The sequence below is a fragment of the Mauremys reevesii genome, linkage group 22 (assembly GCF_016161935.1).
Source record: "Mauremys reevesii isolate NIE-2019 linkage group 22, ASM1616193v1, whole genome shotgun sequence".
Lineage (NCBI taxonomy): Eukaryota > Metazoa > Chordata > Testudines > Geoemydidae > Mauremys > Mauremys reevesii.
The window spans coordinates 6235977-6304727 of NC_052644.1; the positions used below are offsets into that span (position 1 = coordinate 6235977).

The 68751-nt window shown below is 62.2% G+C and overlaps 1 protein-coding gene across 2 annotated transcripts; it reads left to right on the forward strand.

Moving 5' to 3' along the window:
• Positions 1-6081: 6081 nt before the first annotated feature.
• On the forward strand, positions 6082-44692 carry EML2 (EMAP like 2). Of its 2 annotated transcripts, XM_039510879.1 has the most exons (21): positions 6082-6177; positions 15255-15437; positions 16012-16144; positions 24894-24922; positions 25187-25316; positions 26163-26312; positions 26699-26768; positions 27061-27171; positions 27876-27971; positions 28059-28193; positions 35781-35880; positions 36851-37005; positions 37400-37525; positions 40238-40369; positions 40481-40548; positions 41085-41173; positions 41640-41737; positions 42074-42161; positions 42941-43036; positions 43525-43655; positions 44097-44692. In XM_039510879.1, the coding sequence occupies exons 2-21, from the start codon at positions 15281-15283 to the stop codon at positions 44220-44222; spliced, it is 2220 nt and encodes a 739-aa protein (XP_039366813.1). In that variant the 5' UTR covers positions 6082-6177; positions 15255-15280; the 3' UTR covers positions 44223-44692. The 2 variants fall into 2 exon arrangements, with proteins under 2 accessions (XP_039366813.1, XP_039366814.1); XM_039510880.1 differs by lacking the exons at positions 6082-6177; positions 15255-15437; positions 16012-16144 and adding an exon at positions 23042-23165.
• The last annotated feature ends 24059 nt before the right edge of the window (positions 44693-68751 follow it).

Sequence of the window (68751 nt, forward strand, 5' to 3'; positions counted from 1 at the left end):
CCTCAGTCCTATTCAAAACCACAGGGGCGGCAGCCATGTCAAAGGAGGCCATGGAAATTTCCACTGCTTGCATCCGAAGAAGTGGGTATTCACCCACGAAAGCTCATGCTGCAAAACATCTGTTAGTCTATAAGGTGCCACAGGATTCTTTGCTGCTTCTTAAGGAGAACGTTACTCAACAGCCTCCGGTGAGGAGGGAACTTCTGACAATGAAGAGCCATGCTAATAAAGACCATTGCACCTAACTCCATTAACCCCATCGCCCCAAGCCCACTCCAGACTGGCCCCAGAAGCTCCTTTTCCAGAAGGACCCATTTGAACTCATAAACCAGTTTGCGGATTTACTTGTTGACGCTCAGAAGGCGGAGTCCGGTCTCAAGGAGCCATCCTAGGGAGGTCAGGGACCAGGCTTTATTCTCCCCATGGAGTGGACCTCAACTCCTGTTGTCAGTGCAAAACTCAACTCTGCCTGGACTCCAGACGTCTCCCCACAACAGGTGCACGAGGTTCAGGGGACTTTGCAGGCCAGACACCAAACACACCTGTTACAGACTTGGTTTAACTGGCCAGTCTGCTCTGGCACCTGTGTACTACCCCGTGTGACGCAGTGGGGTTTTCCCCCTCGTTATGTTGTACGTGAGTCTTACTGTTTTGCATTAATACTGTGTGTGCCTCAGTTTCCCTGTGTACTGTACCAATGCTTAGGTGGTGGGAATATGGGTGTGTGGCTTTTGCTGAGGCCCTCGAGGGCAGGTGAGGCTGCCCAGCTGCCTGCATGTAAGTGGTGGACGATGGATTGTGCCCTTCGTAAGCTGAGACCCAGGAGGGGGGTGTGATCAGGTGACACTTTGCCTGGGAAGCGAGACAAAGACCGGAGATGGGGCAACGGGAAACTGGGCAGTCAGCTGTTGGGAGACGCGGGGGAGTCCAGGGCATATGGCTCGGGGTTCTCCCAAGATGGACTTTGCTGAAAGTCACCGATTTCTGTGCTACCAAGCCCTGTTCTATGCCATGTTCCTTCGACGAATAAACCTTCTGTTTTACACGCTGGCTAAGAGTCACGGCTGCCTGAGGAGTGGGGGTGCGGGGTCCCCTCCAGGTGGACCCGCCACGGGAAGAGCACGGTGAGAACAGGGGTGCTGAATGCTCTGAGCTCAGAGCAGAAAGGCCATAGCGGAGGATGCTCCTTGCCCAGGACAACGTGTCCCGAGGGGAATCACGCTCCCCAGAGTCCTGGCTGGCCTCAACCAGAGCAGTGCCAGAGCATCGGGCCTGGGACTCTGTCACATCCCCACTCCATGAATGTTCAAACACGACAATTGACTGAAGGTTGGTACTTCATGACGTCAATAGCCCGAGGTGACCGTCTCTCTGAATTGCTCGGTGAGTGCCCGGATCAGCCATTAAGGGTGAGCTCTGACGGGGATGCGCTAATTATCCCAGAACCGTGCGTTCGAAACCCAAAACTTTCTGAGCTCCCATCCAAGGCCAAAGAAATCCCAACGTGTTGACGTCTACAAACGCACAGCTGGAGCGATACTGCTGGGGGAGAGGGAATGAAATACCTGATGTGCTTTAGCTAACGCGGTCCCAAAGACACTGAAATGCCGTAATCAGCGGGTTTGGGGTTGCATCAGCTGGGGTGAGTCAAGGTTCTTGCCGAAGGAGACGCTTTCCGTTATGCATAAAGGGGAACTGATCATTAACCCTTAAGGCCGAAGTATTGACGTACAGCCTGCACACAAGATGTCAGGCGGTTTGGGCAAGCAGGTTTTGCGGCAGGGCAGAGTTAAGGTTGTTGGGTGTCCGGCATGTGCATTCCCAGATCTTAATGTCTCAGGACTTTTTAAATTTCACCTTAACTGTCAAGATTGTGGTTGTGGCTCTGGGCTGATTGCAATCTCCTAGCAATGGGGGTAGTGCTTGTCTGGGAATCGATATTCCTGGGTGTCTGGCAGTGTCTGTATTTAATTGCCCCCAAACTTTGTGAACGTTGCCTTGAGCTGCAGGCCGGGGGTAGCTCAGGGTGCAGGCTGGGGGTAGCTCGGGGTGCATCAGGGGGTTAGCTCAGGGTGCAGGCAGGGATAGGTGAGGGTGCAGGCAGGGGGTAGCTCAGGATGCAGGCAGGGGGTTAGCTCAGGGTGCAGGCCTGGGGTAGCTGAGGGTGTGGGGGGGGGTAGCTCAGGGTGCCGGCAGGGGTTAGCTCAGGGTGCAGGCAGGGGTAGCTCAGGGTGCAGGCGGGGTAGCTCAGGGTGCAGGCAGGGGGTAGCTCAGGGTGCAGCCAGGGGTAGCTCAGGCGGGGTGGGTGAGGTGCAGGCAGGGGTAGCTCGGGATGTCGGCGGGGGGAGCCCAGGGTACACGCCGGGGGTAGCTCGGGATGCAGGCACGGGGTAGCTCAGGGTACAGGCAGGGGGTAGGTGAAGGTGCAGGCCAGGGGTAGCTCAGGGTGTAAGGGGGGGTAGCTCGGGATGCAGGCGGGGGTAGCTCAGGGTACAGGCCGGGGGTAGCTCAGGATGCAGGCCGGGGTAGCTCAGGGTGCAGGCCGGGGGTTAGCTCGGGGTGCACTCAGGGGGTTAGCTCAGGGTGCACTCAGGGGGTTAGCTCAGGGTGCAGGCCAGGGGTAGCTCAGGGTGTAAGGGGGGGTAGCTCAGGGTGCAGGCCGGGGGTAGCTCGGGATGCAGGCGGGGGTAGCTCAGGGTGCAGGCGGGGGTAGCTCGGGATGCAGGCACGGGGTAGCTCAGGGTGCAGGCAGGGGGTAGCTCGGGATGCAGGCACAGGGTAGCTCAGGGTGCAGGCAGGGGGTAGCTCGGGGTGTCGTCAGGAGAGTAGCTGCTGCTGAAAAGCCAGCTGTATGCTCAGTGCCTAGTTGGTACAGTGGGGACAGTTCCATGGGGCAGGGGCTGGGGTAAGGGGTGGGCTCCGCCTGCCTGGGTGCACGAGGGACAGGGCGGAGAGGGACACCCCATCAGCCCCCACGGGCTCTGGTCCTGAGCAGTGCTGCCAGCGGCGGCTCCATGGCGGTGGGGGGCAAGGGGCACCAGGGAGCCTGCAGACACAGTGGAGCTGGCAGTGGGAGTGGGGGGCTGTCCCATCTCCCCTCCTGCTGCAAACTTCTCCCAAATGTGGCACAAAACTCGGGGGGCAGGTGCCTCCTCCAGCCCTGCAGTCCCTAAATGGCGCCCCCGCACTGGGTGTCACCACAGGATGTGTCAGGCAGGGCCAGGGGGTCCATGGGGAGTGGCATGGATGCCCTGAGATAGATAGATAGATAGATAGATAGATAGATAGATAGATAGATAGATAGATAGATGGGGTGTATGGGGATGGATAGATAGACAGTCAGTCAGTCTATGGGGATAGCGACAGAGTAAGAGAGTTGGGGTTGGGGGTTACAGGGATAGATACTGTGCAGGGATGGACAGTCAGACGCTGTGGACAGAGGGATGGATGCTGTCCATGCTCTGCCTGGTGCAACAACCCCCTCCCCGTGCCCCCACCCCGTCCCTGCTCCCAGTGAATGCAGTGGCTGTGGCAGCCCCGCCTATCTCCGGCTGGCACCCGCGCTGCAGCCTCTCCACCTCTGGCCTGGCACTCCCTGCCTGCCTGCCATGGACTCTGTGCCCCCCACCAGGCTGGGGCATGTAATGGATCTAAGCCTCCTGACCCTGTGGGGGCCCCCCAGGGTGACAAGGTGACCTGGGGGGGGGGCAGTGGGAGCACAACAGAAGCAGCTCGAACTCTGTACTGAGGGGAGGCATCCTGATCCACCCCAACCCCTCAGTCTCCCTCCCCTCTGGGGGGACTGAGGGGGTGCAGGGTGGCTGAGGGGAGGGGCTGAAGGGGACATGGGGATGCTTAGAGGGGAGAGGCTGAGGGGAGGATGCAGGGGTACAGGGGCTGAGGGGTGCAGGGGCTGGGGAGGGGATGAAGGGGGCATGGGGATTCTGAGGGGTCTGAGGGGAATGTGGGCAGGCTGAGGGGATGCAGGGGCTGAGGGGCATGGGGGCTGAAGGGGAGGGGATGCAGGGGAGCTGAAGCTGGGAGCTGAGGGGATGCAGGAGGGGCTGAGGGGACATGGGGGCTGAAGGGAGGATGCAGGGAGCTGAAGCTGGGAGCTGAGGGGATGCAGGGGCTGAGGGGGCATGGGGAGCTGAAGGGGAGGGGATGCAGGGGAGATGAAGCTGGGAGCTGAGGGGGATGCAGGGGGCTGAGGGGGGCATGGGGGCTGAGGGGAGGGGATGCAGGGGAGCTGAAGCTGGGAGCTGAGGGGATGCAGGGGCTGAGGGGACATGGGGGCTGAAGGGGAGGGGATGCAGGGGGAGCTGAAGCTGGGAGCTGAGGGGGATGCAGGGGGCTGTGGTGGGCATGGGGGGCTGAGGGGGGAGGGGATGCAGGGGGAGCTGAAGCTGGGAGCTGAGGGGGATGCAGGGGCTGAGGGGCATGGGGGCTGAAGGGGAGGATGCAGGGGAGCTGAAGCTGGGAGCTGCGGGGGATGCAGGGGGCTGTGGTGGGCATGGGGGCTGAAGGGGAGGGGATGCAGGGGAGCTGAAGCTGGGAGCTGAGGGGATGCAGGAGGGGCTGAGGGGGCATGGGGGCTGAGGGGAGGGGATGCAGGGGAGCTGAAGCTGGGAGCTGAGGGATGCAGGGGCTGAGGGGACATGAGGGGCTGAGGGGAGGGGATGCAGGGGAGATGAAGCTGGGAGCTGAGGGGATGCAGGGGCTGAGGGGGCATGGGGGCTGAGGGGAGGGGATGCAGGGGAGATGAAGCTGGGAGCTGAGGGGATGCAGGGGCTGAGGGGGCATGGGGCTGAGGGGAGGGGATGCAGGGGAGCTGAAGCTGGGAGCTGAGGGGATGCAGGGGCTGAGGGGACATGAGGGGCTGAGGGGAGGGGATGCAGGGGAGATGAAGCTGGGAGCTGAGGGGATGCAGGGGAGATGAAGCTGGGAGCTGAGGGGATGCAGGGGCTGAGGGGCATGGGGCTGAGGGGAGGGGATGCAGCAGGAGCTGAAGCTGGGAGCTGAGGGGGATGCAGGGGGCTGAGGGGGGCATGGGGGGCGAAGGGGGAGGGGATGCAGGGGGAGCTGAAGCTGGGAGCGGAGGGGGATGCAGGAGGGCTGAGGGGCATGGGGGCTGAGGGGAGGGGATGCAGCGGGAGCTGAAGCTGGGGGGGATGCAGGAGGGCTGAGGGGGGCTGGGGGGAAGGGGATGCAGGGGAAACAGGGGCTGAAGGGCGCTGAGGGGCGGGGCGGAGGGAGGCTGAGAGGGGAGGGGCTGAGGGGGAACGGGGACCAAGCCCAGCAAGGGAATCGGCGAGAGAAAAGGCGTCAAAAACTGGGCGACACCTGACACGCCCCTGCTGACTCCGCCCCTTCGCCTTTGACTCCGCCCCCTCAGACCTCCCCCCCAGCTGCTCCTCCCATTTGCTACTGGTGGGTGGGCGGAGCCTCTCCAGTGACTCTCCAATCAGTGTGGTGGGTCCCTGCGGCATCTCAAGCCAGCCCCCACCTGGCGCCCCACCGGCCCCTGCCCCTTGGGGCTCAGTGGGGCTGGAGGGCGGGAATCCGCCAATCAGCATCTGGTCTGGCATCCCCTCCCCACCCCCCAGCTCTAAGTTCTGGCCGTCCGTCCCCCCGCCGGGAGTGGGGACGCGGGGGAGACCTGGGGCTGAGTGGGAGCCGCCCTGGGGACTCTGGGGCTGACAGGAAGGGTGGGGAGCTCAGTTGGGGACTGAGGGGAGGCGGGGTGCAGTGGCAGTGGGGGCTAAGGATGGGTGAGAGGGTGGGAGGGGTCCCGGGGCTGGAGGGGCGGGGCTGGCGGGGGCGGAGCTAAGGGGGCAAACCGCATGGGGTTGAGAGGGGCAGGGGCAGGAAGGGGCGGGACGGACTGCATAGGGGTGGGGGCAGGCAGGATGGGGCTGGGGCAGGATGGGGGCTGAGGGAGTTCGGGGCGGGGCGAGAGAGGGGCGGGCGCTCCGCGATGTCTCCCCTTCCAGGCAGAGATGATGCAGGAGGAAGGCGGTTGCCATGGGAACGGGAGGCAGGAGGGACCGGGAGGGAGGCGCGGGGCGGGGGGCGGCGGCCGGCGGGGCCGGGCCGGGCCGGGTGCGGGCCGGGCCGAGCGGGCTCCGGGCTGCGCTGGCCCCTACGACACGGGCACGCTGCTCCAGTTCTGCAACGGTGAGTTAGTGCGATCCGGGCCCCGCGTCCAGCCTGCCCCTCGCTGGGGCTGGCACCCAGCACCCCGAGCCGTGCCCGGGGCTGGCACCCAGCACCCCGAGCCGTGCCCGGGGCTGGCACCCAGCACCCCCCCCCCGAGCCGTGCCCGGGGCTGGCCCCCAGCACCCCCCCCCGAGCCGTGCCCGGGGCTGGCACCCAGCACCCCCCCCCTGAGCCGTGCCCGGGGCTGGCACCCAGCACCCCCCCAGCCATGTCCAGTGCTGGCTCCCTGCAGCCCCCAGCCTCAGCAGTCACACCCAGCCATGCCGGGGCTGGCACCAGCACCCCCCCCCCAGCTGTGCCCAGGGCTGGCACCCTTCTGCCCTGCTGTGGGTGCAGGTCACGGAGCACAGATCCATCCACCCGGTGCTGTGAGTCCCCCCATCACCCCACGGGTGCTCCAGGGGGCCAGGGTTGCCCTGCATGTAGGGGACGTGCTGGGTCGCAGAGGAGGCAGGTTTATGGGGACGATGTGGCAGAACGGCATTTGGGCAGGATTCGCTCTTGGGCAGCACCAGAGCTGCTTGCAGCATTGGGCAGAGAGCTGTAGAGAAAGGGGCTTCTCTGCCAGTGGGTGCCCCTCAATCTTGAGCCCCAGCCCCCTGCTATCCCAGCTCGGGGCTCCCTCCAACCTTCCCGCACACAGCTGTGCTGGTGCCCCTCACTCCCGACCCACAGCTCCACTGCTGTTGCAGCCCGGGCCCTCTCCTGCGCTGATCTCACATTGCCGATCCTGTCTGGACGCTGGATTGCTTTTGCTTAACGGCCAGAATAAACGTCCTGTGGGGGGCTCGTCTGAGATCCACCAAACTCGCTGCACCTGTGCCCTTCGCCAGCCTTTCCCCAGAACTCTGCGGATTGCAGCGCCCCCGTTCCCCAGCCGGACTCAGGGCCCATGTCCAAGCAGCCTGGAAATTCCATCTGGCCCTGGCACGATGGCACGTCACCCTCAGTGCCTCCCTGTTGGGTACAGTGGGGGCTCATCCGCTGCCAGCCTGGGAGAGAAGATGCTGGGCAGGGCCAGCCAGCCACTAGGTTCTTTCGCATCCTGCTGAGGACAATGTAACCTGGTTCCCCCAGATCCCGTTGCCGGGGTCCCAAGTGGCGGAGCAGAGGGTGCAGCTAGTGCTGCCTGGCACTGCCCCAGACTCCACTGTGATTAGAATATTGCAATTCGGCCCCGTTCGATGGCTTTTCTCAGCTTGCACCAGGGGTCGGCAACCTTTCAGCGGTGCTGTGCCGAGTCTTCATTTATTCCCTCCGATTTAAGGGTTCGCGCGCCAGTCATACATTTGAACGTTTTTTAGAAGGTCTCTTTCTATAAGTCTATATAACATATAACTAAACTGTTGTTGTATGTCAGGTAAATAAGGTTTTTAAAATGTTTAAGAAGCTTCATTTAAAATTGAATTAAAATGCAGAGCCCCCCCGGACCGGTGGCCAGGACCCAGGCAGTGTGAGTGCCACTGAAAATCAGCTCATGTGCTGCCTTCGGCACGCGTGCCATAGGTTGCCTACCCCTGGCTTACACCATTTCTAAGCCCTTTACAGGCTGCAGTGTCTCTACAGGGATCCTTCCCCTGGCATTGAGATGCAATCACCTCTGGGGTGTGGCGTGGGGGCTGTTTAGAAAGGGGTCCTTGGCCGGACACTGAGATGCAGCTGCCTGTGTGGAGGGGAGGGGGACAGCGACCTTGTACACAGGGATTCCTCACCTGCTGCTGGGTGGTGGCTGTTTCTGGGGTGGGGCGCACAAACCATTTAACAGCCACCCTGCCCCGTTGCACAACAGGACAGGGCAGGAAGTCTAGAAACCCATATCCAGCCGAAACTGCAGCGGGGGCACAGGCGGCTGGGATTTGATGAGGATCCTGGGGCTAAATCCTTAGTGACCTGTCCTGGCATCTTCAGACACCTCTAGCATGCAGACCCTCCTCTGGCCTTGTTCCGCAGAAGGCGGCGTCTCCTGTAACACAGCGCCCCCTGGTGCCACCCCGCGGTGACGCTCCAGGGGCAAGAGAAAAGGGGAGGCGTGTAATGGTGTGTGAGGCAGGGGTATTTCCCCTGTGCTGGCTCTGGGGCTCTGTCCGCTCTCTGGTGGGGCAGGCACCTTGGCTTGATTCCCATGGCAACAAACCCAAAGTAGGGTCTACAGAGCAGGCTCTGGAGTAGGGGACGGGCCTGGGCATGATATGACCCCCCTCTCCCTGATCCCAGTGTCTATAGGGCCAGTCCTGGTCCCTACAGGGAATACCCGCCCCCCCACTCCTGGCTCGCAGGGCGCCAGGCCTCAGGATGCCAGTCCCCGCCCAGTGCTTGTCTAGGGGAAGCCATTTGCCTGGCACTGTCATACTACCCCACCTCCCTGGCAGTGATGCAGCCCATGGGGGTGCCCAGCACAGGGCTCCCCAGGGCTGGGGCTCCGGGCCTGGAGCCAGGATCGATGGGGGAAGGGTTCTGCCAGGTCTCCGGCGCTGCCCATCTCCTTGGGGCACTGCCAGCCCCAGCAGTGGGGAGAGCAGGGGAGGGAGGGGGAGGCTATGGGGCTGGCCGAGGGGGCACCTCAGAGCTGCTCTATCCTTTACACGTTCCTTTACCGCGCTTGTCCCCATGGCATCTGCTCTGTGCCGGCCGCTCAGCGAAGGGCCCCTGAGACTGGGAGGTGGGAGGGCTGGGATGGTCCTTAGCTCCTGGGGGTCAGGCCTCCAAGGCCGCTCTGCTCCTGCACAGATGGCGGCAGGTCCCCCTGGACCAGAGGGGCGGGAGCTTTTGGGCTCTTGTAAATCCCCGGGCGCAGGCCCCAGGGATCGGGACCGAGCCCTCGGCCTCGTCTCCTGCCTGCGGGCAGCCAGCGTAGGGAGGCAGGGCAGGGCGATGGGCTCACGCAGCCCAGGTCACTGAGGAGACGCTGCCACATTCTCGACTAGCTGGGGGGCTGATGGCTTTGTGCCCAGGCCCAGGGCACTGCTGTGCCCAGCCGAGGGGAGGGAGCGCCCCTCACCAATGCCAGTCTCCGGGAGCCTGGCCTCAGCCTCCTGGTCTACAGAGCAAACTGGCCGGGTGTGGGGGCACCTTCCCCCAGAGGAGACGGTTCTGGGGCTGCCACCCCCTGGCTGGCACACATGGGCCCCCCACCCCTAGGCAGCAGTGCAAGTGAGCCCTGGCCCGGCTCCAGCACCCGGCTATTAGTCCATCTCTGCCCCTTCCCACTGCCAGGAACCAGCCACTCCCTCCTGGCACCTGGAGTGCCTGGCACTCCCCTCCCCGGTGCCAGGGCCACCAGTTCCCCTGCCTGCCCCTCCAGTGACAGCCCATTCCCCATCCTCTCTCATACCAGCCCCTTCCTATGCCCTGGGCTGCCTGGCATCCCAGCCCCCAGTGCCAGGCCCCCTCCTCGGCCCCTCTGCAGTTGATTCCCCCCAGGGCAGGACCAAGGTGGAGCCCAGCGGTGCCCAGCTCAGGCACTCTGGCTGCTGCAGCGGGCGGGCGGTGCTGCCCCCAGCCCAGCCCCAGCTGTTCCCACGGGAGCGGTGCCAGCCGGAGAGGAGCGGGCGGCTGCCATTGGGCTGGCTGCCGGGATGCTGCAGGGAGGGCGGGCCGAGGAGTGAAATACGATTGCAGAGGAGAGAGCAGGCAGGGACGGAGGAACCGCCACTGCAGAAGCCAGGAGCAGGACTGGGGGCAGGCAGCGACTACCCCCACGAGGCCCCTGGGTGGCTCCCAGCCCAACAGGTGGGTGTCAGCCCCTGTGCCCATCCCAGTGCCTGGGTTGCGGCTGACTCTGCAAAGAGCTGCAGCATGTCGAGGGGGGCTCCCAGGGATGGGGGCCCTGGGGAGGCAGCATCTCTAGGGGATGGGGGGATGCCAGGCTCTAGCGGGCTCTGCCCACCGGGTGGCAGTGAGGAGGGGGCTCTGCAGAGGGGAGGGGGAAGGAGCGGGGTTGGTTCCGGCGCGGATGGGGACCTGTAAAGTTCTGCAGAGCCTGACCTTGCAGAGAGATGAACTGGTCTCCAGCCAGAAACCCCCACCCTGCCCCATCGCCCCCTGGGCGCCAGGGCCCAGACCTACCCCCACTCAGGCAGGAAGGAAATGCCCCCCACCCCCACAACCATCCACCACTGCTGGGGTGGCGGCGGGGGGCAGGACTGGGCTAGCTGGGCCCATTGGTCTGACCCCGCTTGTCACCCATCTGCTCCCCTCGCGTGCTCTGTGGGTGTCACTGCCTGGGGGCCAAAGTCACTGCCGGGAGGCGTCCCAAGGACCCGGCTGCCCCGTTCTGGGGAGGCGTCAGCGTCTGATTTCGCTGATCTCAGCCAGGGCACGGCCCCTGCAAGAGACAGATTCCCGCCCCTGGGGCAGGATGAGCCGGGATCATAGTCCCCTCCCGTGAAATGAGCACAGCAGCCATGGGGCAGTAGCTTGAGGATGGGCATGGCCGGTCGGGGGGCACTCGGGGATGGGCACAGCCAGTCCAGGAGCGGGGACACTTGGGAGTGGGAATGGCCTGTGTGTGTGTGTGGGGGGGGGGTGTGTTGAGGACAGGCATGGCCAGTTAGGGGGGAGGACAGGCATGGTGGGTTAGGGGTAGTCGCTCAGGGACAGGCATGGCCGGTCGGGGTGGGGAGGACAGGCATGGTGGGTTGGGGGGAGCTGCTCAGGGACAGGCATGGCCAGTCGGGGGTGTGTCAGGGACAGGCACGGCTGGTCGGGGTGGGGAGGACAGGCATGGTGGGTTGGGAGTAGTCGCTCAGGGACAGGCATGGTGGGTTGGGGGGAGTCGCTCAGGGACAGGCATGGCCGGTCCAGGGGGTGTCGGGGACAGGCAAGGCTGGCTCAGATGGGTGCTCCCATCTAGGCTGGGCATGGCCCATGGGTGCTCCTCAGCTGAGTGTCTGGGGGTCTCCCGGGGGGTTTCTGTGTCTGTCTGTCTCAGGGTGGCAGATCTTGCGGGACAGTTTCAGCTTTGTGCCCCCGCAGCATCTGGCCCCTCCTGGCATGGAGGTCCCAGGTGCAGGGAGGCCGCTCTCTGCCCGGCCTGTGGACCCTAGGGCTGGGTGAGCGATGAGTGTGGGGCCAGAGCAACCTCAGCAGGGAGGGGCTGGCACTTCCCACTGAGCAGCAGGATTCTGGCAGGGGAAGGGCAGGAGTCGGGATTATTTCTTGTCCCATGCCCGGTGGGGAGCGGGACAGATGGCGTCTCCCCCACAAGGCCAAAGCCCTCCCCACGGGGCCATGGAGACGCCCCACGAGCAGGGGAGGGGGCAGCCTGGCAGCAAAGGACAGGGTCCTGGCACACGCGGGGTGGGGGGAGTCAGTGGATGACCCTGGCGCGGCTCAGCTGGGGGGCGGGGTGCAAAGCCCATGGGGGTGGTGTTTAGAATGGGAAACCAAGGCTGACTATCAGGTCAAAGCGAAATAGCTCTGGGGACAGGACAGGGGCCCGGTCGCTCCCTGATTGGATGGATCTGGCCTGGAATTGCCCCCATAGAAGGTGCCAGGCCGGCCAGGGAGGGTACAATCAGGGCTTTCCGTTCCCAGGGCAGGGTTGGGATCCATGGAGCAGCAGGGGGTTATAGTTGGGGGGGTCTCTCTCTTCCCATTTTGGGCCAGGTGGAGGGGACTTAAAATTTAGTGAGGAGGAGGAGGAGATGAATTCCTCATCCGACCCCCAGCAAGATCTGCCTGTAGCCAGCTGTTGCCTCCCGTCCATCTGCCAGTGCATCCTGCACTGACAAACTAACCCTCTAGACTGTTGCGTCTGCAGTGAAATCGCTACCAACGACCATTCACGTGTCATCAGCAGGTTTCAGAGTTAACGCCCAATGGAACTGAAGGGGGGCAGCTCGCCTGCTCGGAGCTGTCGTTCCAGGCTGGGCAGAGGCTGCTGCGGGGATCATGTCCCCTTAGCAGCCACAGAGAGAGCAGGTGTTTCCCTAGAACGAGTAGTGGGGATCCGAAATCCCGACTGAGAACTGAGATTAGGAACGAAGGGCCGAGGCTCCTCCCTCCATGACGGGCACCATGTCACGCCGCACACCTGGCAGCCGCTATCCAATGGGACCTCAGAGCGAGCAGCTGGTGTGGGTCTGTGCCCGGACTAGCCATTAGCTCCCCTGCCCCAGGCCATGGGGCAGGACAGAACCATAGAAATGTGGGGCTGGAAGGGCCCTCCAGAGATCACCAGATCCGGCCCCCTGCAATGAGGCGGGAGCAAGTCACCCTAGTCCAGCCTGGCAGAGGTCAGTGCGACCTGGTCTTAAAAGCCTCCAGTGACAGGGATCCCCCCACCTCCCTCGGGGTCCGTCCCAGAGCTGGACTCCCCCGAGCGTTAGAGATTTTGTGCTAATCTCTACCCTAGAGCCCCTTGCTGCAGCGTAAAGCCACTGCTGCTTGCCCTACCATTGGTGGGCATGGCAAACAATCGATCCTCGTCCGCTCTGTAACAGCCCTAAACAGAGCTGGGCCCAGCCCTCCAGCTGAGCAACCCCCCCCCCCCCCTCCCGGGACAATTACGGGCAGTTCCTTACAATTGCATTGTAAGTCATGGATTCACCAGGGCAAGTCATGCCTGACCAATCTGGTTGCCTTCTATGAGGAGATAACTGGCTCTGTGGATATGGGGAAAGCAGTGGATGTGATATATCTTGACTTTAGCAAAGCTTTTGATACGGTCTCCCACAGTATTCTTGCCAGCAAGTTAAAGAAGTATGGGCTGGATGAATGGATTATAAGGGTGGATAGAAAGCTGGCTAGATTGTCGGGCTCAACAGGTAGTGATCAATGGCTCCATGTCTAGTTGGCAGCCGGTATCAGGGGTCGGTCCTGGGGCCGGTTTTGTTCAACATCTTTATCAATGATCTGGATGATGGGATGGATTGCACCCTCAGCAAGTTCACAGATGACACTAAAGTGGGGGAAGAGGTAGATAGGGTCCAGAGTGACCTAGACAAATTGGAGGATTGGGCCAAAAGAAATCTGATGAGGTTCAACAAGGACAAGTGCTGAGTCCTGCAGTTAGGAAGGAAGAATCCCATGAACCGCTACAGGCTGGGGACTGACTGGCTAAGCAGCAGTTCTACAGAAAAGGACCTGGGGGTTACAGTGGACGAGAAGCTGGATATGAGTCAGCAGTGTGCCCTTGTTGCCAAGAAGGCCAACGGCATATTGGGCTGCATTAGTAGGAGCATTGGCAGCAGATGGAGGGAAGTGATTATTCCCCTCTATTCGGCACTGGTGAGGCCACGCCTGGAGTATTGCGTCCAGTTTTGGTCCCCCCACTACAGAATGGATGTGGACAAATTGGAGAGAGTCCAGAGGAGGGCAAAGAAAATGATTAGGGGGCTGGGGCAGATGACTTACAAGGAGAGGCTGAGGGAAGTGGGGTTATTTAGTCTGTAGAAGAAGAGTGATTCAACTACCTGAAGGGGGGTTCCAAAGAGGATGGAGCTCGGCTGTTCTCAGTGGTGGCAGATGACAGAACAAGGAGCGATGGTCTCAAGTTGCAGTGGGGGAGGTCTAGGTTGGATATTAGGAAACACTATTTCACTAGGAGGGTGGTGAAGCACTGGAATGGGTTCCCTAGGGAGGTGGTGGAATCTCCTTCCTTAGAGGTTTTTAAGGCCTGTCTTGACAAAGCCCTGGCTGGGATGATTTACCTGCTGCTGGTCCTGCTTTGAGCAGGGGCTTGGACTCTTCCAACCCTGATCTTCTATGATTCTGTCAGTCGGAACGTTGGAACTCGGAACCACAATCTACTCCATTGCGGGACTGAGTGTCGTAAACTCGAAACCTGTAGTCGTAAGTCGAATCAGGGTATCAATGTAGAAGCATCATAAGTGCCGTTCATCATAACTTGAACGTCGTAAAGTCGAGGACTGCCTGTACCTCCCGGGTCTTACCTGCACTCCTGCAATCCCAGAATGAGATTGGCCCTTTCTGCAGCTGCATCCCATTGTTGGCTCATATTTATTTTGCGATCCACTAGAACCCGGATCCTGTCCAGCAGCTCTGCCATGTAGCCGCCAGGCCCCACTTCGTACTTGGGTGTTGGATTTTTCCTTCCTAAGTGAAGTGCTTGGCACTTGTCTGTATTGAATTTCATCTTGTTCACCTCACACCGGTTCACCCCTTCCACCACCGCTGCCTCACAGGCCCGGGCAGGAGCGCCCCCTCCACTGCCCCTGGGGCAGGATCATCCCCTGCATCCCCCAGGGCACAAACATTCCCCCCTCTCCCCATGGAGCAGAATTGCCCCCTCCATCCCCTGGGGCAGAATCACCCCCCCATCCCCATGGGGCCAGGCAGGATTGCCCCCTCCATCCCCTGGGGCAAGATCAGCCCCTCCATCCCCCTGGGGCAGAATCGCCCCCTCCATCCCCGAGGACAGGATCAGCCCCTCCAGCCCGATCCCCAGGACTCTGCCCTCTCGTTGTCAGTTCCACTGGATCCATCTCATTCAGCCTCGATTTCCCCTCCCAACCTCTGCCCTCCAGTCCCCCCTTCCATGTCTCCCCCTCCCCCGATGGGGGTCACCCCCTTCACAGGCGTGCTGCGTTTGCCGATCAAGACAGATTCCCCCATCTCAGCTGGGGTCTCCCCAGGGCCAGGTTGGGGGGCTGCACCCCCCTGCATGCTCCTTTCCAACAGGTCCCCAGAGCTGCCAAGTGTGGGGTGCACGTGCCAATTACAGTTATAGGCACAGAATATGAGGAGTTGGCATCAGAGACCCCAGGCTGCCGGCTGGCAGCTCAGTGCCCCTCCCCGGGCTGCAGGGCTCCCTCGTGTCCAGCCTGCGTCATGTTTTACCGGGCCCGTGCGACAGGCTGGGGTACAGATACAAATGATCCCACCTCTGAGCCGGCAACTCCTCGCACTCTCACATCAGCTGGGAGTCTGAGCTCCTCCCCCCACCCCCTTCCAGGGCATTGACGATGACATTATGCTGTGGGTGGGGATCCTAGGGGGCATTTCTGTTGGGGGGGAGCAGGGGCCCAGATCCCAGGGCAGCGGCTCATCGGTCCCTCCGCTTGCCCCCCCAGATGATAACCTGTCAGGCACCAGCGGGATGGAGGTGGACGACCGCATCTCGTACCTGGAGCAGCGGCTGCAGCTGCAGGAAGACGAGATCCAGGTGCTGAAGGCGGCGCTGGCCGACGTGCTGCGGCGCCTGAGCGCCTGTGAAGAGAACGGACTCAGCCTGCAGAGGAAGGGCCCCACAAAAGGTACCGGGCTGCAGAGCTCCTCCCTCCGGGCTGCTCAACCCACACCCTGGGTGCTCTCTTCCCAGAGAGCCCCTCTCGCTTCCCTTGGATCCAGTCACCTGCTTCACTGAGCCTGATCCGAGCAGAATCAGCACCGTCGTCCCCTTTTGAAGCTATCCCTGCCATGGGGAACATCTGGCAGCCCCTGCACCGGCTCAGCTGCCCCACATGCTCAGCTCAGACTTAGAGCCCCGAGGGAGCTGGGTCAGGCCAGGCAGCACTGCAGCCCCAGGGCCCACCCTGCCACCTATGCAGCAGCCCCCTTCCCCATCAGCAGCTCTGAAAGGAGCCGTCCTCGAAGCCAGGGCAGAGCCGGGGCTCGCGCTGCCCTCGCTCCCCACACCCAGCACCCTGGGGCTGAGGCCGTGCCGGGCGCAGGGGAGGGCTGTCGGACGAGCCCATCACAGCCTGTGAGGCTGAGCCAGCAGGGAGGGGCCAGCCCCCCAGGGAGCCCAGCAATCGGGGGGGCCGGGGAGGGCTGAGGCTCTGAGCAGTGACACCCCCCCTGCCCCGTTCTGTCTCCCCACCCCCGCAGTGTGCCAGCTGCTCAAGGGACTGCCCTCCAAGCCCATCCTCAGCAATGGGATCCTGCCGCAGAAGAGATCCGGGGGTTACGCCACCTCCCCGTCGTCCCCCAAGAGAGAGCCGGCCCACGGCGCCGCGAGGAGGTAGGCGCTGGGCCCCGCCCACCCTGCGCTGGAGGGTGGGGGGCTGAGATGGCTGCTGGGGCGGAGGCCACGCTCCCCTCCTGGGCTGGGAAGCCCCTTGGGACACTGGGCGGCAAGGAACCTTCTGCATCAGGGCGCTGGGGAAGGGGGAGCTGTAGTTCAGCCCCAGAGATGGGGGCTAGGGGCAGCAGTACGGCCTGGGGGGCAGGGCTAGGGGCTGCAGTGCTACAGGGCTGGGGTACAACATGGGGCAGGGTTTAGAGGCTGTCGTGTGACCCAGTGGGCGGGGCTAGGAGCTGCAGCATGGCCCGGTGGGCGGGGCTAGGGGCTGCAGCGTGGTGCAGCGGGTGGGGCTGCAGCATGGCCCAGCGGGTGGGGCTAGGAGCTGCAGCATGGCCCGGTGGGCGGGGCTGGGGGATGCAGCGTGGCCCAGTGGGCGGGGCTAGGAGCTGCAGCATGGCCCGGTGGGCGGGGCTGGGGGCTGCAGCGTGGCCCAGGAGGCCGGGCTGGGGGCTGCAGCGTGGCCCAGTGGGCGGGGCTGGGGGCTGCAGCGTGGCCCAGTGGGCGGGGCTAGGGGCTGCAGCGTGCCCAGCGGGCGGGGGCTGCAGCGTGGCCCTGTGGGCGGGGCTGGGGGCTGCAGCGTGGCCCAGGAGGCCGGGCGGGGGGCTGCAGCGTGGCCCAGTGGGCGGGGCTGGGAGCTGCAGCATGGCCCGGTGGTCAGGGGTAGGGGGCTGCAGCGTGGCCCAGCGGGCGGGGCTGGGGGCTGCAGCATGGCCCAGTGGGCGGGGCTAGGGGCTGCAGCATGGCCCAGTGGGCGGGGCTAGGAGCTGCAGCATGGCCCAGCGGGCGGGGCTGGGGGCTGCAGCGTGGCCCGGTGGTCAGGGTAGGGGCTGCAGCGTGGCCCAGCGGGCGGGGCTGGGGCTGCAGCGTGGCCCAGCGGGCGGGGCTGGGGCTGCAGCGTGGCCCAGCGGGCGGGGCTGGGGCTGCAGCGTGGCCCGGCGGTCAGGGGTAGGGGCTGCAGCGTGGCCCAGCGGGCGGGGCTGGGGCTGCAGCGTGGCCCAGCGGGCGGGGCTGGGGCTGCAGCGTGGCCCAGGAGGCGGGCTGGGGGCTGCAGCGTGGCCCAGTGGGCGGGGCTGGGGGCTGCAGCGTGGTCCCAGCGGGAGGGCTGGGGGCTGCAGCGTGGCCCAGGAGGCCGGGCTGGGGGCTGCAGCGTGGCCTGCGGGCGGGGCTGGGGCTGCAGCGTGGCCCAGCGGGAGGGGCTGGGGCTGCAGCGTGGCCCAGCGGGGCGGGGCTGGGGCTGCAGCGTGGCCCAGCGAGGCGGGGCTGGGGCTGCAGCGTGGCCCAGCGGCGGGCTGGGGCTGCAGCGTGGCCCAGCGGCGGGGCTGGGGGCTGCAGCGTGGTCCCAGCGGGAGGGGCTGGGGCTGCAGCGTGGCCCAGCGGGCGGGGCTCGGAGCTGCAGCGTGGCCCAGCGGGCGGGGCTGGGGGCTGCAGCGTGGCCCAGGAGGCCGGGCTGGGGGCTGCAGCGTGGCCCAGCGGGAGGGGCTGGGGGCTGCAGCGTGGCCCAGCGGGAGGGGCTGGGGGCTGCAGTACAGGTGCTGGGGTTTGGCTGGTCAGATGAGGGCTCAGACGCTGGGAGCACCCAACGGCTGTGGGGGGAAGGTCTCCCCGTCTCTCCAGACCCAGCCTGCATTGCTCCCCTGGGAGCAGCAGCAGCAGGGCTGGGCCAGCCGCTAATGGGCCTAGAACCGACCGAGCAGCTCCAGACGCCCAGGCGGTGCTGCAGCAAGCGGGGGGTGACAACCCCCAGCTGGCATCCTGTCCTGCTCCCATGGGGGTGAGCAGCGCCATCCCCCCCCCAAGTTGGTGGGGGCAGGAGTGGGCCCCAAATCCTCCACACAACAGCTGCTCCTGCTGCTCTCTCCCAGCACAGCCAGCGTGCGACTTCCTGGGGGGGGGGGGGCAGATCCTGTGTGATCCTGGCTGGGCCTGCGTTTCCAGCCAGGCTGCCCCTTCACGTGCTCTCAGCCCCAGCCACAGCCACAGGAGGGAGGGAAATTCGGTTTCACCGGCTTCCCCATCCCCGCAACCCAGCGCCCGGTACTCCAGGGGTTAATGCCGCCTGGCGCCAGCCGGCTGCTTGGGGGCTCTCCGCTCACAAAGGGCAGCGTTTGGGGGTTGCCGAGCGGGGGTGCACGTGTCGGACGCTGGGGTGTAGCTGGGACCCAGGCGGGCGCAGGGGGCGCTAGGTTGGGGGGTTGTCTGTGTATGTACAGTGCATGGGGGGCTGTAGCAGCTTTGGAGGGTCTGTATCTCTGCAGTGTGTGTCTGGGAACGTCTGTGTGTCCGGCACGTGTTGCGGGGGGGGCAGGTTGCTGTGTGGGCTCCGGGATGGTGTGTAGCTGGGGAGGGGGGGTGTCTCCGTCTGTCAGCGCTGACGTGCCCAGGTCCCCCGTCGCTGTGGCATGGCTTCTGTCGCACCCCCCGGGGCCAGCAGCCTTGGGCTCACGTCCTGCCTTGTGCCGCCTGCTCTCCCGCTGCACCCGCTGCTCCTCCACCGCGGCCGGTCGCTCCTGCGGGTGGGGGCGGGTCTAGGGTGACCAGACAGCAAATGTGAAAAATCGGGACATGGGTGGGGGGTAATAGGAGCCTATATAAGAAAAAGACCCAAAAATCGGGACTGTCCCTATAAAATCGGGACATCTGGTCACCCTAGGCGGGTCTCACCATGGCCCCTGCTGCCTGGTCACACACAGACGGGGCGGCGCCTTCACAGCTGTAATGGGGGAGTCCCTCTGTGCAGCCCCCCAGCAATGACACGGGGCTCCGGCCCCATCCCGGTACTCAGCCCACCCCTCACCCCTCCTCTTCCACTCGCTCCCCCGACCGTGCCTCTTGCACGCTCATGTCCTGTGCCCCCTGCTGCCTGGCTGGCTGCCCCCCACCCCCTGGCTGGCCCCCTTCCGGCTGGCTGATGCTCTCTCTCCTGCAGCGGGCAGAGGTGCCCCTCCCTGGAGCGGCCGGCCGCGCTCAGACGCGACTGTTTCAGAGAGCAGAGGAGCCGCACCACCTCGTCCAGCAGCTCCTGCAGCGGGCAGCGCGAAGGGTACGTGTCTCAGACCCCACCCTTCCTCCTGTGCCCCTGCCCCCGGCTGCACCCCTCTCTGCCAGGCTCTGAACCCTGCGTCCTCCTTGCTATCAGCGGCAGTGCCGGCTGGGCTTCCTCCTCGCCGCGCTAGGACCTAGGCTGTGCCATGGCGCTGCGCCCAAGGAACCGCCGGCACTGCTGGACCACGCGGCGGGGACCAAACCTGCGACCTCAGGATCTGACGGCTCGAGGCCCTGCGCCGGAGCTGCAGGATCGGGCCCCAGAGCGGCCAGACACGGATTGCAGCCACTAGAGGGCGCCAAGCCGCCCTGCACTAGCCCTGATGCCCAGGGAGACCCTTTGGGGACAGCCCCCCCCTCCCCCCCCGCTGCAAGGCTCCCAGAGCACTAGCCTGGCCCTGGAAGGGGTTCAGCGGCAAGGGGGTGGTTCAGTCAGGCCGGCAGCACCCCTGGGACCTGTCTCCCAGAGCCCCCCGGTGGGGCTGGGCTGGGGCGTTGGGCAGGCAAGGCTGCACTGGGGCAGGCTCCAGCACAGGGCGGGCAGCCAGCCAGTCACCCAGTGGCACCCAGGCCGGTCAGAGAGGGAGAGCCCCAGGCCAGGCCCGCGGCTCGGAGCCAGGCTGCAGGGTGGAATTGGGGTTGGGAGCCAGGCCCCGCCTGAGCTCGGGGATACTGGGGTGGGCCAGGCTCAGAGGGATGGGCCCTGGGGCAACCCGGCCAGACGGGTTGAGAGAAACCCCTCCTGGGACTCTGTGAAGCCCCCAGAGCTGGGGCCGTCCGAGGGGAGGCCGGGACCCAGTGCCAGGTTGGCTCTGGTGTTCGTGTTGGGGGGCAGGTTCAGGGCAGACTGTGCGGGTGGGGTACTGGCCCCAGCACCAGGCTGGGGGAGCTCAGGAGTGAGGTGGCTCTGGGGAGGGTCAGGATGGTGGGGTGCATTGGGGTTCGGGCCCCAGTGTGACTCTGGGGGAGTTGGAGGGACGGTGCCAGGGGCTCTTTGCGGGGGTTGGGATGGGCCTAGGGGTGCTCAGTGGGTTGGGGGCCCAGCCCTTGGCTGACTTAAGGCTGAGGGGAGCTGGGGGCCCTGGGGGTGGGGATGGTCCAGCACTGGAGGTGTCTAGAAGGGATATCTGAAGGTGCTGGGGACCTGGCATTGGAGGGTTTCTGGGAGGGGTGGTTCACGGATGGGGGGCTGAGGGTGAGCCAGGAAGACCTGACACTGAGGGGTTGGCCCTAGGGATGTCTGAGGGTCTTGGGGGTGACTCACGGGTGTGGGGGGCCTGACACTGGGTGGCTGGGGGCCTGGGGACCTGGCACTACAGGAGGGCCAGGGAGGTGGGGCCCAGCACTGGGGGGTTGCTGCTAGGAGTGTCCAGAGAAGTAGGGGTGCTCTGGGAGTGACTGGCAGTGGGGGCGGGCCAGCACTATGGGAGGGACAGGGTGCATGTTTGGGATGGGGTCGGGATTCCTTGGGGAGCAGAATCCCTGGCACTAGAGGGTTAGCACTTAGGGTGACTAAGGCCAGCATTGGGGGGCTGGAATTGGGGGTGACCTGGAGCATGGGGATCAGGCTCTGGGGGGGGGCTGGGGTGACACAGGAAGCAGGGGGTCTGAAAACTGGGGGTGATTCAGGATGTGGGGTCCAGCACTGGAGGGCTGGCACTGGAGGCTGGGGGTGACTTAATGTGTGTGGGGGGCCTTGCACTGGGGGTGACTAAGAGTCCAGGTGTGGGGGTCCAGGACTGGTGGTGAGTCAGGGTCTGGACACTGGCGGTGACTCAGGGGCCAGGTGCTGGGGCACTGGGGTTGTGAGGGGCCAGGCACCGGGGGGCTGGGGGTGACTTGGAGTGCAGGGGTCCAGGTGCTGGGGGTGCGGGGGTCTGGGCAGTGGGAGGAACTAGGGGGTGGAGATGAATGGAAGGCTGGATGCTGGAGGGACACATGTGCTGGCGGGGGGACTGAAAGGCCGGACGCTGGAGGGACCCGTGTGCTGGGGGGGGGACTGGGAGGCCGGCTGCTGGAGCGCCCTGTGTGCTGGCGGGGGGACTGGAAGGTCGGACGCTGGAGGGACACGTGTGCTGGCGGGGGGACTGGGAGGTTGGACGCTGGAGGGACACGTGTGCTCGCGGGGTGACTGGGAGGCCGGATGCTGGAGGGACCCGTGTGCTGGCGGGGGGACTGGAAGGCCGGACGTTGGAGAGACCCGTGTGCTGGCGGGGGGACTGGGAGGCCGGACGCTGGAGGGACCCGTGTGCTGGCGGGGGGACTGGGAGGCCGGACGCTGGAGGGACCCGTGTGCTGGCGGGGGGACTGGGAGGCCGGACGCTGGAGGGACCCGTGTGCTGGCGGGGGGACTGGGAGGCCGGATGCTGGAGGGACCCGTGTGCTGGCGGGGGGACTGGGAGGCCGGATGCTGGAGGGACCCGTGTGCTGGCGGGGGGACTGGGAGGCTGGATGCTGGAGGAACTTGGATTCAGGGTGCTGAGGGGCTGGGGTTGTCAGGGACTGGGGGTAATTCTGGATCTGGGCGCTGGCAGTGACTCAGGGTTCAGGTGCTGGGGATTTGGGGTCTGGGCGCTGGGAGGGACCCAGGGCAGGGAGGGGACTGGGAGGCTGGGCGCTCCGGGGGGCATGCAGGGTCCGGGTGCCTGTGGGGGTGGACTCGGGGCCGGGAGGCCGGGCGCTAGGGGTGGTGCAGGATCCAGATTCTGGGGAGGAACTCAGAGTCCGGGCACTGGGGATGACTCAGAGTCCAGGTGCTGGGGGTGACTAGGGGACTCCTGGGGTGGGGACTTGGGATGCAGGAGTCCAGGCACTTGGGGAGGGACCCAGGGGGTAGAGGGGAATAGGATGATGGGTGCTGGGGGGGACCCAGGGGGCGTGGGGGGGAATGGGAGGCCTGGAACTGGGGCGACTCAGGGTCCAGGCACTGGTGTACTGGGGTTGTGAGGGGCTGGCGCTGATTCTGGATCTGAGCGCTGGAAGTGCGGGGGGAGGGTTGGGTGCTGGTGGTGACTCAGGATCCGAGCACTGGGGAGGATCCAGGGGGGGTACTCAGCGGGACTCGGGGTCCCAGCACTAGGGGGAGTCGGGTACTGGGGGAGTTGGGGTCCCGGCCCGGGGGGGACCCGGGCGTTGGGGGGACTCGGGGTCCCGGCGCTAGGGGGGACTCGGGGTCTCGGCCCGGGGGGGACCCGGGCGTTAGGGGACTTGGGGTCTCGGCCGGGGACCCGGGTGCTGGGGAGACTTGGGGTCCTGGCCCGGGGGGGACCCGGGTGCTGGGGGGACTCGGGGTCCCGGCACTAGGGGGGGACTCGGGTTCTCGGCCCGGGCCGGACCCGGGCGTTGGGGGGACTCGGGGTCCCGGCGCTGGGGGGGGGTCTTGGGGTCCTGGCGCTGTAGCGGGGACCCGGGCATTGAGGGGACTTGGGGACCCAGGTGCGGGGGGGTCCCGTCCCGGGGGGGACCCGGGCGTTGGGGGGACTTGGGGTCCCGGCCCGGGGTGTCCCGGGTGCTGGGGGGACTCGGGGTCCCGGCGCTAGGGGGGGACTCGGGGTCTCGGCCCGGGGGGGACCCGGGCGTAGGGGGGACTCGGGGTCCCGGCGCTAGGGGGGGACTCGGGGGCTCGGCCCGGGCGGGACCCGGGCGTTGGGGGGACCCGGGGTCTCGGCCCGGGCGGGATCCGGGCGTTGGGGGGACTCGGGGTCCCGGCGCTGGGGCGGGGGGTCCCGTTCCGCCCTGCAGCCGGGCCGGGAGGAGGGACCGCGCCGGGGCTCCCTTCCAGCCTCCCGGGGGTGGAGCCGGACTCGGCCCGTCCGGGAAGCGCCGGGCCCGCAGCTCCGCCCCGCAGCCCGGGACCCCAGCACAGCGCAGCCGGCACCATGCGAAGGGCAGCGGCAGGGGCCGGGGCCAGCCCCAGGTAACCCCCTCCCCCCGCACCCCCACCTCTCCCCCCGCCTGCCCGCGCTTCCTTGATGGGCCCCCGGGCCCTCCCTTTCCCTGCCCCGGGCGGGGTCACGGCCCCCCCCGGGCTGCCCCTGCAGCCTGTAGGGAGCCACATCTCCCCATCGTTAGAGCTCAGGCTCCTGCGCCCCCCATCGGGGTGCAGCGGGGCCTGGCCCCAGTGCGCCTTTCCAGAGACTGCCGGGGTCGGGAGTGGGGCAGGGTGCGCAGGGGAAGTGGGGCAGGTGGGGAGAGCAGGCCAAGCTGGTGCAGCAGGGAAGGGCCGGTGGGGGCTGTGGGGCAGGTTGGTGCACTGGGGATCAGTGGGGGGACAGGCTGATGGGATAGACTGGTGGGTAGGGGAGGGGTCGTGGGGCAGGCTGGTGCGGGGAGGGGGTTGATGATGTGGGGCAGTGGGTGCAGCGGGAGGGCTATGGGGCTGGCTGGCACAGTCTGGGTCTTGGGGGCAGGCTGGTGGGGCAGAAGAGAGGCAATGACACAGGCTGGTGTAATGGGGATAGGGGAGGGCAGTGGGGCTGGAAGGTGCTAGGGATGGGAGGGGCTGGCTGTCTGGCACAGTGGGGAAGAGTTGTGGGGCTGGCTGGGGAGGGCAGACTGGCGCAGTGGGGAGAGTTGTGGGGCTGGCTGGGGAGGGGAGGGGCAGGCTGGCGCAGGGAGGGAGAGTTGTGGGGCTGGCTGGGGAGGGGCAGGGGCAGGCTGGCGCAGTGGGGAGAGTTGTGGGGCTGGCTGGGGAGGGGCAGGCTGGTGCAGTGGGGAAGAGTTGTGGGGCTGGCTGGGGAGGGGAGGGCTGGCTGGGGAGGCAGGATGGCGCAGTGGGGAGAGTTGTGGGGCTGGCTAGTTGTGGGGCTGGCTGGGGGAGGAGGGCAGGATGGCGCAGTGGGGAGAGTTGTGGGGCTGGCTGGGGAGGGCAGGCTGGGCAGTGGGGAAGAGTTGTGGGGCTGGCTGGGGAGGGGCAGGCTGGGCAGTGGGGAAGAGTTGTGGGGCTGGCTGGGGAAGGGGAGGGGCAGGCTGGCGCAGTGGGAGAAGAGTTGTGGGGCTGGCTGGGGAGGGGCAGGCTGGCGCAGTGGGGAGAGTTGTGGGGCTGGCTGGGGAGGGGGAGGGCAGGCTGGTGCAGTGGGAGAAGAGTTGTGGGGCTGGCTGGGGGAGGGGCAGGCTGGCGCAGTGGGGGAGAGTTGTGGGGCTGGCGGGGAGAGGGGCAGGCTGGGCAGTGGGGGAGAGTTGTGGGGCTGGCTGGGGGAGGGGCAGTGGGGCCTGCTGGCAGCGCCAACTGTTGCGCCCGGTGCAGCGGTGGAGATAGATAAAAGCTGCGGCAGATGGGCAGGGAGCCGGAGCCGCCCTGTGCTCGGAGCCTTAACCCCTTCTCTGCTGGGAGTTTCCATCCTGGCCACAGGGGGGGTGGGCGTGTGTGTGGGGTGGGGGGGGATCTCTGGGACAGGCTAGCCGAGCCCCAGAGTAAGAGGGGGCCCCTCCCCCCACACTCTTGCATTGGCCCCCAGGGGCCTGAGGGAGGGGGCTGTGGGTGTTGTGGGGGGTCCTGATCCCCAGCTCTGCCGGCTCCGAGTGCAGGGGACATGGCCCATGCCGGGGTGGGGGTGGGGACGCCGCGCCCTGCTGGTGGGGGAGGGGTGGTGATGGGGTGCCAGTCGGGGTCCCTGGATGTAATATCTCCGGTTCTCACCTGCAGCAAACCCAAGGAGGCCACCTTCAGCGCTGGTGAGTGGGTGTCCCGTGGCTGGGCAGGGGGAGGCGGGGGAGAGTTATGGGGCAGCTGGGCGGGGGCAGGAGGTGGAGGCCCCTGATGAACAGGTGTGGGGAGGAGATTGTGCCCTGGATTGTGTGGGCCGGGGGGGAGCGGTGTGCAGGGGGCTGGCTGCAGGGCGTGGGGGGCGGGTAGAGCTGAGCCGGCGGGGGGGGGGGTGCCGGGGGGCGGGGCAGTGGCTCCCTCCCTGCCCCCCAACGAGCCCCGCCCTTCCGCAGAGGATGGCTACGTGAAGATGTTCCTGCGGGGCCGTCCCGTCCCCATGTACGTCCCCGACGCCCTCGTCGCCACCTACAGCCTGGACACCAAGCTGGAGCTGCCGCCCAAGAAGCTGAAGCTGGACTGGGTGTATCCGCCGCTCGCGAGCCCTGGCCCGCGGCTTGGGGGGCTGGCAGCCAGTGCCTCTGGCGGCCCCCCCCCCATTACGGCTGGGCGGATTGGGCCCCATGGCCGGCCCCACGGGGGCAGGTGGGGGAAACAACCACAAGTTTGAAATGAAATTTTTTGAAGCAAAACTTTTTTGATCCCTGGAGCCCTGTTTACACAGAAACGTCTGACCGGTTACACCAGTAGAACTGGGGCCACGTGCTTTGTGATGCTTGCGGGATAGCCCCGGGCGGCAAACACAGTGTAACAACTGGCACTGGACTGGGAGCCAGGACTCCTGGGTTCTATCCTTGGCTCTGGGAGGGGAGTAGGGGCTAGTGGTTAGAGCTGGGGGGGCTGGGTACCAGCACTCCTGGATCTATCCCAACTCAGGCGGGGAGGGAGGGGTCTAGTGATTAGAATGGTGTGGGGGGGATGGGAGCCAGGACTCCTGGTTCTGTCCCTGGCCTTGGAAGGGGAGTGGGGGCTAGTGGTTAGAGCTGGGGGCATGGGAGCCAGGACTCCTGGGTTCTATCCCTGGCCTTGGAAGGGGAGTGGGGGCTAGTAGTTAGAGCTGGGGGCATGGGAGCCAGGACTCCTGGGTTCCATCCGTGGCTCTGGGAGGGGAGTGGGGGCTAGTGGTTAGAGCTGGGGGGATGGGAGCCAGGACTCCTGGGTGACCAGGAAGGGGCATCACTTGGTGCCTCAGTTTCTGCCTCTCGTGGAGTTGAGGGGGCTGCAGGGTTACTGGCTGCAGACCGAAGGTGCTGGGTGGGCAGAGGAGATGGGGAGCCGCCTTGCCCTCTTTTCCTTGACCCGTCGCCCCAGCTACGGGTACCGGGGCCGCGACTGCCGGGCCAACCTCTTCCTGCTGCCCACGGGGGAGATCGTCTATTTCGTGGCAGCCGTGGCCGTGCTGTACAGCGTGGAGGAGCAGCGCCAGCGCCACTACCTGGGCCACAACGACGACATCAAGTGGTGAGGGGGGGGCCACGGCGAGCCATTCCTTGGGGGGGGGCGGTGTCACAGGCAGCTCCGTCCTGGATCAGAGCCAGCGCCCCCTAGAGGGGAAAGGCCTCCTCAACCTGTCCCTGCCCGACAGCTGGATGGGAGCCAGCGCCCCCTAGAGGGGAAGGGCCCCGTGTCCCACCCCCGCCCCCAAGCAGCCCCCCCAGGGCGTTAGGGACAGCAAATGAAGGGGAAGGGGAGGACAGAACTTCAATCCCTGCCCCCCACCCCCGTTCGTCTTGTCCCAAAGTGGGTTGGACGGCGGGGGAGGGAGAGCTGCCCCAGCGCCCATGGAGAGCTGAGACCCAGCAGTTCGTGTCACTTGTGGGGCCTGAACTTGCTCCTCTCTCTCCTAGCCTGGCTGTGCACCCCGACATGGTAACCATAGCAACCGGGCAGGTGGCCGGGACATCCAAGGACGGCAAGGTGAGGAGATGGGGGGCACCGTGGGTCTGCAATGGGGACTGGGCAGATGCCTATGGGGGAGGTTCGTGCTAGGAAAATGCCAGTCCCTGGGTGTGGGGTCATGGAGGTGGCAATAGCAAAGGGGGAGACCCCAGGCTGTCTGGGCTGTTGGGGAGGGGGCTTGATGGGGGGGGTCTCCCGGGGGGGTCTCCCTGGGCCCAGCAGCTGCTGGGGGGATTTGATCCCGCCCCCAGTAAGCAGTGCGGGGGCTGGGCCAGGCTGATGGTCTCCCTCACCCCGGCTTCCCCTGCAGCCGCTGCCGCCCCACGTGCGGGTCTGGGACTCGGTCAGCCTGAACACGCTGCACGTGCTGGGCCTGGGGGCCTTCGACCGAGCCGTGAGCTGTGTGGGATTCTCAAAGTCTGTAAGTGACCTGGCCCTGCCCCCTTTGGCGGTGACCTGGCCCCGCCCCCTTTGGCGGTGACCTGGCCCTACACGGCCCCATCACCTCAGCTGTGCCCTCGACCTCCCCTGACCCTTCCCTTTGGCCCCTTCGCCACTGCCCCCTCCCTTGCAGACCCCTCCCCATGGCCTGCCCCATCGGGCCGTCCCTTTCCCTCTGCCCCCTGTCTGGCTGCATTGCGCGGCAGGGGATGCATGAGGCTAGGGGTTCTGTTGGGTTGGGGGTTCTGGGGTGCAAGGAATGGGGGGCTCCCTTCTGTCTCTCAGTCCTGGTGGGGTGGAGCTGGTGCTCAGCTGGGTGAGTCTCCTGGTTGCAGGGTCCTGGGGGGACACAAGGGGCAACTGCCTTGCACTAGAGGGGGGGATTCCCCCGCCCCACTGAACCAGCCCTTACCCCCTTGAAAAGGGAGCCAATGATCCAACTGCACCTCCCCCCCCCCCCGCCAGCAGGGAAGGGGGCTGGGTCTGAAGGCTGGGAGTGGCTGGGACAGGAGAATGGGCGGAGAGCGGGTGAGTGGGGTGGGGGCAGCATTGAAGGGGTCAGAGGGCTCAGTGTGGGGGGGAGAGGGCGTGGGGGGGCTATGTGCACAGTGGGAGGGGTCAGCAGGCAGGGGGCATCTGTACAGTGGGGGCTGACCCCCATCTGAGCCCCCCACCTCTCCGCAGAACGGCGGGGGGCTGCTGTGTGCCGTCGATGAGTCCAACGAGCACGTGCTGTCAGTGTGGGACTGGCAGAAGGAGCAGAAAATCGCTGACGTCAAGGTAACCACACCCCCCCTCTGAGATCTCCCCCCATGTTCCCCCTCTCCCCCGGCACCTGCCCCCCCTCAAGCTCTCTCTCCCCTCCAGTGCTCAAACGAGTCGGTCCTGGCCGCCACCTTCCACCCCACCGAGCCGACGCTGCTCATCACCTGCGGGAAGTCGCACATCTACTTCTGGAGCCTGGACAGGGGCAGCCTGAGCAAACGGCAGGGCATCTTCGAGGTGAGGGGGCCCGGGGGAGCTGAGCCAGGGCTGGGAATTGGGGGACCACTGGGGCTGCGCCAGAGGGAGTCGGGAGGCCTTTGCCCGGGGGAGGGGGTTCAGTTTCTGTGCCCTCAAGGTTGGAGGTCGGGGGTACTGAGGCTTGTGTCCTAGTAATGGGGGTTTTTTGGGGGGGGGTGTCAAGTTGCTGATAATGGGGACTTGGAGGGCCTGGCCTGGGGGGCAGGTCCCAGGCCGGGGGGTGTTTTCCCCAAGCCGGGCGAGGCAGGTCCCTGCGAAGAAGCAGGGTTTAAGAAACGTTTATCTTGCCCTGTGGTCTTCCCATCTTCTAACACCCACGCCGGGTGCCTGAAATTCTGGTGTGAAAATCATTTCCCGGCAGGCTGTCAGGTGTGCAGCACGTTCGCGCCGGTGCCAGGAGCGGGAGGCAGAACACGCGGCAGGCCCTTGCGTTTACAAGAGGCCTCGGTCACTAACACGTTGGGACCCGATAGCTCTAAGAGATCTGCGGCTAAGAATAGGAGACTGGAATTGGCTCTGACCATGTCCGGCCCCAAGAAACCCTCCGGATCAGAAACAGGAGCTTGGCTCCCGTGCCAGGCTGTTTTCCCAGCTCATCCTTGTCAAAGTTAGACTCAGGACTCACAATTGGTCAGACCACTCTGTTTTATTAGCAAAGCGCTCTGCCAATACACCCAGAGAGTGTGTGAGTGCCATGCAAGGCTTAAACTGCTTTATTTATACAGATAAAAAGGGCCGAACTTAACAAGATAACAAAGGGAACAGAAGTGATAAGTTTACCTGGGGCTAGACGCACATACCTTATTAACTCTTACACGGCTCTCCTGTTAATGTCCCACCATTAGCTTAAGTGAACCCATTGTTCCATATCTTAATGTTTCTCTTCCTGACAACTTTATCTCAGCATTCCTCATTCCTGCTTAAAGGAACATACAGCATTTCTTTAATCCATTCTACTTTTACAATCTAATTCATTCTACTTTCACATCCTCAAATCTGGCTTTAACCTCGGTACATTCCCCGCTGGCCCGGGTCTGGACAAGCGACTGATGGATCCTCGGAGCGTCTCCGGAACATCTCCCTCCGTTCCCCAGAAGAGAGAGGCCAGTCTGCAGCCTGTCTCCAGCAGCTCCTTGGATCAGTCACATTTCACAGATCTGAAGACTCAGGAGAGATTTTCAGGTCTGGTTGGACAAAGCCAACGATAAAGGTTATGGCTTAAATTCATCTGGCTCCTCACCCCTCTTCAGATCCAATCGGATTGTATTTCCTGCCTGGCAAAAGACGGAGAGGAGAGGTGTCGAGAGAGAGGTCTCCAGGGTTATTTCCGCCACTGCCTTGAATCCTTCCTGGGCTGCCAGGAGAGACCTTTCCTCCACCGTTCTGTGATTAGGATCCCTACATCGCAGCACTCACCGACACTATCGGCTTCAGGATTGGATCAGCTGTCAGACGGGGAACGAGGTTGTGTGCCTATGCCGAAGAGAGGGTCTTTCCCCAAGCGAAGTTTTCATGCATGAAGTGATACTGGATTGCCGGTGTGTCATACTGGGGATGTTGGCAGGACTGGCCTGTGCCTCCTTGGGTGGCCTGACCGCACTGGCCAACTCCTCTCTCTCCCCTTACCAGACTAGAAAGCCAGACTCTCCGGTGCCGGAAAGCAGTCTGTGGATCTAGGCCGTTCGGATCAGAGTTACAGAACATTTGTCACGGACTCACAGGCCTGGGCTCTCTCAGCTCCGTATGAGAGGAACCCCCTTCAGTGTGACAGCACTTCTTGGGGTTAAGCCCTGGGCTCCGCTGCCTCCTGGAACAGCCCTCAGCATTCCTGTCTCTGCCGTGGGCCCCTCCGGGAGTCCACGCACTCTGGACCCCCAGGGCCTCCACGCCCAGAGGAAATACCGTAATGCCACCCTGTTCTCTGCCTGCAGTGACTCCTCAGCCAGTGTAAAACAGAAGGATTTATTGAATGACTGACCCAGCACAGGAAGTTCTCAGGGCCCTGGGGCCTAGCAACCCTCAGCCCCGTCCAACTGGGTCTGTCTCCGTCCCTATGGGCTCCAGCTGCTCTCTCTGTTCCCAGTCCAGAAGCCCCCACCTTCCAGCCGAGCATCCTGTATCACCTCCCGCAACAGCCTTTGTCTTCAGTCCCAGGTAAACAGGCCGTCTGGGCCTCCTCTTCCATCTTTTGTTCCTCCATTGGCTGAAACCGGCCACCGGGGTCCTCTCTCCTCAGCCCATTGTCATCCCACTGGTCAGAACCGGCTGACTTCCAAGCTGGGGTGGGCTTCCTGGTCACCAGTTGCTGGGGTCCCAAATCTCCGGGCCATTGTCCAGGGTCTCGGATGCTAGACAAGGTCACACCTGGTCCTTTGCAACAACAAACCCTCTCCCACCACCTCGTTAAAGACGCAGCACACACAGTATTCATGCAAACACTTGAGAAAATCCCCCACCCCAGACCAGGAGGTATTCTCGGAAGAGGGTTCCTGGGAGGGATCTCCATGGGGTGACCTGTGAATGCGACGTCATACTCCAGACTCAGAGGGGCTCAGCTGATGACAACGTTGGAGTAGCGACAGCATTGTCTCCCTCTGAGGATGCAATTCAGTTTTGGTTGGTAGGATGGCATCAGTAGCATTCGAGGAGACCTCCCATTGAGTTTTCAATATTCTGGGTCCTACTGTCACAGACTCACAGGATTCGTGCTCTCTCTTGGCTCCGTACAGCCCCTGGGGGGAGCCCGCTTCAGTGCGACAGCCCTTCTCGGGGGTCCACTCTCTCTCGGGGGTTAAGCCCCTCCGCCTCCTGGAACCGCACCTCTCTGAGCCTTAGCACGTCTGTCTCTCGCCGTGAGCCCCCTCAGGGAGTCCACTCACTCTGGACTGCCGGGGCCTCCACTCCCAGAGGGAATAATGCCACCCCGATCTCTAGCCTGGAGCGACTCTCAGCCAGCATAACACAGGAGGGTTTATTGAGCATCTGAACCCAGCATAGGAAACTCTCTGGGCCTCAGGCCTGGCCTCCCTCAGCACAGGACATCTAGGTCTGTCCAGCCTCCGGGTGGGCTCTGGCTGCTCCCTCCTCCCAGCCCAGGACCCCCTCCTTCCAGCTGGGCAGCTGATATCACCGTCCCCCATGTCCCACCTCTGTCCTGTCTTCTGTCCCAGGTAAACAGACCGCCTGGGCCTCCGCTCCTCCCAGCCTCTCCTCTCATCCATCCTTTGTTTCCCCTCTGGCTGGAACCAGCTGGTCAGGTCACTGGGGTCCTCTCTTCTCAGCCCATTATCCTCCCACTGACCAGAACCGGCTGGAGCTGGGCCTCCTGGTCAGCAGGTCACCAGTCGCTGGGGTATCCATTCTCCAGGCCGTTTGTCGGCCCTCTGTAACAACAAACTCCCTCTCTAAACTCTCACCTCGCTAAACCAGTAACACCCAGGGAAACTGAGTCCCACACCTACTGCCAAGGCTACAGCCTCCTTGCATATAGTAGCAGGGCTCTGGCAACTGGCAAACTCCCTTTGACCCAGACCATCTTCATGCCAACCAGTTTCTGGAAAGGCCGACAAATTATGTCCTATCCCCCATGAGGGATTTTCTTGTTTGCATGTGCACCCTCAGCCCGACTTTGGTTATAGCAGCAGCTCTTGAACATCTAGATCGAGGTTTTCAACTTTCCACCTCCATGGATAAAGACGGGGGGAAATTGGAGACTCTGGGCAAAAAATAATTTTCTTCCTGCATCCTTAAACACGTGTGTAGCTAGCTACCAAGCCGTGATGGCTCGGCGTCAGTTTCAGTTACGGGAGCAGATGTCTATTGAACATTTACCAGAATGGCAGAGGAAATTAACATCAGCCCCTATTAAGGAGGGCCAAAATGAGGCCAAAGATGCTCTTAGGGCATGATCATTTCGTGTCTCCGATCCCACTTCCACTTTGGTGGCATCTGCAGTAGCTCTCTGAAGACATCCTTGGTTATGTTCATCTTCTGTCCCATTTGATATAAAATAGAGGCCTTACCCTTTGCAGGGGATGGCATATTTGGTGCAAAAACAGATGAGACAGTGGCAAGACTGAGAGAGACTTGATGCACAGGAAGATAAGAACTTCTACCTCCTTATAGAAGGAGAATATCTACACTCAAGTGCATGTATCTCAGGCAACATATCTCACCATCTTCCTCTTGCCCGAATCAGAGGAGACAGTCTTACGGTCAACAGCGAATGTCTTTTCAGAACCAAGACAGAAAGAAACCCAGCAATCCCCTTTTGAGAACAAAGATTTCCTCAGTCACATCTTCCTTATTGAACAACAGGACACAGGTTCAACGTGTTAGTCGAGAGCTTCGAAGCAAAGTCGGAAGGTTTCACCTATGGTTTTGGAGACCATCTGTCCAAATTTGACAATTCATGGACAGCTGTCACCTCGGACAGATGGCATTAGATACATCCTGTTCAAATCACTTCCTCCCTGCAACCTTCCTCATGCATCCCATGCCTTTTCAGGATCCTTCCCACAAGAGACTATCACCTCTTTAAGTACTCTAATCTCTAAAGGATTCAGTATTTTGGTGTATCTTCAACGATTGGAGATTTCTGGACATTGCTCTGTTTGCCACCAGACTCAATAAGAAATGACCCCGTTTTTGCTCAAGAGCGGGTCTGGACAGACAATCACTGTCAAATCGGTTCCTCTTAGATTGGGGGAAAGATCTTATGTCTGCATCTCACCCTAGTTCCCAAAGTTCTAGAGAGAAGGACACAGGATTCTGCCTGGATGATCTTGATTGCTGCAGTGTGATGGAGACAACAGTGGTACCCCGAGCTACTCCACTTAGCCAACAGCAAATACACAACGCTGCAGTTGTCAGCGGACCTGCTCTGACAGCAGGAGAGGAGAGTCCTATCCCTAGATCTCAAATTGGACATCTTACAGCCAGGGCGATAGGAATTTGAGGGACCTAGAAAAGTTACGTTCCATTGAGGGCCAGTGAATTCTCATTAGTGCTGGAAAACCCGCTACTAGGAGAAGTTATGACTTTAAATGGAAAGATTTGTTATATGAGCAGCTAATAGAAATGTGGACCCAGTTTCAATCCATGTTCAGTTGATCTTAGAATACCTGTTGCGCTTAGATTCTCTCTTTTATCTTTCTCCTGTGAAAGTACATCTAGCAGTTTTTGAATCAGTCCATATTCCTCTTCAGGGTAAATCCGTGTTCTCACACAAGCTGGTGAGGGGTGTTGTAGAAGGTTTATTGAATCTTTATCCTCCTGTCCCTACGTGGAAGGTGAATTGAGTATTAACTCGGCTCACGTCTCCCCCGCGTGAGCCGTTACAGTTGTTCCCTGTTTCATCTTTTTACCAAGACAGTCTTTATACGAGCAATCGCTTCCACCAAGAGAATCAGTGAGCTGCATAGAATCGTAGAAGATTAGGGTAGGAAGAGACCTCAGGAGGTATCTAGTCCAACCCCCTGCTCAAAGCAGGACCAACCCCCAACTAAATCAGCCCACGCAGGGCTTTGTCAAGCTTGACCTTAAAAACCTCTAAGAAAGGAGATTCCACCACCTCCCTAGGTAACCCATTCCAGTGCTTCACCACCCTCCTAGTGAAAAAGTTTTTTGTAATATCCAACCTAAACCTCCCCCACTACAACTTGAGACCATTACTCCTTGTTCTGCATGCATTGATGGTGCACTCCCCAGGCAAAGAAGTTCTTAGACCACATTCTACATCCCTTCTGAAGGCAGCTTTAGATTTCTGGGTTAATCAAAGTGTAACCTTACCTGGGTTTTCTACTAGACCTCGTACCAGTGAAGGGGATTTTAGATCACGCTCTGTGGATGTGGAAAGAGCGCTCTTTGTATTCTCTAGGTAGAATTCAGGTCATTTCATATATGGGTGCTGTCAGGGTTCCCTCCCCACTCTGAACTCTGGGGTACAGATGTGGGGACCTGCATGAAAGTCCCCCTAAGCTTATTTCTACCAGCTTAGGTTAAAAACTTCCCCAAGGCACAAATCCTTCCTTGTCCTTGGATGAGTACGGCTGCCACCACCAAGTGATTTTAAACAAAGATTCAGGGAGGGCCACTTGGAGCCCTGCCTCCCCCAAAATATCCCCCCAAGCCCCTACAGCCCCTTTCCTGGGGAGGCTTGAGAATAACATCCTAACCAATTGGTTACAAAGTGAGCACAGATCAACCCCCCCTGGGCCTTTAGGACACTAAAAAACAGTCAGGTTCTTGAAAAGTTTATTTTAAAAAAGATAAAAGAATCACCTCTGTAAAATCAGGATGGAAGATAACTTTACAGGGTAACTAAAAGATTCAAAACACAGAGGATTTCCCCTCTAGGCAAAACTTTAAAGTTCCAAAAACAGGGATAAACCTCCCTCTTAGCACAGGGGAAATTCACAAGCTAAAACCAAAGATAATCTAACACATTTCCTTCCTAGTACTTACAATTTGTAATCTTGGAGGCCTTTAGTTCAGGTACGGCTTTGGGAGATGTATTTTCCCTGCCCTGGTTCCTCGAGAACACACAAAGGAACACAAAACAAAAACCTTCCCCCACAGATTTGAAAGTATCTTCTCCCTTTGTTGGTCCTTTTCGTCAGGTGCCAACCAGATTACTTGAGCTTCTTAACCCTTTACAGGTAAAGGAAGGTATTTTATGCTACCCTTAGCTGTATGTTTATGGCAGGTGCTTTGAAGGGTTAGGCTGTTTCCTAGCTAGAAGGGTTGGGCTTTGGTATGATGGGATAGCCTAATTTTGGCAATTAATTTGGCAATTGTCAGAGGGGGAGCCGTGTTAGTCTGGATCTGTAAAAGCAGCTAAGAATCCTGTGGTACCTTATAGACTAACGGACAATTTGGCAATTGATCTTTGATTATCAGCAGGTAAGTATGCCCAGTGGTCTGGGATGGGATGTTAGATGGGGTGGGATCTGAGTTACCACAGAGAATTCTTTCCTGGGTGCTGGCCGGTGAGTCTTGCCCACATGCTCAGGGTTTAACTCATCGCCATATTTGGGGTCGGGAAGGAATTTTCCTCCAGGGCAGATTGGCAGAGGTCCTGGAGGTTTTTCGCCTTCCTCTGCAGCGTGGGGAACAGGTCACTTGCTGGAGGATTCTCTGCACCGTGAGGTCTTCAAACCACGATTTGAGGACTTCAGTAACTCAGACATAGGTTAGGGGTTTGTTACAGGAGTGGGTGGGTGAGATTCTGTGGCCTGCGTTGTGCAGGAGGTCAGACTAGATCATCATAATGGTCCCTTCTGACCTTAAAGTCTATGAGTCTATGAGTGTTCTCGGGCAGCTTGGCGCTCCGCTCCTGCTCCTCTCCGAGCTCGCTGGTTAGAGGGACAGCTATACCGGCAGCACAGGCCCCTTATTGAGCTTGGCCGGGCTGGTCCGTGGGGGACAGTTCCCACTAGACAAGACGTTGTGCGTCAGGGCTGGGTTTGGCAGAGGGCCTCACCCATTGCTGGTCAGTTCTGATTCAGTCCCGAGCCCGCAGAGGCCGGTTACAGGTGGGTCACCTGCGTTTTCCTCCTCCCCCAGAAACACGAGAAGCCCAAGTACGTGCTGTGCGTGGCCTTCACTGAGAACGGGGACGTGGTCACCGGGGACTCCGGGGGCAACCTCTACATCTGGGGCAAAGGTCAGTGCCGGGAGGGGTGGGGGGCTGTGGGAGCTGCCCAAGGGCGGGGACTGGGGGGGGGAGGGAGAATTCCAGGTGGGAGGAGCTACCAGAAAGAGCATCTGGATTTGGATGGGGGTGGGTGGGGGCTGGAGTCATAGCAGCACAAGTGACCATGTCACCACCCCTTGGGGACCCTAAATTACAGCTGCCTTCCCTCTGCAAGGGTGGGGGAGGGGAGTGTGGGTCCCAGCGGGGGGTGGTCCTGCTGGGGCGGGGGTGTGGTGGGTCCCAGTGTGGGGTCCCAGCAGGGGTTCTGCTGGGGTGGGGGCATGGTGGGTCCCAGTGGGGGGGGGTCCCAGCAGGGGGTTCTGCAGGGGGGGGGGCGTGGTGGGTCCCAGTGTGGGGGTCCCAGCAGGGGTTCTGCAGGGGTGGGGTGTGGTGGGTCCCAGCGGGGGTCCCAGCAGGGGTTCTGCAGGGGTGGGGCGTGGTGGGTCCCAGTGGGGTCCCAGCAGGGGTTCTGCAGGGGCGGGGCGTGGTGGGTCCCAGTGGGGGGGTCCCAGCAGGGGTTCTGCAGGGTGGGGGTGTGGTGGGTCCCAGTGTGGGGTCCCAGCAGGGGTTCTGCAGGGGTGGGGCGTGGTGGGTCCCAGCGGGGGTCCCAGCAGGGGTTCTGCAGGGGTGGGGCGTGGTGGGTCCCAGTGTGGGGTCCCAGCAGGGGTTCTGCAGGGGGCAGGGCGTGGTGGGTCCCAGTGGGGTTGGGTCCCAGCAGGGGGTTCTGCAGGGGTGGGGGCGTGGTGGGTCCCAGTGGGGTCCCAGCAGGGGTTCTGCAGGGGGTGGGGCGTGGTGGGTCCCAGTGGGGGTCCCAGCAGGGCGTTCTGCAGGGGCGTGGTGGGTCCCAGTGGGGTTGGGTCCCAGCAGGGGGTTCTGCAGGGGTGGGGGCGTGGTAGGTCCCAGCGGGGGGTCTCCCTGCTGACTGTGCCGTTGCCGGCAGGGGGGAACCGGATCAGCCAGGCGGTGCTGGGGGCCCACGAAGGTGGCGTCTTCGGGCTCTGTGTGCTGCGCAACGGCACCATTGTCTCGGGTGGCGGCAAGGACCGCCGGGTCGTGCTCTGGGGGCGCGACTACCAGAAGCTGCAGGAGAACGAGGTGAGGGGGGTCAGTGGGGGGAGCAGCTACTGTCCCCCCCAAGGGTCCCCATTAGGGTGCAGTGTTCCTGCCGCCACGCAGGCACCACGGGGCAGGAGGGAGGGTGGGCAGAATCCCGGGAGCCAGGACTCCTGGGTTCTCTCCCCAGCTTGGGCAGGGGGAGGCTGGGAGCCAGGACTCCTGGGTTCTCTCCCCAGCTCTGGGAGGGGAGTGGGGGGCTACTGGGTTAGAGCAGGTGGGGGCTGGGAGCCAGGACTCTGGGGTTCTGCCTCGAGCTCTCGGAGGGGAGTGGGGTCTGGTGGGTCAGAGCATTGAGTGGGGGCAGGGCTGGGAGCCAGGACACCTGGGTTCTCTCCCCAGCTATGCCCGTGGCTCAGTGCTCTCACTCCCCCAGGTCCCAGAGAGCTTCGGGCCCGTGCGCACCATCGCAGAAGGCAAAGACGACACCCTCTTCGTGGGGACGACCCGCAACTCCGTGCTGCAGGGCTCTCTGGCCACCGGCTTCTCCTCCCTGGTGCAGGTACCCCTCCCCCCTCTCCCGTGCAGGTTCCCCTCCCCCCAGTGCAAGGACTCATCATTCAGACCCAAAGGGTCAGGGCTCTGGCCCCAGCTTTGGAAGAGTCTCTGGGAGGCCCCATCAGTGCGCCGGACCCCGGGGGTCTCACTCTTCCTCCGGGACAGGCCCCGCGGCTTCACCGCCTCGCTAGGCTGGACCCCTGGGCTGCCAGCCCCACTGTGAGCTCCGCTCAGTGAGACCCACTGAGGCAGACCCTGGGGGAGACTCGTACAGCGCGGGCACAGGCAGGGTTATTGGGCAACCGGCCCCAGCGTAGAAAGTCCTTGGTCAGCAGAGGAGCAAGTTACAGCCCCAGCCGTGCGACCCCCTTTGTGTGTCATCTTTGTTCACGTTTCCAGACGTCCCACCCGGCCTCTCCTCAGTCCTTTGTTCCCAGCTGCTCAGAGCAGCCTGGGGTCCTGCAGTGGGAGGTCTCTATGGTCGTTAGGTGTTAGGTAGCAAATGTCCTGCTGATGGGATTGGCCGTTGTCTTCGGGGACTCTCCATGGACCAGGGCCCCCAGACAGCCCGGCACCGTTCACACCTGCATCTCTAGGCCTCCACCGAGAGTGACCAGCCCGTTCTCACCCCCTCGGTGACAATGCAGCGTAGGGGGGAAACTGAGGCACGCACAGTATTCATACCAAATGTTTGCAGAAAATTCCCAATTGGTCACATCTCTTCCCGCTTCGAGACCGAACCGATCGGGATCGCTTCAGCCGATGAGCTGGGGAAGTTCAGCCCCACCTTTTCTGCCCCTGGGTGGCTGCCCTGCCAGGACCTTTCGGATTTGAAACTGGCCTGGGGTCCTGCCACTCCCTGCCCCCCTCGTCTGCCAGCGAGCAAGGAGGGCAGTGACCCCTGTTCTGCCATGTGCCAGCCGTCTCTGGGGCAGCTGGGGTGGGACTCCTCGCCCCAGCCGGATCTCGGGGGCTCTGGTGTCCCAGGGGCTGGTGAGGCCAGGATGCAGGGGGCTCCCCCTTTGGAGCTGGGTCCCAACCCCAGGGCTGCTCATCTACAAGGTGCCCGTCCCCCCTCTTGGGGTAACCTGTTGCCATTGCCCCCAGGGCAGAGTCCTGTCCCGTCCCTCCCCCCACCCCCTCTGGAGGGCTGGGATTTCCCAGCCACAGCCAGAGCCTTCCAGCTGCTTGCCCCTTCCCTGGGGCTTCTCTCACCCGTGGACAAGGCAAACCGGTTTGGCTGCCCCCTGCCCTGCCTGTGTGTGCCCAGGCTCAGCTGGGGTCTCCTGGGAGCTGGCCTCAGAGCCTGTGTGGAGCTGGGCAGGGACCGGATCCAGGTGTCTGGTTACGGACCGGCAGGTGTCCTGAGCCAGGGGGACCCCGCCCCCGTGAGCCCAGCTGTTTGCTGTTCTCCATAGCTGCATCTCACCTGGCTGGCGTGACTCAGAGCTCTGGCGGTTACAGAAGCTGGGCCTGGATCCTGTCTTAAAGCAACACAGTCATTCCCTCGAGGGCCTCAAACCTGATATCCTGGAGAGGCCCCCCCCCCCCCGAGCTGCGGGGAGCTGAGCCATCGGCAGGGCGAACGGGGTCACGTTTGGATCCTTTGCCCCAGGTCTCAGCCCTTCAGCGTCGGGTGGGGTTGCACCACACAGGGCTCGAGCAGGGTTCTCTCTGTCCCAGCCTCTCTCCACCCCGTGAATGTCTTTCCCCGACCACCGCACCCACCCCGGCGTGTGTGAGCTGGCGGGGAGTACAGCCGGACGGGTGGAGTGGGAGCCTGTCTGTGCCTCCAGGGGCTGGCTGGGTCACCGCTTCCTCCCCTGCTCAGTCACAGGGCGTCACTCTGGGGACCTGAGCTGCCAGAGTGTGACCCAGCCTCTGGCCTGGCCAAGCCACTTACACCCTATCCGCCTGCAGGCCTTACCCTCAGGTCAGTGAGGTCCCTTGGAGGAGGTCTGACCCCCCCCAGACACTCCCTCAGCTGTGGCTTTCCCCGAGTCCCCCTCCTGGGATGCCGCCGTTGGTTCCCTTTCCCCGGACCCATGCTCAGGCCAGGCCCCTTGGGGTCTCTTTCCATATCCAGCCCTGCTGCCCACCCCCCGCTCTGCCAGCCAGCACTGGGCAGATCCTTCGCCTCCCTGTTTAGGCTCGTGGGGACAGATCTTACAGGACAAGAAGCAGTGGGCTTAAACTGCAGCCAGGGCGGTTCGTGTACGACATTAGGAACAGGTTCCTGTCCGGGTAGCTAAGCCCAGGGAGGGTTGGAATCTCTGTCCCTGGAGGTTTTTAAGAGCAGGCTGGACGAGCAGCTGGCAGGGGCGGGCGAGTTATTACTTGGTCCTGCCGTGAGTGCAGGGGGCTGAACTCGGTGCCCTCTCGAGGTCCCTTCCTGTCCTATCCTTCTGTGATTCTGTGGTCTCCTAAGAGGAGGGGAGGGTGCACGAGGGCCTTGGATGTGGGGGTGAGCGCTTGGGAGCAGGGCAAGGTGGGGGTCGCAGCCATAGTGACATACACAGGACACACAGAAAACACTTGCAACCTGGTTTGTGGGTCAGGAGTCAGGACTCCTGGGTTCTATCCAGCTCTGGGAGGGGAGGGGGCCAGGACTCCTGGGTTCTCTCCCCATCTCTGAGGGGCTCATGCCCACCTTGCTGAGGCACGGGGGGCCCTGGGTGGGAAGGGCTGGGCACTCAGCAGGCCTCTCTCTCCCCAGGGTCACACGGAGGAGCTCTGGGGCCTGGCCACCCACCCCAGCCTGGACCAGTTCCTGACCTGCGGCCAGGACAGGCAGGTTCATCTGTGGAGCGTGGCCACCCGGCGGCCGCTGTGGAGCAAAGCCATCGAGGTGAGCAGATTGGGGGGCCCCACCGGCTGGGAGGGTCCCACAGGGTGGGGGTGGGGCATTGGCTGCAGCTGTCTTAGACCTGGAGTAAACCTGTCTCTCTCTGCCCCCCAGGACGCGGCTCGCTCGGCTGGCTTCCATCCCAGCGGCTCCGTGCTGGCGGTGGGGACGGTGACGGGAAGGTATGGGGGTGGGGCGTGGAAGGGGCTGGCTCTGGGGGGGGGGCATTGCAGCCCTACGGGGAGCCCAGGGCAAGGTGAGGAGTGGGGCACAGAGCCTCGTTCCTGTGAGGTGGGGGAGGGCACAGGGTCCGTGCCGCTGCCCCCGAGCTGGCAGCCCCTTGGCGATGGCAGCGCCCCGCATAGCCCCAGTGCCTGGCAGAGCTGGGTGTGGATGGCGGGGCTCAGGCCTGGCCTGGGAGCCGGCGCTCTAGTGACCCCCCCGTCCCTGGGCACCCCCTGGGTGGGGTTCGCCAGCCGACTCCGGCCATGCTGCCTGCGGGCAGGACGCGCTGCCGCTGCTCCAGCTCGGGGGCCTGCAGCCTAGCGCGCCCGCCCTCCCGAGCTCCCAGCCCCACAGAGGACCAGACCCCAAGATGAAGTATTATTGGAGGAGGGGGTGCCAGGCCCTTCCCTCCACCCCCGGGTATCTGTCACCCATCGGACAGATGCTGGGCAGGTGCAGGGTCCCTGGACCACAGTCCCGTTCTCCCCGCCAGGTGGCTGGTGCTGGACACAGAGACACGGGACCTGGTCACAATCCACACGGACGGCAGCGAGCCCATCTCCGTCGTCAGCTTCTCCCCAGGTACGGGACCCCCGGCACGCTGAGAGGGCAGCTACAGCTGGGCTAGCAGGGGCTGCGGGTTGGGAGTGAGGGGCACCGGCAGAGCTGGGGGAGGGGAGCCCAGGGCTGGGCAGGCAGGGGGCTGTGGGTCGGGAGTGAGGGGCACTGGCAGAGCTGTGGGAGGGGAGCCCAGGGCTGGGCTAGCAGGGGGCTGCGGGGTTGGGCGTGAGAGGCACCGGCAGAGTTGGGGGAGGGGAGCCCAGGGCTGGGCAGGCAGGGGGCTGCGGGTCGGGAGTGAGAGGCACCGGCAGAGCTGGGGGAGGGGACCCTGTCGTGCCTGCCTTGACCCCACATCCTCAGCCCTTCCCGTCCCCGATTCCAGTAGCCCCTCGGCTCCCGTGAGGGGCGTCCCGCCGTCCGTCCCTGGCCCGGGCCCTGCTCCGCAGCCTGTGTGGCTCTGCCCAGCTCCCCCTCTCTGTGCCCCCAGATGGCAGCTACCTGGCCGTGGGCTCCCACGATAACTTCGTCTACGTGTACGGCGTCTCCGAGGGCGGCAGGAAGTACAGCCGCGTGGGCAAGTGCTCGGTAGGTGGGGGCCTCGCCGGGGCTTTGCTGGAGGGGCGCCCATGGGGCTGGCGGAGCCGCTCATCCTGCAGTGCAGGGGGCGGCCAACGGGGGGCGCTGCCGAGCGTGTGCCCTACGAGGCTCACCACAGGCGGGGGGCGGGGAGCGAGCTGGGGGCTTCTCGGGGCCCCTCTGGAACCAGACGCTCGTTCTCTCTGTAGCACGGGCACCCCCAGAGCCCCAGGTCGATCTCCCACTGGGGTCGGTCACACCCCCCGCTAGCCCCTTGCCCTGCCCCCCAGGGTCAGTCACCCTCCCTCCCCCCCTCGTTAATCCCCTCTGCCTGTCCCCCCACAGGGTCATTCCAGTTTCATCACTCACCTAGACTGGGCAGCCGACAGCAGCTGTTTCGTCACCAACTCTGGGGACTACGAGATCCTGTACTGTGAGTGTGGCCTGGGGTGTGCCAGGGAGCTGGGCCCCCGCTGGGCTCTGGGCATCGGGCCGGGGAGCCGGGCCCCCTGGGCACCACGCCAGGCTCTGGGCATCAGGCCGGGGAGCCGGGCCCTGCTGGGCGCCATGCCGGACTCTGGGCTCTGGGCATTGGGCTGGGGAGCCAGCCCTCCCCCAGGCACTGTGCCGGGCTCTGGGCATCAGGCCGGGGAGCCAGGCCCCGCTGGGGGCTGTACCAGGAGCCTGGTCCAACTGGGCACCATGCCAGGAGCTGGGTCCTGCCGGGCACCACCCTGGTAAAGGCTGGGGTGCTTTGGCCCCAAGGTGGCAGTGACTGATCAAACCAGGGGCAGGCGTGTTCTTCCCCCCTGGGAAGAGAGAAATAGTCCCGTGTCCCCAGTGGGGCCTCTCTGCAGTGGGTAGCCCAGGGCCCCCCATTTCCCTGCGGGGCCCAGACACACCCACATCCTCAGCCTGGGGAGTAAATGGTTAATACAGGAAGGTACTTGGGGGGCCCAAGGTGCAGCCAGCTCTGGGCTGACCTGGAGGGGGCAGGGAGCCAGGACTCCTGAGTTCCATTCCTGGCACTGGCTGGTGACAAGGCTGCACCCTGGTGTCCCCCCCATAATGGGGGGATTATGGGACTGCCCCCCCAGGGTGTCACAGGGAGACCCCCACGGCCAGGGAAGTATCCTCGGCTGTTGGGGTTGGGGGCTCTGGGGCTGCTTTGTGGGGCAGGGTCCCCTGCTCATCCGGCCCCCTTGTCTCCAGGGGACCCCACCACCTGCCGGCAGATCCCCAACGCCGGGGCCGTGCGCAACCTGGAGTGGGCCACAGCCAGCTGCGTGCTGGGCTTCGGGGTCTTCGGTGAGTGCCGGGGAGCAGGGAGCTGGGGGCCAGCCCCACTCCGGGGACACCCCCCTGCCTGTGGGGCTGCGCTGGGGGGCTGTTTGGGGAACAGGGCTGGGGGTGGCAGGTGAGTAAAAGGTTGGGGAGCAGATTGGGGGGCTGCTCAGGTGGGGGGGGGTGGGGCTGGGGGTGCTGGTCAGGGAGGGGCTGGGGCTGGAGTCGCTGGTTGGGGAGCAGGGCTTGGGGGGCTGGTCGGGGATTGGGGTTGGGGTGGATTGGGCTGGGGGAGTTCGGGGAGTGGGGCTCGGGGGGCGGGCTGGGGAGCAGTGCAGAGGGCTGGGGGTGTGGGGCAGAAGGTCGGGGAGTGGGGCTGGGGTGTGGGTGAGGCTGGGGGGGCTGGTCGGGGAGCAGGGCTGGGGGTGGATGGGGCTCAGGGAGCGGGAGTGGGGGCTCTGGGGTGGCCCCGTGCTCAGGCCTGGCCTGACCTGCCCTGGCTGCCCTGGCAGGGATCTGGCCGGAGGGCGCGGACGGGACAGACATCAACGCTGTGTGCCGCTCCCACGACGGCAAACTCCTGGCCTCCGCCGACGACTTCGGCAAAGTGCACTTGTTCTCCTACCCCTGCTGCCAGCCGCGGGTGAGTGCCAGCCCCGTGCCCACCCCCTGGTGCCCCACGCCAGCTGGGTGTGTGTGCCAGCCCCGTGCCCACCCCCTGGTGCCCCACGCCAGCCGCGGGTGAGTGCCAGCCCCGTGCCCACCCCCTGGTGCCCCACGCCAGCTGGGTGTGTGTGCCAGCCCCGTGCCCACCCCAGTGCCCCACGCCAGCTGTGAGTGGGTGGCATCCACATCCCTAGTGCCCTTGGCCCCCCAGTGCCAGCCCTGTCCCCTGTGCCGCAGCAGTGCCCCCCCATCTCTCGCTGCCCCAGCTGTGGGGGGCCCCTTCTCCAGGCTGAGGCTCCTCTGGGTCGTTCCCTGCCCTCCCCCCACAACCCAGCCCCTCCGGTACCCGTGGGCCCCCCCAGCCACGGCCCCGGCTGCCGCAGGTTCCCGGCCCTGACCCCGCCCGTCTCCTTGGCAGGCCCCGAGCCACGCGGCCGGCGGGCACAGCAGCCACGTGACCAACGTTGCCTTCCTGCCCGACGACAGCCGGCTGCTCTCCACCGGCGGCACCGACACCAGCGTCCTGCAGTGGCGCCTCGTCTAGGGGGCCGGCATGGGGGGGGCCGGCGGGGGGGGAGCTGTATTTTCCAGAGATCTATATATGTATTGAGTCTATATCCAGAGCTATATTGAAAGGCTGGGGCGGGACAGGGCCTGGGGGGGCACTTTGTGGGGGAGGGTGCCTGGCGCTGCCCTTTCTTAGGGGGCCCAGGCTCCCCAAGGACCGGGGAGGAGGCTGCGTGGGGGGGGGATCAAGGGTCACACGTCCCCCTTCTTGCGGGGGATGGGAGAGGGACACAGAATCTACCCCCCAGCCAGGCTTGGGGCTGGCTCTGCCCTTCCCCACCCCCACCAGGCTGCTGGGCATGTGGGTCGCGCCCCCCTCCCCGGCCAGCGGACGTGGGGATGGTCCTGGCGTCCCTGGAGCATGAACCTGTATTTCCAAAGAGCAGGGGTGGGGCTGCAGGCTCCTCTACCCCGGCCCAGCCAATAAAGGCCAAGTGATTGAACCGGCTCGTTCGTGTGTGTGTGTGTGTGTGTGTGTGTGTGTGTGTGTGTGTGTACACTCAGGGGCTGGCTCTGTGTGTGTGTGTGTTGGGGGGACACACTAGGGGCTCGCTGTGTGTGTGTGTGTGTGTGTGTGTGTGTTGGGGGGGATGCACTCAGGGGCTGGCTGTGTGTGTGTGTGTGTGTGTGTTTGGGGGGACGCACTCAGGGGCTGGCTGTGTGTGTGTGTGTTTGGGGGGACGCACTCAGGGGCTGGCTCTGTGTGTGTGTGTGTTGGGGGGACACACTAGGGGCTCGCTGTGTGTGTGTGTGTGTGTTGGGGGGACACACTAGGGGCTCGCTGTGTGTGTGTGTGTGTGTGTGTGTGTGTTGGGGGGGACGCACTCAGGGGCTGGCTCTGTGTGTGTGTGTGTGTGTTGGGGGGACACACTAGGGGCTCGCTCTGTGTGTGTGTGTGTGTTGGGGGGGATGCACTCAGGGGCTGGCTGTGTGTGTGTGTATTTGGGGGATGCACTCAGGGGCTGGCTGTGTGTGTGTGTGTGTTTGGGGGGACGCACTCAGGGGCCGGCTCTGTGTGTGTGTGTTGGGGGGGACGCACTCAGGGGCCGGCTCTGTGTGTGTGTGTTTGGGGACAGGTATGCAGCTCAGGCCTGGCTCTGTGTGTGGGGGACGCACTGGGTTCCTGCACCGCGCGGGGGGGGGGGGGAGGGGGGAGGAATTGCCGGTGCGTATCCCATTGTAGCCTGAGCCGAGCAGCGACATCCCAGCCGCAGCCCCCAGGTGGTGCCATTGAGCTGTACGACTCCCCTGCGAGAAAAGGAAAAACCCCGAGGCAGCTTTCACACACACACCCCCCCCCCCGGCTGTGGGGTGAGGGGCTGGGCAGGGCTGGCGGCAGAGCACTGGCCTGCACCCCCTCGGGGAGGGACGTGACCTGTCGGCCATGGGGCTGCCAGGGGGGCTCTGCCCACAGTCCCCTCACATGGGGGGTGCCCTGGTGACAGGAAACGGGGTGAGGCCCCAGAGCAGCGGCATTGGGGGAACAGAGCTGGCGTGGCCGTGGGCGATGCCCTTGCTGGCAGGGGCCCAGGGGCTGCACCCGTGGAGGCCTCCAGGCCTGGGGGGAGAGGGGTGATTTCCCGCCCCCCCCAGCACAGACCCTGTACTGGAATCCAGGCCCTTTGTTACCAGGGAGACCCTGAGAACCCAGGGGGGCAACCCGGGGTGGGGGGCATCTGTCCTGGTGGGTAGAGTTGCCAACTTTCTGATTGCAGAAAACCGAACGCCCTTGCCCCGCCCCTGCTTACTCCCTCCCCCCTCCATGGCTTGCTCTCCCCCCCCACTCACACTCATTTTCACTGGGCTGGGGCGTGGGAGGGGGCTCAGGACTGGGGCAGGAGGTGGATGGAGCTGAGCCTGCAGCCACTAGAGGGGAGCAAAGCCTCCGGCACCCCCATGGCCCAGACCTGCAGGGCCAGCCCCTCTGGGGCTCAGTGCTGGGGGGGCACAAGGTGGTACCCGCAGCCCAACCACCTGGGTGCTTGGCACCCTCCTGCCGTACCACCCCACACAGCCAAAACCCAGAGGGGGCTGGGTCCCGTCCAGGAGCAGGGACCCGGCCCCTCTGGAGCGTGACCAGGGCTGTATGGTGATTCTGGGGGGCGGGGGCAGCTGAGTGATGGTGCACCCCCCCCCCGCAGGGGGTTACAGTATCGCAGCCCCTGGGCCTGCCAGGCCTGTGAGACGCAAACCAGCAGGGCGGTGGGAAATGGCTCCTTCTGGCCGGTGCTGCCCAGAGACCCTGGTGATGGGCCCTGGCATGAACCCCAGGGACCCGCAGAAGATCCCGGCTCCAAGCACTGCAGAGGAAACAGGCCAAATGGTTTTGAGGCACAAGATCTCGGGACGGTGGCGATTTACTGTCTGCGCTGCCAGCTGGCTTCCAGCCCGCCCTGCCAGGGCCGTTCAGAGCACAGAGCAGGTGCCGCGTACCCCTCTGCCCCCCAGGGAACATCTGCACCAGCTGCCCCCGCCCTTGGCAGTGCCGTGGGCATTGGGCAGGTGGAAGGGTGCAAGGGGCGCCGTGTAGCCACATCCAGTCCCCGCCAGGGATCCGCGAAGGGAACGTAGGCGCTCGGCTGCAGCCTGCCCTGCCCAGCCCTTGTGGGCTCCCCATTCCCACCCGCTGGCAGTGCCATGGCATGAATCGCTGCTTGCCCCGAGGCTCGGGCGGGGTAACCCCCAGCAGGATACCACGGGGCAGCACGGCCCACGGCTGGGACCCGGGCAGCATCCTCTCGACGGCCCCTTGGCGAGGAGCCCCAGTGCCGCCGGGCGAGAGCTCCCCCGTACACGCACCCAGCTGCCCCTAGCACAGGGGTCCCTGCCTGTTCCCCTGGAGCAGGGCAGCCCCTCGGCCCACTGGAGGGGGAGGAGCCCCAGGCGGTAGAGGTGGGGCGATGGGGCAGAAGCATTTCCTGGGCAAGGGGGCAGGCAGCTGTGGGGGTGATGACAGACCCCCGACATTCAGACCAGTGTGAGACCTGCGCACCCTGCCCAGGGGGGCCACAAACCTAGATCTCCTGTGGGGGGAGGGCAGCTCTAGCCCCCCTCAGCCACCGCGTGAGCCCGGGCCGGGCTGGGCCCCGGACGGGCAGCTGGCAGAGGTGGGCTGTGGCTGGCAGAGGGGCCGACATGCGGGTGGGGCAGTGACTTAGGCAATATTTCTAACGTGCCCCGTTGGGCCGGTGACGAGCTCGGGGACAGCAATTAGGGGAAGGGGGCTGCGTTTTCCCCTCCTTCTGCATCGAAAGACTGAATATTTTCAAATCAGCGGGGGTGGGGGGCGTGTCTCTCAGCAGCCCCTTGACCAAAGAGTGTCAAATGTGCACCCCAAACACTCACCCAGCCCGTGCTCTGACACCCCCCCCCCCGCCGGGTTTCCTGGCCCGTCTCCCAAGGCGTGTGGCTGTTTCAAGCGCTTTGCACAGGACGTGGGGCTGGGCTGTGTCTGGGGAAGCCTGGCCCCAAGTGACCTCTATGGCACCAGCTGCGGCCAGCAACCTGCCCCTTTGCAAGCCCGGCTACTAGGCAACTGGCTTTGAGAGCACGGGGGCCGCTCAGCGGAGGGGGCTGGTTCTCAGGAGCTCCTTGAGTAGATGCCACAACATTTGCTCCACGGAGTCGCGCCCTGGCCTTGGGGCGCCAAACCAATTTCCAAGCCAATCCCCCGCAGCATGGGAATTTCTGAGTGCTCCATAGGTTGAAGTGGCCGGGACAGTCTGTGCATGAGGAAGCTTTTCACCAAATCCATCCCCCACCCCCATTACTGACACACACGCCCCCTGCCCTGGCAAGACCCACCCATTGTCACAAGAGTGTGCGGAGTTTAGAGCAACTTTCGGAGATTGTCACTGCCACAGACCCCCTCTGCGCTCAGCCCCTCGTCACCCAGCCACTGCTGACAGTCACCGGCGCAGGGTGGGACCCGAACTCGCAGCCCCGGGGTGGTATTTGTGTGCACGGGCTACGGGCCTGTCACTTGCACCAGGACGTGCCTCCCAGAGCTGGGTCCTGGCTCCCAGCCCAGTGCCCGTAGCGACCAGTTCTTCAGCTCTGTTTGCGGCACAGACCCTCCAAAGCGCGAGAGTCCTGGTGAAACTGGTTGTCCCACGCAAACAAGGACACAGGCCAAAAAAGTGCTGCATAAAACACTCGTTTCAAACTTGTGGTTCTCTCCCCCCAAACAAAAATCCCCCCCCACCCCCCGTGGCTCTTTTCCCCTTTGGACAGTAAAAGTCAGGCCTGCCCCGTCCATCTCAGCCAGGAAGCAAAAAGGAGCAAGCGAACCTGGAAATTGCCTCACAAACGTTAGAAAAAAAAGTCCCCCAGAAATTCTCATGTAGAAACTGGTTCCGAACCTGACAAATTGGACGCAAAGTGCGGCTTGCGTGCGTGTGAAAAGTGTCACGTCGTTTGCTGAGCGAACAAACCAACCTCAGACCCCTTTCATTGAACACAATCCCAGTCAGCGCCGCCCCCAGCCGCGGCCCAGCTCCCTGCATGAAAACGACCCAGGAAAGCCCACGCGGATCCCAGAGCAGGAGCAGCCGCCCGGAGCTCTGACGATTCCCACCCGCCCTCAGCCCGCACTCGCTTTCCCAGCGCCACACGCCCTTAGGGGCTGTTAGACCCACCGGAGCCCATCAGTGGCACCTGCGCCCAGCTCTCGCCCGCCTGCTCCACATGCCCGCGCAGGCAGAGTTGGCCGAGGGAACGCCAGGCCATGCTGCCACGTGCTGATCCCGGTGCTAAGCGGCTGGGGCAGCCCCCTGATGGTGACCTCTGAGCCGGAGACCACGGCAAGGTCTCGGCACCACAAATCCGGCTCCAGCCCAGCGGGTGCTGAAGCCTTGTCAAGGACTCCCCCACCACCGTCAGCTTCACTGCTACTTATTAAACAGCATTTCTCTAGGCCTGGCCACATTGGGAGGGGGAGTCCCTGGGGTGAGGCCTGTTCCCTGGCCCCCACCACCCCCCTGGAAGGGCCGTGGCAGAGGGTCTGAGACATTTCATCTCAGGATCTCCCTGTTCCATCAAAGGGCTTTGATATCTGATATACAGCCACTGGCATGGTGCTGAGATGCAGCCACTTCTGGGGTGGGGCGCATGGAGTGTTTATACAGAGACCCTCGTCCAGCGCCAAGATGCAGCAGAACCGGAAGGGACGAGCCTGTATTCACCCGCAGTAGGTCCCATAAGGCAGCAGAAAGTTCCCGGCAGGGCGTCCTCCCAGGGATACCAGTGATTCATGGCCCATTGTTCCCACCAGGATGTGACTCCGAACAGCTCCAATGCTTCAGGCGGGTTCTGGCTCAGAGGGGCTGGGTGCGGCCTGGAGCAGGATGCTGACCTGGCTTTTGGCTGCCTCCTGGCTCCTCCCTGCCCCATGCTCTGCCTCCTGCAACACCCGGCTGCCCCAGGCACTGCCCCCAGGGTCCCTCCTGCCCCAGTGTCTGCCCCTGCAGGGCCCCCCTGCCCCAGGCTCCACCCCCACAGGGTCCTCCCTGCCCCAAGCTCCACCCCCACATGGTCCCCCTGCCCCATGCTCTGCCCCTGCAGGGTCCCCCTGCCCCATGCTCTGCCTCCTGCAACACGCAGCAGCCCCAAGCACCGCCCCTAGGGTCCCCCTGCCCCAGGCTCCACCCCCACAGGGTCCCCCTGCCCCAGTGTCTGCCCCTGCAGGGTCCCCCTCCCCCAGGCTTTGCCCTCACAAGGTCCCCACCTCCCCCAGGCTCCACCCCCACAGGGTCCCTCCCCCCTTCCCCAGGCTCTGCTACCACAGGGTCCCCCATGGCCCAGACTCCACCCCCCATTGCAAGGCTCCACCTCCTCAGGGTTCCCCCCACCCCCAAGCTCCCTCTGATGGGGGTGGTGGGGAGCCTGGCTCAGTCTGGGGAGGAGTTTGGGGTCTAAACTCTCACTCAGAGCTGGGGCCCAGTGGAATTTAGGGGCTTTGCCCTGGAAGTCGCTGGGGCATTAGGGGTTCCTGGGGTGGGGCCTTTCTGAGATCACTCAGGGGGAACTGGCGGGGGTGCTGCTAGCATGGGGGGCACAGAGCCCATGCAGGGAGTGCACAGGGGGGGGGGTCTGGCACCAGGGAGGTGCAGATCAGGGCAGGGTGAGGGTGCTGCTGTTACGAGGCCGTGAGAAGTCAGCAAATCCCCAGTTAAGGTTACCACCGCAGCCTTAACTCTGCCCCTTTGCATCCCTAACTCTGCCCCTTGGGCGCGAGCACTGTGAGCCAGCCTTTACCGTGCACTAGTCTCTGCTGCGGCTGCGACGGCTCCACTCCTCACTCCGTAACCCCCTGCCCTTCCCCACGGCGACTAGCTCCTGGGCTAGCCCCAGCCCCGCTGCTTTCCCGGTGGTGCGCTGAGCCCCGCCGCTCGCGCGGCGACACCTGGCTGTGAGAGAGGGGCCAAAACCGGCTCCCCCAGCATGACCCCGGTCCCCCGTGTCTCCAACTGGCTCCCTGAGGGCAGGAGCTGCGCTAATCCCTGGCTGCCTGCGTCTCTCCCAGCCAGCGGCTGCGGGATCTGTCCCATCTGCGCAGAGGGTCCTGGCAGAGCCACCGGCTGGGGGAGGCAGAGCATCGGCATTTCCGTTCCCTCACACGGAGCTGGGACTCTGGGGAGCCCCCGGTGCGACGCAGGGCCAGGCCAGCTGGGGTCCCCAGGGCAGCCTCCATGACTAGGGAAGGCTGGGCTAGTGGCTAAGGACCCAGGACGCCTGGGTTCCATCCCAGGTTGTGCCACAGACTCCCTGCATGGCCAGGCACGTCACAGCTCGGTGCCTCAGCCTTAAAACGGGGTGTGGTGAGCCTGGGTTCATTCACGCACTAGTGGCCGTGGTGCAGAGATGGCAGCTGAATCCACAAGCGGACAGGTTAGTGGTAAGAATCCAGCACCTAGGAGCTATTATTTATGGTAGCGCCTGAGCCGGGCACTGCTCAGACACCGGGGACTCTGTCTCCAGGGGCTCCCGGATAAGGGAGGCTCATGACCCTGTCCCACAGGGAAGCTGAGGCCCAGACCAGATGCGGTGACCTGCCCAAGGCAGCTTGTGGTGCAGCTGGGCATTGAACCCAGGTGTCCATCTTGGGCCAGTAACTTTCATAGAATATCAGGGTTGGAAGGGAACCTCAGGAGGTGTCTAGTCCAACCCCCTGCTCAAAGCAGGACCAATTCCTAACTAAATCATCCCAGCCAGGGCTTTGTCAAGCCGGACCTTAGAAACCTCTAAGGAAGGAGGTTCCACCACCTCCCTAGGTAACCCATTCCAGTGCTTCAGCCCCCTCCCAGTGAAATTGTGTTTCCTAATATCCAACCTAGACCTCCCCCACTGCAACTTGAGACCATTACTCCTTGTTCTGTCTTCTGCCACCACTGAGAACAGCTGAGCTCCATCCTCTTTGGAACCCCCCTTCGGGTAGTTGAAAGTAGCTATCAAATCCCCCCTCACTCTTCTCTTCTGCAGACTAAACAAGCCCAGTTCCCTCAGCCTCTCCTTGTAAGTCATGTGCCCCAGCCCCCTAACCATTTTTGTTGCCCTCCGCTGGACTCTCTCCAATTTGTCCACATCCCTTCTGCATTGGGGGGGACCAAAACTGGATGCAATACTCCAGGTGTGGCCTCACCAATGCCAAATAGAGGGGAATAATCACTTCCCTCGATCTGCTGGCAACGCTCCTACTAATACAGCCCAATATGCTGGTGGCCTTTTTGGCAACAAGGGCCCACTGCTGACTCATATCCAGCTTCTGGTCCACTGTAACCCCCAGGTCCTTTTCTGCAGAACTGCTGCTTAGCCAGTCGGTCCCCAGCCTGTAGCGGTTCATGGGATTCTTCCTTCCTAAGTGCAGGACTCGGCACTTGTCCTTGTTGAACCTCATCAGATTTCTTTTGGCCCAATCCTCCAATTTGTCTAGGTCACTCTGAACCTGATCCCTACCCGCCAGCGTATCTACCTCTCCCACCAGCTTAGTGTCATCCGTGAACTTGCTGAGGGTGCAATCCATCCCATCATCCAGATCATTGATAAAGATGTTGAACAAAACTGGCCCCAGGACAGACCCCTGGGACACTCTGCTTGATACCGGCTGCCAACTAGACATGGAGCCATTGATCACTACCTGTTGAGCCCGACAATCTAGCCAGCTTTCTACCCACTTTATAATACATTCATCCAGCCCATACTTCTTTATCTTGCTGGCAAGAATACTGTGGGAGACCGTATCAAAAGCTTTGCTAAAGTCAAGATATATCACATCCACCGCTTTCCAGGGCGGCCCGGGGGGGGGGGCAAGTGGGGCAATTTGCCCTGGGTCCCACAGGGGCCCCCAGGAGAGTTTTTCGGGGCCCCTGGAGTGGGGTCCTTCACTTGCTCCGGAGGCCCCGGAAAACTCTCATGGGGCCTGGGTCCCCGGAGCTTCTTCCGCTCCGGGTCTTTGGCGGCGGGGGTCCTTCCGTTCTGGGACCTGCCGCTGAAGTGCCCCGAAGACCCGTGGCGGGGACCCCCCGCTGCCGAATTACCGCCGAAGACCGGGCTGCACTTCGGCGGCAGGTCCCGCTTCGGCGGTAATTCGGCGGCGGGGGGTCCCCACTGCGGGTCTTCGGGGCACTTCGGCGGTGGGTCCCAGAGAGGAAGGACTCCCCGCCGCCGAATTACGGCCGAAGCTGGGGCCTCCCACCGCCAAAGACCCCAGGCCCCCGGAATCCTCTGGGCGGCCCTGCCACTTTCCCCAAATCCACAGAACCGGTTTTCTCATCATAGAAGGCAATCAGGTTGGTCAGGCATGACTTGCCCTGGTGAATCCATGTTGACTGTTCCTCATCACCTTCCTCTCCTCCAAGTGCTTCAAAATGGATTCCTTGAGGACCTGCTCCATGATTTTGCCGGGGACTGAAGTGAGGGCTGTAGTTCCCCGGGTTCTCTTTCTTCCCTTTTTTAAAGATGGGCACTACATTTGCCTTTTTCCAATCGTCCTGGACCTGCCCCGATCACCACGAGTTTTCAAAGATAATGGCCAATGGCCCTGCAATCACATCAGCCAACTCCCTCAGCACCCTTGGATACATTACATCTGGTCCCATGGACTTGTGCATGTCCAACTTTTCTAGGGTCCATAACCTGCTCTTTCATCACTGAGGGCTGCTCACCTCCTCCCCATACTGTGCTGCCCAGTGCAGCAGTCTGGGAGCTGACCTTGTCTGTGAAGACCGAGGCAAAAAAAGCATTGAGTACTTCAGCTTTTGCCACATCATCTGTCACTAGGTTGCCTCCCCCATTCAGTAAGGATCCCACACTTTCCCTGACCTTCTTCTTGTTGCTAACGTACCTGTAGAAACCCTTCTCGTTACCCTTCACATCCCTTGCTAGCTGCAACTCCAGTTGTGCCTTGGCCTTCCTGATTACACCCCTGCATGCTTGAGCAATGTTTTTATACTCCTCCCTAGTCATCGGTCCAAGTTTCCACTTCTTGTAAGCTTCCTTCTTGAGTTTAAGCTCACAGATTTCTCTATTAAGCCAAGCTGGTTGCCTACCATAGTGGCTATTCTTTCTGCACATTGGGATGGTTTGTTCCTGTGCCCCCAATAAGGCTTCTTTAAAATGCAGCCATGCACCTGGGCTGTGGGCTTTGTTTGGGACCCAAGGTGCTGGAACTAGGGGTACTGAGGGTGCGGCAGCCGCACCCGCTGGCTTGAAGTGGTTTCCATCATACCCAGGGTTGACAGTTTGGTTCAATGGCTCACAGCACCTCCACTATACACATTGTTCCAGCAATTTGTCCTGTTTGGGACAGTACAGCTCCATGCACATGGCACAGGATACAAAAGACCCTTGAGTCCCCTCCATTTTGCCTCTCTCCTGCTCTAATTCTCTGGGCCGACGGCATGATGGTTGGGTAAGATCTGAGATTCATATTGACCTGGGGGTAAGTGTCTAATCCTTTGGGATTAGTAAGAACCTCACATATGGCGAATTGGGTTTTCAGTAACCTCTCACTGTTCATCTGGATGGGAGGCAGGGGCTGGAATGCCTATGGGGGGGCTGCATTTGGCTTCTGGTTAATCAAGTGGGGTGCTGCAGAAGCTGTTTTGTTACTGACTTGGTGATTCTACTTATAGACTAACCCCCCAGTTTTGGGGATTGGCTGCAGTCTGCCCTGAGCGCGGCATGCTCAGTGTGACCCTTCCAGGCACCGGTCAGCCCTCCCAAGGGAGCGTCCTGCTGGCAATGGGCCTGTGCCCATTGACATGGCAGCTCCCTCCCCCTCCCATGCCCCTGTCTGTCCCATGTAGGGTGACCAGACGTTCCGATTTTATCAGGACTGTCCCGATATTTACTTGTTTGTCCCGCATCCCGAGTGATGTTCGGTCAGGACATGAATTGTCCCGATATTTTACCCTGCAGCGCACAGGCGGAGGGGGCTCGCTCCCCCCGCCCCAACTCCACCCCGGCCCCTCCCCGACTCCACCCCTCCCTCCCCCATTGGATCCAGGGCTGCCCAGAGGATTCAGGGGGTCTGGGGTCTTCGGCGGCGGGGCCCCCTGCCGCCAAATTGCCGCCGAAGACCGAGAGCAGAAGAAGTTCCGGGGGCCCGGGCCCCGCGAGAGTTTTCCGGGGCCCTTGGAGTGACTGAAGGACCCCGCTCCAGGGCCTCCGAAAAACTCTCATGGGGGCCCCTGTGGGGCCCAGGGCAAATTGCCCCACTTGCCCTCCCCCCTCTGGGCGGCCCTGATTGGATCCCTCCCCAAATCCCCGCCCTGGCCCCGCCTCTTCCCCAAGCACGCCACATTCCTCCCCCTCCCCCCTCCCTCCCAGGCTTGCACTAATCAGCCGTATGGCGGCCCAAGCGCTGGAGGGAGGGGTGAGAAGCAGGACGCGGCAGCCCGCTCAGGGGAGGTGGAGGCAGAGTGAAGGCGAGCTGGGGGGGGGCAGCCAGTGGGGTGCTCAGCCCCCACCAACTTTTCGTATGCTCCGGCGGCTCTTGGTTTGTTTTTTGTTGCTCCACCGGCACCTCCCTCCCGCGTCCCAGTATTTCACGTCTCTCATCTGGTTCACCCTAGTCCCATGCACCGTAGAGCCCTTTGCTCCTCCGCTGCACTGAGGCTTCGCCCAACGGCATTCTCGGAAACCACCATCCACCCTCATGTAGCGGTGACATTCGTCACCCGACGTGGATAGCCTGGGCCACGCCACCCCCACACCAGCCCTGCTAGGAAGCCCCCCCACCCTGCCCACTGGCTCCTCAGCCCCCTGGCTCTGTCTCACCTGGGGCACTTTCCCCAGCTCTGGTGTGGGGGGGGGGCCTTGCTAAAAATAACTGTCGTAAGCTCTCTGACGCTAAGAGGGACAAATTCCAGGCAACAAAGAAAGACTTTCAGCCTCTGTGCCCAAGGTGTGGAAAAAACCAGAGCCTGGTGGATGGAGGTATTGCCAAAGGCACAGGTCATAAAAACTGGGCAAACTAGCGACATTTGCCAGCCGTTTGCTGCGTGGAAGCAATAGTCCAGACAATCACGCGTCGTCGTTTCTGGGATCTATCACGTGTGACGACACGGAGCCTGCCCGGAGAACGAAACTGAATATTCATGGCACGGCTATTGACTTTAAAACGGACTCGGGAGCTGACGTCAGTCATCTCCGAAGGAGCTCACGGCCACCTCCAACCCCTCCCGGAGCTGGAATCACCTGACGCGGCCCTGAGTAGCCCTGGAGGGATCCTGAACGGCAGGGGCCGTTTCACCACAGAAACAACTTCCAAGGACATTCGGAGTGCGTCTGACCGAAGAAGCGCGGCGCGACGGCCCTCGCCGCCACAGCGCCCCAGCCAGGACGGGCCTAGTGAGGCAGGTGGAAGAACTCAGTGGCATCCAAGGGCCATGGACTGTCCACTTTTCACCATGGGCTCAGCCTCCTGCCCCTCCTTTTCCCTCGAGACCCCGCCCCACGGCCAGGCTAGACCCCGCCCCACGACCAGGCCAGAAGTGAAGCCTGGCTTGGGGAGCTTGGGCAGCTGTGGCTCCTCCACCTGCTCTGGGCGGGGGGACCATGAGGCAGGGACACGGGCCGGGGGCTGCTCTCGGGGCCCCCACTCTGGTTCTGACTTCCGGCTTGGCCAGGGGGCGTGGCCTCGGGGGAAGAGGAGGGGAAGGGGCGTGGCCACAAAGGGGGCGGGGCCACAGAGCCTCCCCACTTTTGGGCAGAATCCTTCATCCTGATGGTACCTTTGGACTTCTGAAAGGAGCTCAAGCACCAATCACCTGAAGCGACCGTGCTGAGCCATGTAGCCTGCACACCCCTCCTGTCCCATTACTTCATAAAGCAGGCATTGAGTTAAAGAGAAGCGAGCGGATTGGCATAATGGTGTGTACTCCCGGGGTACCAGTTATATGGGAGGGGGGGGAAATCTGTTCTTGGTGAAGCCATTGTGAGAGGAAGACGTAGCTTCCCCTCACTAGATGACTTCCTCCGCAAAGTGGCAGGAGCCGCAATATTCTCCCAGCTGGGTGCCTTGGGTGGATTCTGGCAACTTCTTTTAGCCAAGGAGAGTTCTAAATTACCAACACTGATTGCAGCCTTTGGGAGATTTTGCTTTCGAAGGCTGCCTTTCGGGATTATCTCTGCACCTGACATTTTCCAAAGAAAGGCGGCGGAACTGCTAATGAACACAAATGGAGCTGTAGTTTTCATAGACAATATTCTGATATGTGGATCTTTCATGGAAGAACGCAACAAAACCCGCCACAAATTCCTAACCCTCCTCAGCTAGTCTAGACCGATGCTAAAGAAGGAAAAGTGCATTTTGGGGACAGACAATAAACAAAGGTGGAATCAGGTCTGAGATCAAACCTGGATCGAGCTGAGATGCCAACGTCTATTGCTAAAGTGAATGTGATTTAACCCAGTTGTTAACTATGTTCCTGGGAAAAATCTGGTGGGAGCAGAGACTGTCACGGAGCCTGGCAGGTCACTCAGCTACTCATGAGCTGGAAGGTGTATGTGGATGCTATGGGCACATACAGACCCATTACATAGGTGCTGACTTTCTAATGTGCCGGGGGGGTGCTCCCACCCAGCTCTGCCTCAGGCCTGGCCCCACCTCTGTCCCCGAAGCCCCACTCCCACCCTACCTCCTCCCACCCCATCTCCTCCCACCCCACCTTCTCACCCTGTTCTGCCCCCTGAGCGCACCCCGCCCTTGCTCCTCCTCCTTTTCCCCCAGCGCCTCCTGCACAGTGCAGAATGGCTGATCCGCGGCAGGAGGGAGGGAGAGGTGCTCAGAGGGGGGCTGCCAGTGGGTGCTCAGCACCCACCATTTTATTTCCATGGGTGCTCCAGACCAGTGTCAGAAAAGAGACGACTCCAGCTACAAAAAGCCAACATGTCAGACACGCAACTTCAGGAAGTTCTAAATTACATGAGGCACGCTTGGCCCAAGCGTCTAAGGGCACGAAGGAACAACTTTGCAGTGCCTGGACAATCAGGCAAGTCAAATGGACTCATGATTAAAGGCAACTGCAGCGGGATTCTAAACGAGATGGAGGAGAAATGCTAAACCTCATCCCAGAAGGACATCTAGGATTATCTGAATGTCGTGAATGGGCCAACCGGTCAATATGGTGGCCAGACATCAGCAAGGACATAAAGAATATAGTATCTGCATGTGAACATTGCAGAACTAATAGACCAACACAACACAAAGAACCTTGAATAATAACGCCCCTCCACCAGACAGGCCTTGGAAAAGACTAGCTGCAGATTTGTGCAGATTCTGAGGAGACATCATCACTTGGTCATCAAGGACTATTTTTCCAGGTAAAAGGAAGTGATGTACTGAAAGACATAACATGTTGCAGTGTTAGCGAGAAACTGGTGTGCAGTTTTGCTCACTCTAGTACTGCAGGACAGCTCGTGCCAGACCTGGCCCACAATTCACCGCAGCAGAATTTAAGTCAGTCTGAATGAAATATGATGTTGGTCACATTCCTAGCACACCCACAAGTGAATGGAGAGGCTGAGAGAGCTGTACAGACAGCCAAGCACATCCTACAGCAGGAAGACCCATTCCTTGTTCTTCAACCCCAACAGCAGCTACTGGCTGGTGGGGAGACAGCTGATCCAGTTCTGGAAAAGAATCTTTCTCCAAAATAACCAGACACGAAGGGACTAGTAGCCAACTTGCATAAAAAGGAAGAAAAAAAAAAAAAGCTTATAAACTCTTTTATAAGAGACCTGCCCAGTGTAGAGTCCTGCCCAGTGTAGAACCAGGCGACTGTGTTTGGGTCGAACTGGATGGAGAAAAAAAAGGACAACTCCCACTGTCATAAAGTCAAAGAATTCAGGGACCAGCTTGAACGTGATCGAGACCAATAGTGGAGAGCTCAACAGAAACCATCACCATCAACAGCAAGAGCGATTGGCAGAGCAAACTAGATAAAAAGAACTAGATACATTCATGGAGGACAGGTCCATCAGTGGCTATTAGCCAGGATGGGCAGGGATGGTGTCCCCAGCCTCTGTTTGCCAGAAGCTGGGAATGAGCAACAGGGGATGGGTCACTTGATGATCAACTGTTCTGTTCATTCCCTCTGGGGCACTTGGCACTGGCCACTGTTGGAAGACAGGACACTGGGCTAGATGGACCTTTGCCCTGACACAGTCTGGCCGTTCTTATGTTCTAAACTCTATCGACGGCAACTGCAGAACAGGAAGACGACGATTCAAGGATCCCAAGCCGACTACCCCCCGTCTTTGCAACCAACGGCCAGCCACATGGCCAAGTTGTTCTGCGTTCAGGTCGTGTCATTAGAAAACCAGCACGATTCAGAGACACGTGACAGAATGAGCCGTACTGAACTTCACAGACAGCGTGAAAATAGTGTGGCTGATGGGAAGGTAGAACTTAAAGGAGGAGATGTCATGGGTAGGAGTCCACCAAATTGGCAGCCATGAAAATCCGGTCACAGACTGTGAAATCTGGTCTCCCCCTGGAAATCTGGTCTCCAGCCACCCAGCTCCAAAGGCAGACGGGAGAGCAGTGGCTGCTGGCCAGGTGGCCAGCTCCAAAGGCAGTACTGCCGACAGCAGCAGCGCAGAAGTAAGGGTGGAAACACCACGAGCCCCCTATGAAAGGTTTGCGGGCCCCTTTTGGGTCAGGCCCCCCAGGTTAAGAATCGCTGCGGCGACATCACACCTTTTTCACGGCTTGGTCACACGTCCGTGAAATTTGCTATTTATGCCATGACCAACCTGCAAAACGAGCGTGATTCCGCCACGATTTAGTAGACCCCGGTATAGGATGTTAAACTGTATTGTGCTGCGCAGCCACTAGGTGGCGCCATGTGAAACAGGCCGTATTGTAGGGCACCCAGGCAGAGCATTGAGGGGTCTCATGGGAACCTCCAGGGGCGTCTCTCTGGCAAGGCAGCTCTGGGGCCGGGGCGGGAGCCTGACAAGCTAGTGCCAGCCCGGCTGCAGGGAGCGACAAGGCCCCCGGCCCTTCCTCTGGGGGCGATTCCTGGCATGGCCCCTCCAGGGCTCTCTGCCCCAGCTGGTCCCTTGCCAGGCCCCCGGGGGCAGGCACAGCCCTGGATGCTGACCCCCCCAGTGGAGCCTGGGCTAGCCCCAGCCAGAGGGAGCGCCGGGTTGGACGTGGCTGGCACAGTGCAGACCCTGCCCCACCCCCGCGGCCTGGCTCCAGCCTCCACTGCCAGGCCTGTGGGTGCTGGCTGGGTGGCAGGGCCCTGGCACGGTTCCATGGGAGGGGAGGGGGCAGCTCGGTCTTTACCCTCCCAGCCGTGGGGAGGGGGGTCAGGAGGGGGCTCCCCACTAGGCCCCTGACACCGCCGCCCTCACGCTGAGCCCCCCGGCTCTGCATTGCCATTGCTCCCCCCAGCCCCTGGGGTCAGCACCACAAGCTGCCATCGCCCTGCATCCCCCAGTCCCATGAGCCTCAGCCCAGCCACGGAGCCACTTGAGGGGCTGGGGCAGGTAACACAGATGGGGCGTGAGAGTGAGGGGGTTGGGGCATGGGGGTGAGACTGAGATATGGTGCTGACTGTGGGAAATGGGGGGGAGGGGGCTTGGACGTGGCTGGGGTGGACAGAGGGGTGGGGCATGGAAGGGGGCCTGGGGATGGCATCTGGGGGGTGGAAGAGTCCTGGGCCACCTGCTTTGTCTGCGCCACACCCAGTTTGGGGGCCTGATCTCACCTGGGGCCCCCAGGCGCTGCCAGCCAGGATCTGCACGATAATAATGATAGTGACTGGCAATGAGCCGCAGCCTGGCCGGGGGATGGGGCTCTGAGCAGGGAGTCAGGACTCCTGGGTCCTGTTCCCCAAGCATGGGCGACCTTGGGTGAGTCCTGTCCCCAGGCCATGCCTCAGTTTCCCCTCTGTGCAGTGGAGTCTTTGGCAAACCCTTTCCCCACTTTCTGCCCCCTTCACACATACACCCACTGGGCATTTTTCTGGTGCTCAGCAGAAAATCCCCAGGCTCCTGCGGGAGGGGCTAGAGGAGCCCTCCCAGGCTGGGGCTGGGGGATGCATGGCTCAGGGGACTGGGGCTGAGTTCGACACGTGGCCATGTGCGATGTCACCCCCTAGTGGCTGGGACTGCAGAGCCAATAAGGATCCTGCTGCCCCCCTTTCCCGCCCCACTCTGGCCAGTGTCCAGAGCTCGCGTGCCTTAAGGCCTGTGTGTTGGGAGCCCCTCCTACCTCCATCCCTGCTCTTTGCAGCACATGGAAGCTGGGCACTTGCCCTAGTGTGTGTGTGGTGGGGGCAGGTTACTCTGAACTGCCCCCTGCCACCCACTCCATGGGGCTTGGAGGGGCCAATCCTTGGTGCACCCCAAGATCACGCTTTGCCAGGGTCCCAGGGTGCAGTTCCCCAACTTTCCACCAGGTGGACTCTGCAACCCAGAGGAGCCAGCCAGCCCCCTACCCTGGGGCTGGATCGGAGCAGGCGCCCCCTAGAGGGGAAAGGCCCCGTGCCCCACTCCGCACTCCCTGAACCAGCCAGTCCCCCCGGGCTCGTTGTGTGCCTGAGAGGTGGGGGGCAGGCCAGGAGTCCCGGGTTCTGCTCCGATTGGGCTGCGATCTCTGGCTGCTGCGTGGCTGAGGCTGGCGGGCAGGTGAAGGAGCCAATCTGCACCCCCCCCCCCCCGCAACAGCCACTTATCATATCCAGAGAGCACACGTAGAGATAAGAGTGATAAAGTGCACATCTCCTCGCTCGTGCGCGTGACTCACACCCTCTCACACCCGCGTGTGGCACTGGGGGCAGACAGCTGCTGGGTTTTCAGCAGTTTTGCTCTATGAGCGCGTAGCCTTCGGAAATGGCGGCACCTGTAGCTGGACACAGACACGTTTAATGTGAGCTGGGCCCGGGTCTGGGGAGAATGATGCAAATCTTAGACCCATGTAAAAAACCCGGCAGATTCAATTATTTTTCTGGCAACTGGCAAATCCATAAAAAAAACAGCCAGGTTGGTCAAATATCAGCCAGGTGGTAACCGTACCACACACACACACCCTGACACACACACACTGACACACATACTCCTCTACACCCTCCACACACGCACACACCCTGGTGGGACAACACCCACACACACCCCTCCACACTCCCCCCCACACACCTGGCAGGATAACACACACACACACACACCCCTATCCACCCCACACACATACACATCCTGGTGGGCTAATACACCTACACAAACACAGACATACACACCCACACACCTGGTGGGATAACACACTCACACCCCACACATACCTATCCACACACACACACACAGGCAAGGTAACACACACACATCTATCCACACACCCACCCTGGCAGGATAATACACTCACACCTATCCACCCCCCCTGCACACACACACAAACCTTGGCAGGATAACACACTAACACCTATCCACCCCCCCCCACACACACACTGGCAAGATAACACACACACACCTATCCACACACACACACCCTGGCAGAATAACGCACACACACCAATCCACACACACACCCTGGCAGGATAACACACACACACCTAGCCACACACACACACACACCCTGGCAGAATAACGCACACACACCTATCCACACACACACACACCCTGGCAGGATAACACACGCACACCTAGCCACACACACACACACCCTGGCAGAATAACACACACACACCTATCCACAAACACACACACACCCCCTGGCAGGATAACACACACACACCTAGCCACACACACACACACCCTGGCAGAATAACGCACACACCCCTATACACACACACACACACACCCTGGCAGAATAACGCACACACACCTATCCACACACACACACACACCCTGGCAGAATAACGCACACACACCTATCCACACACACACACCCTGGCAGAATAACGCACACACACCTATCCACACACACACACACACACACACACACACCCTGGCGGAATAACGCACACACACCTATCCCCTGGCAGAATAACGCACACACACCTATCCACACACACACTCTGGCAGGATAACACATTCACACCCCCACCCCGGAGGGATATTGTCCAGCTAGAAGGAAGTCTGCAAGGGGAATTCTACAGCTTTGTCAGTGGGCAGGAAACACATGCTGTGGTCACTGGCTGGGCATGTGAATGAGAGCGGGGGGGAGGGGAGAGGGGTTCCCCTGACCCAGTCCCGGGGAACCCCTCTCTCTGGACGGGCTGGACAGGCAGGGGCTGGGATTCCAGCCCCTGGAGCGGCTGGGGAATGGAGCAGGCCCGGAGCAGGTGCTTCCCCCAGCTGGGCACAGTCCCACCCGCAGCGTAAGGGGAGGATGGGTCAGTCCCCCCGGCCTGGTCTGCACAGGCTCCAGCCACGCTGCTGGAGCCGGCCCAGTGCCAACGCCCTGCACCGGTGCACACAGCGAGCAGGGCCGAGCCGCAGTGTGTCCGTACTGGGCCCGCGTCGCCCCAGCTACCGCGTAGCCTGCAGCCCACACACGGAGCAGAGACCGGCTCAGCACAGCCCCTGGGAACGGGGAAGGGCCCTGCCCAGCTCCCTGCAGCCCAGCGCCCCCTGCTGAGCCCACCCGGCTCCCTGCAGCCCAGCGCCCCCTGCTGAGCCCCCACCCAGCTCCCTGCAGCACAGTGCCCCCTGCTGAGCCCCCGCCCAGCTCCCTGCAGCACAGTGCCCCCTGCTGAGCCCCCGCCCAGCTCCCTGCAGCCCAGCACCCCATGCTGAGCCCACCCAGCTCCCTGCAGCACAGCGCCCCCTGCTGACTCCAGCTGGCTCCCTGCAGCCCAGCGCCCCCTGCTGAGCCCCCACCCGGCTCCCTGCAGCCCAGCGCCCCCTGCTGAGCCCCCCCCCAGCTCCCTGCAGCACAGCGCCCCCTGCTGAGCCCAGCTGGCTCCCTGCAGCCCAGCGCCCCCTGCTGAGCCCCCACCCAGCTCCCTGCAGCACAGCACCCCCTGCTGATCCCAGCCGGCTCCCTGCAGCCCATGAGCCCCCTACTGACCCCACCCGGCTCCCTGCAGCCCAGCGCCCCCTACTGACCCCACCCGGCTCCCTGCAGCCCAGCACCACCTGCTGAGCCCCTGCCCAGCTCCCTGCAGCACAGCGCCCCCTGCTGACCCCAGCCCGCTCCCGGCAGCCCAGAGCCCCCTGCTGAGCCCCCACCCCGCGCCCCGTGACCCAGCGCCCCCTGCCGAGCCCACCCAGCTCCCCGTGACCCAGCGCCCCCTGCTGACCCCACCCGGCTCCCTGCAGCCCAGCACCCCCTGCCGAGCCCACCCGGCTCCCTGCAGCCCAGCGCCCCCTGCCGAGCCCACCCAGCTCCCTGCAGCACAGCGCCCCCTGCCGAGCCCACCCGGCTCCCCGCAGCCCAGCACCCCCTGCTGAGCCCATAATCCCGCTCCCTGCAGCACAGTGCCCCCTGCTGAGCCCCCATCCCGCTCCCTGCAGCACAGGCCCCAGCACTGCACTGGGTCAGCAGTGACTATGTGGGCTGCGCACCCCTGGCTACGTCACTCGCCCAGCTCTGCAGCTCTCTGTGGTTTCCAGGAAGGTGAGTCCTTTGCCCCCTTGTCACTTCCAGGCCCGGAACAAGCTGCTCATTGTTGCAGAAACTTTGTTTATAGATACTTTATGAGCTGGAGGAAATGAATCCTCCGTGACCCGAAGGCTCATTCCCAGTCTCTGGCCCAAGCCCCTTTCACCCCCCATCAAGGTTCCCGCTGTGCTGCTGAGCACTGCCCAGCCCATGGCACGAGGGGATGGTGGAGAGGGGAGGCGGCTGCAGGCGGGTACATTTTTGTCTTGCGGATCATTGGAAAATGACGTATGTGCGGTTAACCATGACTCCTGGCAGTGGGTAGGGGTCTAGTGGTAAGAGGAGGGGGTCTGGGCGCCAGGACGCCTGGGTTCTATCTCCAGCTCTGAGAGAAGAATGGGGTCTAGTGGTAAGAGGAGGGGGTCTGGGCGCCAGGATGCCTGGGTTCTATCTCCAGCTCTGAGAGAAGAATGGGGTCTAGTGGTAAGAGGAGGGGGTCTGGGCGCCAGGACGCCTGGGTTCTATCTCCAGCTCCGAGAGAAGAATGGGGTCTAGGGGCTAGAGAAGGGGGGTCTGGGTGCCAGGACGCCTGGGTTCTCTCCCTGGCTGTCACTGACTCCCTTGGGACCCTTTCCTGTGCAGGGGCTGATCCTAGCACATGGGGGCGGGAAGCTCCTTCGCTGAGAAGAGGGAACAGCCCCCATCCCACCCCCCCCCACCGTGGCAACTGCTCTTCTGAGACACTACCTCCCATGGGGGTGGGCTCGGGGTTACTAAGGCGACAGAGCGTCTGCCTGTCACAGACTGACTCAGTCCCCTAAATTACATAGACCCCGCCCCTACAATCAGTGGGCGGGGCCAGGGCAGGTAAATCCATCAGTTGAGTCGCGGGCGAGGCCCCACCTCCTCTAGGGCTGGGGCAAGCGAGTCAGTTCCCTCCCCACAGGGCTCTGGCAGCAGAATGGTTAACTCAGCCTCCCTGGGCAGCACGAGGCCAAGACTGTCCCCAGAGGCTGCGATGGGTTGGTGCAGGGCTTGGAGGAACAGCCTGGCACGGAGAGGGTTAATTCCTGGAGCCCTGCAGGGCGGGGGTTCATCCCAGGACAGGGTGTTTGGCAGATTGGAGCTTAATCCCTTCTCCTCAAAGTTCAAACCCCACGCCTGGTGCTGAAGGGGTTAACCCTGCCCTGGTGCAGGAGGGTTAACTCCCCAAGGATCATAGATACTTGGGTTTGGAAGGGATCTCATGAGGTCATCTAGTCCAACCCTCTGCTTTTTGAGCATTCCCCTAATAAAGCCCAGGTTGTGAGTTCAATCCTTGAGGGGGCCACTTAGGGATCTGGGGCAAAAAATCTGTCTGGGGATTGGTCCTGCTTTCATCTGGTGCCACGGAGGACTGTGGGTGGCAGACGAGCACTTGCTGAAATTCCATTGACAAGCAGCAATGTCAATAGGCAACGCTGCTGAAAATCAACAGCATTTCAGCAATGAGGCAACTTGTCAGCAGCATTTCAGTGGATGCTTGGCTGCCAGCCAGTACATAGGCACACTCAGATGCCTCAGTGGGTGCCATGGCACCTGTGGGCACCACACTGGGGCCCCCTGGACTAGATGATCTCCTGAGGTCCCTTCCAACCCAGATACTTTATGATTCAAAGCAGGACCAATCCCCAACTAAATCATCCCAGCCAGGGCTTTGTCAAGCCTGACCTTAAAAACCTCCAAGGAAGGAGATTCCATCACCTCCCTAGGGAACCCATTCCAGTGCTTCACCACCCTCCTAGTGAAAAAGTTTTTCCTAATATCCAACCTAGACCTCCCCCACTGCAACTTGAGACCATCGCTCCTTGTTCTGTCATCTGCCACCACTGAGAACAGCCGAGTTCCATCCTCTTTGGAACCCCCCTTCAGGTAGTTGAAAGCAGCTATCAAATCCCCCCTCATTCTTCTCTTCTGCAGACTGAACAATCCCAGTTCCCTCAGCCTCTCCTTATAAGTCATGTGCCCCAGCCCCCTAATCATTTTTGTTGCCCTCCGCTGGACTCTTTCCAATTATTCCACATCCTTCTTGTCGTGTGGGGCCCTAAACTGGACACAGTTCTCCAGATGAGGCCTCACCAGTGCCGAATAGAGGGGAATGATCACGTCCCTCGATCTGCTGGCAATGCCCCTACTTATACAGCCCAAAATGCCCTTAGCCTTCTTGGCAACAAGGGCACACTGCTGACTCGTATCCAGCTGCTCATCCACTGTAACCCCCGGGTCCTTTTCTGCCGAACTGCTGCCTAGGGTGGGCTACGCTGAGCGCCCGCAGGACAGAGGCCCTGAGTTCATCCCTGTATGAACCAGGGCCAAGCTCCCCCATCCCATGGTAATTCCCCGTCCCCTCCTTGAGATCGACATACCCCGTCTTTCCAGTTGGCATGTGGTCCAGCTTCCAGGCATCAGCTCGTGTTCCGCCCGGCGTGGTTAGACTGAATAGGCCACGGCTAAATATTTGTCCCTCCCTGTGGGTACTTAGACACTGTGAACAAGTTGTCCCTTCATCTTCCCTCTGTTAGACTGAACAGCTGGAGCTCCTGGTGTCGCTCCCTGCAAGGCAGGTTTTCTAAGCCTTTGATCATTCCCGGGGCACTTCGCTTCTCTCTCTTTATCAACGTCCTTCTTGAACTGTGGGCACAGGATCCCAGCAGCGCCAAATTCACCTGCCTGCACCGTATGCATCCCAGGAGCCTGTTAATGCTTTTGGCCCCAGCACCACACTGGGAGCTCCTGGCTCAGCTGATGGTCCACCACGATCCCCAAATCTTTGTCAGTCGCTGCTTCCCAGGCTAGAATCCCCCAGCACGTAGGTGTGGCCTAACTCCGCTGTCCCAGGGCGTAGCCATTTATATTTAGCCGTATTCATTGCTTGTGCCCCGATTACCAAGCGATCCAGACCGCTCTGTATCAGTGGCCGACAGAACCGATCCTTGCGCCATCGGCCAACGTGATCAGTGATGACTTTATGTTTTCTTTCAAGGGCTCTGCTAAAAGTGCTAAATAGCGTAGGGCCAAGCACAGGACCCCACTAGATACCCACCTGCTAAGTGACAATGCCCCATTTACAGTTACATTTTGAGACCTGTCGGTTTGCCTGGCTTTAAGCCGTTTAAGGTTCCCATGTTCATTTTATATTGTTCTAGTTTTTTTTAATCAAACTGCCAAATGCCCTGCTGACGTCTAAGGATATGACATCAACACGGTTACCTTTGTCGGTCAAAGTTGTGATCTTGTTTTAAGAAAAGATAGCAAGTTAGCTTGACAGGATCCATTTTGCATGTTAATTGGTATTTTCCCTCCTTTTATTATTTAATAGGGTCCTGGATCAGCTGCTCCATTATCTCGCCTGGGATCAGTGTCAGGCTGACAAGCCCATAATTACCCAGGTCATCCCATTTGCCCTTTTAAAATCTTGGCACAAGATTCACTTTCTTCCAATCTCCTGGAATGTCCCCAGTGCTCCAAGACTTATTGAAAATCCACATTAAGGGTCCAGCGGGCTCCTCAGCCAGCTCTTCTAAAACTCTTGGATGTTTTCTAGACTTGCTGACGTAAAAATTTCTAACTGTAGTAACTGCTATTTAAATTACGCACTGGCACAGGAAGCTGGCACCACATGGGTTAGGCCACTTCAAATTGGGAAGGCTGGCACAGAAAGGGGTAACCCTGATCCAGAGCAGAGAAGCGGCATGGAAGTGGTTAACCGGGCTCGCTGGGCAGGCTGGCACTCCAGGAGTTAAACCCACTTGCTTACTCGGAGAGGCTGGCAGTGAAATGGTTAACCCAGCTTGTTGGGAGTCTGGTGCTGAAGGGGTTAACCATGTTTCCCAGCCATGCTTGTGCTGAATGGGTTAAACCCGCAAACGGGAGGGCGCCGCCGCAGGGGTTCACACTGCTCATCGGGGGTTGACGCTGAAGGAGTTAACCCACTTGTTGGGGAGCCCGGCAACCCAGGGGTTAACCCCGCTCAGGGGGAGTCCAGCAGTGAAGGGGATAACCTTCTAGCAGGGAGCCCAGCGCTGAAGAGGTTAACTCGCTGCCGGCGGGGCCTGGTGCTGAAGGGGTTAACCTGCTCATGGGGGCTTGGCGCTGAAGTGATTAACCCGCTGGCAGGGCCTGGCCCTGAAGGGGTTAACCCACGTGCTGAGGGCAACAGTGAAGGGTCTAACCCGCTCGAGGGAGGCTTCCTGGCAGTTAAAGGGTTAACCTGCTGGCGAGGGGTCGGCAATCAGAGGGTTAACCTGCTTGTCAGGCCAGTAGCGCAGGGATTAACCCGCCGTCCAGAAGGGACCTGGCGGCGCAGGGGTTAACTCGCCGGCGGGGGCGGGATCCGGCAGCGCAGGGGTTAACCCTCCGGGTTTTTTGGGGGGGTTCCGGTAGCTATGCTGTTAACCTGACGGCGGGGGGGCTGTCC

Coding starts and splice junctions, on each gene's coding strand:
- EML2 (XM_039510879.1), top strand. CDS start 15,281: ATGGAGGTGGACGACCGCATCTCGTACCTGGAGCAGCGGCTGCAGCTG. Junction 15,438..16,011: donor GAGGAAGGGCCCCACAAAAG/GTACCGGGCTGC, acceptor CCACCCCCGCAG/TGTGCCAGCTGCTCAAGGGA. Junction 26,313..26,698: donor CACAACGACGACATCAAGTG/GTGAGGGGGGGG, acceptor TCTCTCTCCTAG/CCTGGCTGTGCACCCCGACA.